Below are 60,948 nucleotides of genomic sequence, written 5' to 3'. Positions count from 1 at the left end.
GGAATGGTTGGACTCGATGATCCGGTGGGTCTCTTCCAACCTGGTTATTCTATGATTCTATGATCTGGCAAAACTTGTTGCCTTGTCTTCTGTAAACTCCTTGGACTCCTTGTCTTCTGCAAACCCCATAAAGGAGTATGAAAATGAGCAGTCCAGCTACTCGAGGAGTGACTGCACAAAGCTGCCAGCCTTTGCGTGTTCTTTCCAGGCAGTCTCCTTGCACACTTCTTTCACCCAGCTGGAAAAGATCTGAAAAAATTAGCTCCAACCACAGCAAAAATTAGAATTCAGTCAATAACACAGCTCTGCAGATCTGAGTGACCGCCCACAGGATACTGGGAATGGACACTAGACAGAGCCAGTTCTGCCACGACCACACACACATCTTCTGCACATCCTGCTCTACATCAACCTGCTCCACTGACCATATAGCTGTCCACTAACTTGGGAAAGCATACTGGGATGAAGTTGTGTTGCAGGGACCGCCCCCCTTTTCCTTGTGTCACTGCAGCTAAGACTTATTGCTATCCCAAACAATGGAATCATCATAGGATGGTTTGGGTCGGAAAGGACCTTAAAGATCATCCAGTTCCACCCCCCTGCCATGGGCAGGGACACCTCCCACCAGCTCAGGCTGCCCAAGGCCCCATCCTACCTGGCCTTGAACACTTCCAGGGATGGGGCAGCCACAGCTTCTCTGGGCAACTTGTGCCAGTGCCTCACCATCCTCATACTGAAGAATTTCTTCCTAATGTCTAATCTAAATCTTCCCTCTTCCAATTTAAAGCCATTCACCCTTGTCCTATCTGTCACTCCGTGCCCTTGTAAGGAGTCCCTCCCCAGCTCTCTTGTAGGTCCTCTTCAGGTACTGGAAGGCCACTAAAAGGTCTCCCTGGAACCTGCTCTTCTCCAGGCTGAACAACCCCAACTCTCAATAGGGCAGATACTGACTAGCATGTTCTTTTGGATATTTATATGAGCAGCCTGCAGTTAACAATTAGAAATAACACTGGGACTAGCACTGGAGAAGCTATTTTTTCTGTTTCTTTCACTACTGGAGTTGGACTCTGCTATGGATGAATTCTCCCAAGAGGCACGAAGTGCTGTATCAGCACCACCAAAACTGGTTGGGGTGGGCTTGTTCCCTGCAAGATACAATTCCAAAAGGCTTTCCCCTCAGCAGAGCCAGCTCTGACACAGTGCGGCTCATTAGGATCATAGAATCACCAGGTTGGAAAAGACCCACCGGATCATCGAGTCCAACCATTCCTATCAAATACTAAATCATGTCCCTCAGCACCTCATCCACCTGTACTTTAAACACCTCCAGGGAAGGTGACTCAACCACTTCCCTAGGCAGCCTGTGCCAGTGCCCAATGACCCTTTCTGTGAAATTTTTTTCCTTTTAGGTAGTTGTAGAGAGCAACAAGGTCTCTCCTCAGCCTCCTCTTCTCCAGGCTAAACAACCCCAGCTCTCTCAGCCGTTCCTCATCAGGCCTGTTCTCCAGCCTCCTCACCAGCTTCGTCACTCTTCTCTGGACTCGCTCCAGAGCCTCAACATCCTTCTTGTGGATGAAGGTGAACACCACTGTGGTCTTGAGGGTTTGTGTCCCTTTGCTTCTCCTCCCCCATTTAATAACTTCACTGCTTTTAATATAGGGGGCAAAGCTCACACAATGACAATCCCTGTAAGAAACCTTCTTGTATTCTGAGGGGGTTGGCTTGCTTAGACTGGGCATCAACCATGCAAACACGTGCAGCATAGGATGCATGCACAGGTACTAACAACCCCCAGTGAACCAGCCCTAACAAGTAAGGATCAGTCACAACAGCCCAATTGCCAGCATTAGTGGAGGAGCAGCAGGTCAGCAGCAAACGCCACCTTCGTCACACAAACAGGGAGGACACAGGCAGAAGCCCATCAGAGCAACATAAGGCACTTGGCCTGAGAGGGTCAGCTTCATTTTGATGCCCCAGTTCATTTTATTGCACACATGCATGTGTGGGTACATACTCTAAACACACAAAACTATGCTGAATAGTTCATTAAGCACATGGAGAACCACGACAGAAGGAACATTAAGTCTGCTTAGGCAAGCATTCAAAAATATAATACCTTAATTTTGAATTAACCTTAACCTTTGAATACCATACCTTAACCTTTGAATTAGCCTTTAGTCCCATGATTTTGTTTTCCACAGGACCGGCAGTATCTTTTAGTTCAGTGAGAACTGCAGTTTTCCCCTTCACACTCTACAAGTAGTCTCAAACCTTATTTAAGGCAAACAACCCAATTCCTGTATGGACTACAGTCTTAGGAATACATAGACATATGCCCTGATGCTAGTCCTGACAAAATCAGTGGATCTGCAGAGGAATATTCCAAGCCCCTAAAACAGGAACACACTGTTGTTCTTCAGTAACCCTGTGGTGAATCCAGACATAAGACAGTGAGCATTCCCCTGTGTGTTTGAGCTGTGAGCAACACCTGTATCAGCCAAGTCCTTCTCAGGTAACACTGACAAACTATGAAGAGGAGCATAGCCTTTCAAACAGAGTTCATCTTTGCAAGCCTGCTTTAACGTAGGGATAAAAACATATATTACAGGTTCAAGAACAGGGTGCCAAGATGAAAACGGGAACTCCAGCAACTTCAGGTGCTTAGCACATGCACTTGCCCCCTGGGGTCGCAGAGCCCAGATTGTGTATCAAATAAACAAAGCTCCTAATTGCTTAAGCTGCATCCTGAAGAAATCACCATTTCTGCACATCCCAAATAGGCAACTCATGCTGGGCACTGAATGACAGAAATGCACAAGTGACCTCCTGCAAAAAAGCTGACATGGCCAGCTGCTTCAAGCTAGGAGAGCATCACACTCCACCACGCCTTCGCTGTGGTTTCCACATAAGGCCATCCTTTCTCTTCAGCTATCCGAAGCAGAGCCCTGCAGAGAGGAGTTGTACTGCACTGTGCTGATTCAGAGAATAAATCTGCGCAGGCCATCAGGCAAGGATCGGGTGGAGACAGGATGATATGTAAGTAACAACTGTCACATTACAGATGCATGACAGGACTGAAGCTGCAGTTCCAAATCACAGCAGCAGAGCTTAGCTTTTGAGGATGTGATTTTATACCTACAGTCTTCATTCATGGTGTACCTCCATATTTAAAAATAATTTTGTAAAAGGTCTTTCAACATCTGGACTTGTAGCAATGCTAAAACAGGCACCAGCAGCTGCATTTAAACTCCTTAGGCATGCAGTCCAGTTCTCCACCAAAAACAATTGATAGCAATAGCGGGATGCTGCAATGCACACGACTTAGATTCACTGATGGGTTTGACACATTTTCTCTGCGGTACAATAGCAGAGACACTTGGGTCCCTGAGGCTCTGTTCCAGATTTTGGAGAAAAGCAGCCAGTGGGCACAGCGTGTGCACCTGTAATCCATCCCAGGCTTTCTCTCTTCTCCAAATGCCCCTGCTCCTTATTCTTTATGTTCGTATCTCACTTTCTCCACCACTTGCTCTTCCTATAGCTATCCCAGCTGCCTATACTGAGTCCTACTTCACCTCCTTATTTCCCCTGCTCAGAGCTTCTCACAGAGTCATTTGGAAAAGACCTTTAAGATCATCAAGACCAACCGTAAACGTAACAGTGCCAGGTTCAGCTTTAAGATACATCCCTAAGCACCACATCTACACTTCCTATAACACCTCCAGGGATGGCAACTCAACCACTTCCCTGGGCAAGGGTTGCCAGTGCTTGGCAACCCTTTCTGTGAAGTAATATTTCCTAATATCTAGTCTAAACTTCCCCTTCTCCTGAGCTCTTGCTTTACATTTTCTTCCAGCACCTTCTCACCTCTTTTTCTAGCCCTCTGAATCTGCATGTTTCTCCTCACCTCCTTTCACATTCCAGGTTCAGTTACGGGAGCAGACCAGGCTCCTTGCTGCCTTTAGAGGCTGTGCTCTTCAGCACAGAGGCCAGATTGGGTAAAAATCTCTGCTCTGTAGCAGACACTCCTAGCAGGTACTATTCAATTATTAGATGCTATATGCTTTTATAAATTACATTCAAGTGTATTTCGCAACTATCCTGTATTTTCAGGCTGCTCTGAAATGTAAAGAGATAATTATGCAGAGGTGCAGAACTGGCACTAAAGCATATTGTACCTTGATGGAAGCGGTTGAGCCAAAGCTGATCCACCTCACACGCACTGAGCTAAGTCTGCCTCTCCCTCAAATACACACTCAGCCCCAGTGCAGCCGTCCTGCAGTCCAACACCAAAGCTTTCCATGTGCCAACCTCAGTACCAGGTAAAATACTGTATAACCATCCAATGTGATGAAGGGTTAACTACAGCACACACTAATTGTGTTTGAGGGCATCTACGTACATTATTCGTAAGTTTTATTTCTGGCATCTCAAAATGAGTCTGTGAAGCTAGTGATATTCTGAGAAGGTCTTAACATTTCAAGTGCTGTGGGAAGTGCAGCACTGCTAACACCTGCAGCAGGTGGTAATGCTCCTGACAAGTCAGTGCTGAACCGCTGCGCGTCAGAGTGCAGCCTTTTGGATAACACAAGCTGAGTCCAGCTCTTCTCAGCAGTCATTCAGGGGCCTGCAGCTCGCTTCACAGTGGGAGTTCTGGACTTTGCTTCGTGGCCGTGTTCCAACTCAGGCAATTGCATCTGAACCAAGTGTTCTCTGCTGCTTGTTGGATGAGCACATAAGCACCGCACTATTAAATGACACTACTTCTTGAGTGAATGTGTTGCTGTGCATTGTCATCAGACATGTCAATGCGTAACACGTATGTGTAGAAAGTATCAATTACCATCCTGCCCATAAATCTGCTGGCAAGATTACACTAGATATGGCACAGCCTGTCAATGGGAACAGCATGGAAAGACAATCCTGGATCTGCTAGGCAAAATTTTCTGCCTAAGAACAGAGCTGCCTGTACAATGCAGGAGGAGAGGTAGAAGAACCTGTCTGTCCATCTCACAATCAACAAGGAGGGGGCTTAACCTAGCAGACTAGCTATGCTAGTAATGCTACATTTTAATGCAAGCAGCATGTCCTTCTAAAAGCTGAATTTAGATGGAAGATTTATGTCTTTCAGCACTGTGAAGAGTTTGTGGGACGCAGTTTTTTGATTATTTTGGGCAGAAAGAATATAAAAGCCCCATAAGCACACTCTAGGTAGTACTGCGTTTCACAAAGTTTTGGATTGATACATCAGTCACAATAGAAATCTCCTTTTCACACTGCCATTTCTTCCCCCTCCCCCATCTACAACAGGCCACCAGTACGGCACTTGGAGACTGGAAGACAAACGGGCAGCTGCCTCTAGAGGCAATTGTGAGGAGACTAAAGATCAACTTGCAGCTGGCACTTCCACCCCCACCTCTCCTTAATACTTCAGTCCACTCGCAGCCAGACAAGGATCATGAGTCAGCTCCTAAACATATTCTCCTTGAAACAATAGCTATAGCTCTCTGCTGCAGCTATACCATGACTCTGGCTCCAAGGGACACGCCACGGCTATGTGAACAAAAGGACCAATTCTAACCTATAGCAGCCTAACACCAGGACTGAATGATACAATAAGCATGCACTAAAGCACACTATGCCCAACCTGTGAGATTAGTAAAGCTAATTTTGACATGAGACAGGCATGAAGTCAGTGCTGTAATGAAAAGCTGCAGAAGCAGCAAATAGAAGTGGGTTTGGGGATACATGGTAAACCAGAAGCTTTTGCACAAACCTTTTCAGCTACAATTGGGTGCAGTTTTGTACTATAGCATTGTATGCTGCTCTCCAATTAGCACTGCAAAGAGGCCAGTTCAGCCTTTACAAATTAGCTTTACCCCAACCACCGGAGCAGCTCCCTCAATTCTGAGTGGCCAGCACTCACTGAAACTCCTGCAATTACAAAGGTGGAGCCCCAGCATTCATCTCGTGAGGATATTTCAAGAGGACTCCACTGATGGAAAAAAGCTTCCTTTTCCAGGACATTTCAGCTTACCAGCTACTGATACCAAATGAAAACTCTAACTTTTCTGACTCAGGTGCTGTCAGATGATATGATAAAGAATTCAAAGATGAGGTAAGAGAATGTATTGGAGATTTCTCAGAACTAGATATTAAATGAACAACTGGTGGTGATTACCAACCATTTAAAGAGCTGTGCACAGAGTATAGGTTGAGACATGGAGTGCCTGAGCATCCTCAAGAAATATCAGCACCCAAAGCATGCCTTACGTGCAGTCCACTGGTATCCTCTGAAGAGATGTTGCTAAAAGAGCTACAGTGCAAGCTAACATGTTAGGAAACTTAAGCGAATGCTATGTTTACATTTTTATTTCTAGTTAAGAAACATGAAAAGCAGTTGTCCTTTATCACCTCACCAGAATTCATGTTTCTTACAGCTGAGTATTGTCAATTACTAAAGTGAGTCTCTAACCCAAAATACCAACACATCTCAAGCCACATGGCCCTATAAGCCAGAAAGCAAGATGGAAACAGAAATAAAAGACTATACTGCAACCCATTCAAAGAGACAGGACAATGAAAGAGAAGCCTGCTCTCCTCCTGCAGGACCCAAGAGGTGCATTTTGTGGGACTGCACAACACAAAGCTGAAAGTTCTACTGTTAATGCAGTGCATCCATTTTACAATCAACAGAAATGTGAATCATGTATACATTACATTCTGTATAAAAAGACAGCAGACTCTATACATAAGTATCTTTTAAATTATTTTATTTTGTGTAAGCTAAAAGAAAATTTACACACTTAAATCTCAAAAGACCTTAGGCATGCACATTGACCTTTTTAGAGGTTCTTCTACATAGCTCTCTTTTTTCCATAGGAATTTCCCCAGACATTTACAACCCATAGTTTTTTACTGTATATACAGCCTAAAACCATAGCAATCTATGATTATGTCATTTTACACTGTGCAAAATCAAACAGGAATAGTGGTACAACAGAACATAAAAATTCAACAGGTAAATTTCATTGTAAGACATTCATATAGTTTTGGTCCTTCTTTTCCAAATCAAACTGATTAAAAGCAGACAACCTTCTAATGATCAAAAAAAAATCAAGTGTTTAGATAGTGATCCATAACTGGAACATGAAGTTACTGACAGCATACCTTTCAAAAGGCTATATAGAGACACAGCCATACTACTGAAGTTTAAGAACATAAAAATTGATCAGCCAACCAATCAAACAGAGGGATGGGATGGAGGAGAAGAAAAGGAAAAAACACATCTTAAGCTTGTTAAAACACAAAAGAAATTACTGGGTTTTAAAGAAACAACAGTAACTGAAAACCCACGAGGGGACAACGTAACCTTTTGCTTTTTCCCCCCAGTAATGTGTACTTTAATATATGCAGGAAAGAAAAAGATGCTCGATGCAATCTGAAAAACCTTTAAGGGGGACTTCACAGATTGTGAAGACTGACGTTTTCATTATGTGTTTCTAGGAATTTATTTTTTTTAAACTTTTTGAAGTTTTTTAAGAAGGACACCACCAGTGTATTTCACAAAGACATAAATGTATACACCCCAGCACAACAAAAAGAATAGATCTTCAAAAAGATTTACCCCCAATTATTTACATTTTTCTCTAATATAAATTTAGGACTCCAGTATGTAAATAAATATACATTACTATGTATACCTTTCTAGTGCTGCTTACCAACAAATCATCTGAACTTGATTTTTTTTTTAATTAAAGCAAGATTGCTTTTTATGACCCACAGAGGGAAATAAAAAAAAAAATCAATAGAAAACGTCCAATTCACATCACTTTAGTCTACCTTTTCTTGGCAGCTTGTTGAAGGTGTTAATGTGGCTGGGAACATCAACACCTTGGCATGCATGAAAGTTAAGTCAGGAAGGCTAGAAATCACCTTGGCAGCCTCTTCACTAAGATGTTCTTCCTTTTTAGGCTTCCTGTTGAGAAAAGAACAAAGTTCATTAATGCAGTACCCAATATCCCTCAGATCACTGAAAGAACAACTGATTGAAGTAATATTCTGGCAGTTTGTCTCCCATTGACAGGCACTTCTGTAAGTTACTCGAAGGTATGTTATAATACCTACCTGCCTACGAACACAATATTAACATAGAAAGTCAGCAGAATGTTCTTGAATATTGTTGCAGTAAAGAAAAAAAATCCTATTCAGATGCTAATTTTTACATATTTTTTCAGTTTTTGACAGGTTTCAGCATGCCACTCTGTGACTACTGACTTGAAGAAACAACCATAACCACATTCTAGGGACAGAACAATAGGAGCATTAGTTCTAAACTACTTAAACCCAGTATAATCTTTCTAAATAAAATGGAAAATCAAGAAAGGACATTAAGAAGTTCCTAACTTACTACTTTTAAAATAAAAAGAAGGTACTTATGTCACGTTTCCACCATGACTGTACTCAGATTATATACCATACTGCTCTATGTTGTGATCCACAAACTCTTTTTGTTCCACAGGCAGCAGCAGCAGCAAAAGTTGGCTCACAACTTGTAGCTACTTGCTTTGAAGAGCAGTAGTATGTGTAGCCATAACGATACATACAGCAGTTTGGGAATCACTAGTGTTTGCTTTGCCTTTTGCATTATTTACAAGAATTACTGAGCACAAATGAATAAAGAGGTCTGAATCCCAGGTCGCTTAATTCTTACTATTATGCAAGAAACTCCCATTTCCTAAGCAAAATGAAGACTAGCTCCAACTGCAACAGAAGACACCTCACAGCCCACCCTAACACACAAACAAACACACTTTACTGACGCCTGGCTTATCTTGAAGAACACTGCCTATTCCTAGAAAGGCCTGAGTATTCCATTAAACAATATTCCAGTTCCAAAATGTCACCTGCTGCACCCTGTAACAACATTAGAAATTCCAGCTAATAAGCTACCCCATTTTGGGGGCAAATAGCAGAGTCAAAAGTCTTGAACCAAATAAACTGCCTTTCCCTAGAATACCCCAGAAATTCCCTTTCAATACTTTGGTCTTAGCCCTAAACTTTAAATTGAGCCCAACTGAGAGGGCAATCACCACTTCGATCACAAAACAGCATGTGCTTATATCTTCTTTTGTCAGCACCCATCAGGTTTGTTTCCTGAACTGATCAGGTGTCAGAGAAAAGCAAGGGGCTATATGTTTGCTTCAACAGCAGTCACAGAATTTAGCTAGGAGGAGAAGAAAAAAGAGCTGAATTCAAACTCATCCTCGATCATTGTGTTGACACTGAACTATCACATTTGTTTGCTACTTGAAATCTCCACTTGATGAAAGATCACTAGATGAGGCACGCTAGATACTAAATCTGACTTTCCTTCACTAGAATAGCAATATTTTCTTTTCTCTACTGCAGTGGAATTTCATGAGCCACTGACTAGGCAGATTACCAAATTCTGGAGGATAAACAAAGCTGTGTGCTGGATTTATTGAAGGAAGAAGCAGAGAGCCAATACGTGCCTCCTTCTCTAACAACTCCACAGTCAGCTCTGTTTGCGCTGGAAGGACTATCTCTGAGCTGCTGAAATGTGGCTGTCACCCACCACTATGTTATCAGTATCTGGTGCCACTATTAGTAATCACTTACCACAAGCCTCTTAAAGGTACAACTCCTGGTGATCAAGGACTTACAGCTAACAAAGGAGAGTTTGACAGAGGAAGCAAAAGGAAGAGGGCTGAGTCAGAGATCTGCATTAAAAGGAGTTCCTGTAATTGTTAATCAGGCACTGAGATGGAGCTAACACACTCCTAGCTATTTATATGCCTCTTCCTCCTCCGCTCAGCTGTGGTGCGCTAAGAAACAGCACTGCTGTGTCCCAGAGGCAGGGCTGCATTTTACTTGGTGGTCACACGCAGGACCTTAATCATAGGACAATGTTACTGCTCTGGCTGTACTAGCTGGTCTCTGCAACACCACCTGAGAACATGCACACCAGTGAGCACAGTCAGATGTGAATCACGCCCAACTACTGAATGCTGCCCTCCTGGCTGGAGGCCCTTTGCAATAATTTATCTACTTAACGTGCTCTGTAAAAGGAATCTATAAAGAAGGACAAGCTAATACTCTAACATAGCAAACATTACTTAAATATGGCCACCTTACAGCTAGAGATATAACCACTTGATAATGAGGCTCTGAACCTCTTTTTCCATCATCTCAGTGCAGAAAGCGATGAAATGCCCCAAAGTCTCCATTCTTCAATGGAGAGCGGCAGGTTCCTGTGGAAGACAGCAAAACTGGACAGTGCAAGTACCTTTTCTGGGTAACCGTCAACACCTTTGGTAGGAAAACATCACCAGGGCAACCCTAAAGAATTACTCAGTAGCTCTTAAATTTAAAAGACAAAGTAGCATCATCACTGCAGGCAGTTTGTATTCTTAAAACTTATCAAACTGCCCACCAACTGCTATGTCTTTTGATAAAGGCAAGAGAAATAACCACGTCAGGTACATTAATTTCAGTCACCACTTCTGCTTAAGACATTCCTGTTGTCAAGAGCTCCTTTTCCTAAGCTCTGGTCTGCAGAGGGGGGCATCACGCAGCTTCTCCTGCTCATGCACTCTTAACTTCTAGCTACCAAGGCTTACAGAAAGGACACCCAAGTGAGCGGATTGTCTCAGCAGTAGCTGTATTACTTCTGCCTGCTTTGGAACCAGGACTTTGGGTTACTAAACCATGGAATAACCCAATCTTGGCTCAAAACAAGGTCTCTGCCTCATTCCAGTTTTAAAACTACCCTCTACAGAACACTTTGCCCTCATCCATCTCTTCTTTTACGCTAGGCTAGATTTCCTCCCAAGACAGAGGGCAGTCTTACTCAAGCAATTATGTCAGCCCCTCTATCTGTTGGCATGAAGTTTCCTTTTCAAAGGCACATTAACACTAAGCTGCAAGAAATTAGCCAGACTGACAGGCAGGAAAGTTGTTGGAATAAAATTTAGCAAGAAATAGGGAATGCTTTGTTGATGTGTCACTCACACCTCACTGTTCTGTTTTGCATTCCAATCCCTTCCTGTAGTGTTCAAGTCTTTGAGGACTTCAGTCATCTCTCATGTCTGCAAAGCGTTTCGTGGATAGCACCAGCAAGGCCAGACTCTAACAGCAACAACAAATTGTTTAGAGAAATGCTCTTAAAAAAATAATTAATAAATTGCTCTGTAATTAAAACATAGCCTGCTCCATCCAACACTGCCCTCAAGGAGTATTTCCAGTTTAAATGAGGGCTTCAGCCATTTGTTGGAAAGGTATCAGTGCTCTGCTTCTCTTCAAGAAGACAGCAGATAAACTCTTGATCTCTACTAATGTTATGGAACCATGCAAGGCTGCAGAGTCTCTGTGGGATGCTGTACTGGATCCCTGACTTCAACACTTACTGCTGCTGCCATGGTTTCATGCCCAAGCTGAGGGGGAAGTTTTCCCTCCTCTTCCAACACTTTCCTTCTGAGAAACTGACTTTCCAGCTTCAAGAAATGGGTTTGCAAGAAAGAGATGGAGCTATTTCAGACAAAAATGACTTGTTGGCTTCCTACAGCCAATGGTAGGAAAAATAGTATTTTCACTCTAAACTTTACCCTAAAGATCCTGACTTCGGACAAAGATCCTGAGTATGGACACAGGATAGCCTTAGCACAACTGAAGTTGCCATCAAAGTGATGTTAAGTCACTGGCCACATCTCCCTCATATCAGTTATGAATGGCTAACAGCCCATATTTCCAGGCTGGCGCATGAATGACATCCTTGTTGAGCTGGCTGTACCCATCCATTTCTGTTTTAAAGTCTCCAGTTCATTAAAAGAGAATAAGACTAAAAAATTTTCAGAAGAAAGACAATTTTATTACAAAAAGCTAAGATACTGCAAGATACTTGGCATACTGCTGAAATAAGACTCTCTGAAAGTTACTAGCTTGAAAAACAGACTGCTTTTCTTTTGCAGAGCATGAAATAAAAAAAGTACACACTTGAAATATTTAAAATTTAGAGCTGATAAAACCATACAAAATTTATTGAAGTCTGATGTCCCCAGCCTTTCTCTACAGCCTGATACATTGCTACAGTACAGATCTAGAACCTCTTCCTATCAGTAAACAACAGAGGAAGAAATCTGGTGTCTGGATAAAGCTTTAACAGCACAAGTAAGAGCTTTGAAGCATGCTGTGGAAAACCCCAAACCCCTCATATAAAAAAACCCCCAAAATACAGAACAAAGGTCAATGTTCATTTAAGCAAAGCAGACTTCCCTGTTCTTTTGTAAAGAAAAAGTAAGCTAAGACAAGCAGGCAGGTGAAAATCTGAGTGTAGCTAAAAAGTAATAAAGATATATTTAGAGTCTATATGTGCTGCTGTGAATTTGTGTACTTTTAAATTAGACTTAGAATACACTAGAAAAATATTTTGTTTTCTAATTAGTGAAAGTCGAACTTCCCCACTAGTGTATCTTTAGAGAGAGCATATGCACTCCTTGAACAGAAAAATAGGCAATCCAAAAGCCAAGACACAAATCAGCATTGAAGTGTGGAGTTCCCCCTGCTGGCTCTCCCTTGAAATGTCATGGCTTGATCTTTTTTTATTCATGTTCACTTGGAGCATTTTCACTGCAGGAAAAGGAGCAAGACCGTTTTCTCAATGAAAGAACATGTTTTTGAGGAGCTATTGAAAATGACAGTTTGCCATTTTAAGAAAGCCAGCTATCCTCTACCGTTAAAAATCACTACATTCACCACAACTCTTCAACAGTGCCTCCTCTGTGAGCGCTATGCTGCATGGAAACACATCTAGTTTTAGTGTACTGAATGAACCCTAAAGCTCACTTAAAAGTAAGGCTATGTTGCTATCGATAAGTTGCAAAGCAAGTACTATTTGTTGCATATTGAGGCATGCATTTCCTCAACAATAGAAACATTTTACTTGGTGAGAATCACTCAGCGATTCTTTTAATGGGCACAGACATTAATTAAGTGTTAAGGCAGTCCAGGGTCCTACTGCTAAGACATACACTCAGGAAACAAACCCGAAGAATACAAGCTTATAAACTGAGAGACTGTTCTGCACCCACTCAAGAGGCCAGACTTCAAGGAAAACACCAAAAGCCTTTATATACATAAAACCCACAAAGTAGGTACAAAGTACAGACAAATTTCATGTAAGATCCACAAAGCAGAGAGGAACCAACTACACGCTCATTCCTTAACTTGCAACACCAAAATGAATCTGATGTTTGGTCACTGAAGTTTTGTCAGATGCTAGAAATATACAGGAAGGGACAAATACTGTCATAATTACTAGTCACTTTAATAATTTTACTTATGGAACATTCTACTGCTATAAATTACAAATAGGACCAAGGAGAGTCTTCTGTCAAAGCCATGTATCACTGAACTGCATGGCTTGGCTAACCCTTCTGTTCTTAGGAATCAGCTCTGTTCTTCAGAAAGTTGCTTCCTCCAGTTCAGTCTTTCGCTCTACCTTTTCAACTTATGTCCTGGTGATCTTTTCTGTTCAGCTCATGACCTCTTTCCTGTCTTATTTCAGAGTTCTATGATAATTTGAAATATTAACTACACTATGAATTTAATATTGAAATGTAATTATTAAGTTAAGCCTTTTGACTGTTTGAGAACTTCCGATCTAAAATAGCATGTACATTCACTCCTCACATCACACACCACCTTTAGAAATGGAAGAAAGAAGTGCAATGGAGTATCTACCTTGTGGACGTACTTGTCTTCTCCACTGTGGACATGAGTCTTGCAAACGCATCAGTCACTTTGTTGCTTGCATTCGAAGTTTCCAGTTTTGAGGTTGTCAATTCATACAACTCAGGATCCACACCTTATAGTATGAAATGATAATCAGTGATTGTTGGAGGGAAGTACAGCCATAACAACCCACAGACAAACTTGAGAGAGACTGTTTTCTGTAAACATCTGAATCATTTATAAGATACATGAAAAGAACATGACAGAACACGTCTGCATTTCTGAAACACCACAGTCTTTCCTCACTCTTTTTTAATAGCTTTTATAGTTGTACCTCAGAATAAACATGCATTGGAGGAAGTCAGGCATACAAGATCTCAGCCTAAGAGTAGATAAAACTGATTTGATTTACCATTTACAGTGAAACATCTGTAAAAGTGTCAACTGTGTTAAAATGGATTGTTTCAATTACTTCAACTCAATCACTTGTACTAAAAGAACACTTGCATATAAACAGGGACCAACTCTTTAATGAGAGATTACACGTAACATTGGCATGCATTAGAACACATTTAGTATCCTGCTTTTCACAAGAGGTTGTGTTAAACATTTTTTAAGTGAGGAAACTTTTATGATACATACAAGTGGAATGGCATTAAAAAAATGACCTACTAATATGTACAACACTATCAAAACTTTTAGTCTACACTCCCTTTTAATCTTTCGAGTATTTATAAAGCATTATATATATGGATATTTCAGGCTTGATTTCCTTGTTTCAGATATCTTAAATCAGATGCTGCATCCTGACATCACATATGTTGTGAATAGATTTCAAATTTTATCAGCAGAAGTCATCGTGAAAACAATGCAAACAATGGAAACCTGCATCCAAAAAATATATGTGTTTGTGTGAAATTCTACCTGTTTAACATCAAGCATCATATCTCAGTAGGAAGTAGCTCCAGAATTTCGAAATATTACATATATTTTCTTTAAAAAAAATCTCTAGGAATCAGAATTATCAAAATAAATTGAGGAAAGACTGCTACAACAGATTTTGTTGCTCAGAAGCATTTTAAATTGGTAATATTCCTCTAGTTATAGTTTCAGCTCTTTAATGTTTCATGGGTTTAAATGAAGTGTGCAAATGCACCATCCACACCTATAAGTATTATTCAAAAATAGTGCAGAATTTTTGTATAGAAGCATCATGTTTTATACACACCTGCATTCTAAACAAGTGTAACACTAGTGCCAGATGGTTTGGACAACACAGAAGCATTTCATACTACTGCAGAATAATCACTGCAAGTACTTGGACATGATAGTCCCATGTACCTACCTAATATAAAACCAGCATTTATAAACTGGTGTACTGATTATTTTGCCCAGTTAACTTGCCTGGATTAAGACACTTTTAGAAGTAGTCCTGAAATATCAAAAGATTACCAAATAATAAAAAAAAGAAGCATGTGCCTATAGTCCTGCCTTTTTCACCCAGTAACTGCAGCGCTACATGCACAGAGGAAGTTAATAATCCATGTCTGCTTTGCATGAATCTTGACCATTTGTCATTTGTGCAGAAGTTCATTTCTCTTTCATTATAAGGAAACTAAGCTGATGAAAAAAGTAAAATTAAGAAAATAATCTGGTTAAGCTGCAGGAGGTTGAGGGGTGGGGAGAAGATTTGCTCCATTTAATATGAGCTGATTAGAAATTAATCATCTGTCCTTTCAATGTATATTTTCTTTTAAATTCTGGATTTTCAAAGTTAATTTTGTCCATTTGCATGCAAAACATCAAAATAAGTACTGCCTGAGACCAGTATACCTAGACTTTAAGTACTGTCAGATGTTTACAGAACTTGGAAATACGAAAAAGCCCAACTACTCCATAAAATATCCACTTTCAGTCAGGGAGAGGAAGACTTTAAGAAATACACCTTGACTTGCAGAAGTCTGCGAAATCCCATTAAGGTACGAACTGTAAAACTAATTGAAACAAGGGGTCCTTTGACATGCAACTCTGCAACAGAGGTTAAATGCAACCTTTTAAGTTACATCATTTAGATATTCACATTTACATTCCTGAATTAATTTTCATCGTAGTGTGAAGTCACTGCTCAATTTACTGCTCTTTAGGCACCTTTTACTCAGCTACATTTATGTTAAACTATTAATATGAAAAATAAAACGATACATTTAATATGTGGGGAACACACTAGAAATGAGTATGTCCTTGTTCATGACGTTGAATGCATATTTTTATAGTTATTTTGGCTACTGATGAAATCAGACTGGGAAATACAGCGTAGATATATAGTGAGGAAACTAAGGTTTAAAGGAAGAACAAGTTTCTACAACTGATAAAAGTTTCTTCTTTAAGCCAAAAGATCTAATAATTTGCCTTTCAATTATTTTATTTGTTTTTAAGAGTTGCATATTCTCCATTTTATTCAAATGATTAGAGAATATTTAAAGAAAACACTACAAAACCTTAATGAGATATTGAAGGAAAGTTAGCAAACCAAACCCCACACAAAGCTCCTAAACACACACACAAACACACGAGCTGCAAGCCAAGAATAAATGACTTTCCCAGAAACAAGTCGGGAGGAAAGAAAAGCCAAAATCAAAAGAACAAAAATAGGCATACCAGGGAAGGTGATAATACCTGTAACTTGATGGAAAAACAATTAAAAAAAAAAAAAAAAGCAATAAAAGGCTAACAGAGTACCTCTCCAGTAATCACTTCAAGTGTGCACACCATCAGGGCACAAGAACATGCCCAATGGCACAAGCAGTACATGCACCAGGTACTGACAACTTCTGTCAATAGCCTTGCACACACTTACAAAAGAATCTGTAAGACTCGAGCATCTTGAATTTGCTACCTATCACTTCCATGATAAACCCGCCATCTTTCATTTGATGACGACATTTCTCAAGGGTGGAATAAAAAGACGTTTGGAATGTGATGCCACAAAATTGCCTTCAATGATCAGATTTCAAAACTACAAAAAGAGCAGGTTTTTAAAAACAAAAGTTACAATAATAACTTTTTTGAAATGTGGGGAAACCCCCAAACCTCATAAATTTTTTTTTAAATTAAAATCACTCAGAGGAAAAAATCCTTCCAATGAATTAAGTGATTATCGTGGCTTCAGGCAGTGTATTGAAAGTATCTGCCTTATCTACTTAACCTATGCTCTGGGATAAATCCCCAAAATGTAGCCTTAAATTTCTGTCAAAATTTGTTCAAAGAGTAGGTTTTCACAAGCTTGCACAAAATACTCAGAGCATATCAAGATCATGCAGTAAATGAATTAAATTATTTTAATGTATTATTCAATGGAGAAAGTGATGTTTTCATCTCCTTTTAAGAGAGTAAGTTGCAGATGAATTGCTTTGATTTTATCATTAACTTCTAACGTCCCACAAACATGCAACTATCTTTGTTTTCTATCATGAATGTTGTTAAAACACTTTTTTCACTTTATCACTAATAGTAGTTCACAAGGAAAAGATTTACAACCTCCCAGTAGCAGCAGACCCCAATGGGGTTGTGACAGGTTAAACCCCATAACTTTACATTCACAAATCACTTCCAAATAACATCATAATGCTACAATTTGGAATTACTCATCCAAAAGAGAGAACAACCCTCTTTTTTGAGGAATCGTCATATCTACAGCACTTTTCAATTTTTCTTAAGCAGAAAAGTTAACTTTCAAAATGTCTTATTTGAAACAAGTGTTTTAACATCTTATTTGTGAAAGTATAAGAGCCATTCATTCCTTCAGCATGTGACAAATACAGAACTGACAGTACCTTTTAAATACTTTGCACTCGATACAAAACATCAGATAACAGAACACAGATTAAAGGAAAAATGCAGTAGAAAGACATTTTAGAGAAATGCAATGTAAAATTTCTCCTTGTTTATAGGAAAGTCAAGTGATGTGCTCATGCTTAGTAAGTTGTTATAATATATTTGTGGTTTTAACACTCTGCTGACCTGGGATTGTGGTGGTGCTGCTAGAGCTATTGTCATCCACGGGCCCAAAGAAATCAAGGTTCAGAAGAGTGGAACCTCCACTAGCTTGAAATTCAGTGACCGTGTTGGTAGGCAGCCATATAGAAGGTAAGCCAAGGGAGGGGTTTATGTGTAAAAAGGGGTAAGACACACACTTGAACATGCAAGTTATAATTAGTATTCAGTACGCAATTTAAAAATTGACATGAAAATAATGCTTACAGTATTAGTTTGTACCTTCTAAAATGTTAACAACTTAATTCAGTGCACATTTCCTCATGTACAATACAGCAAGGAAATCAACACTAGTAACTTTAAAATAGAAAGATTTATTTCAATCTAAAAATGAAAGAGAATCAGCACAACCCAGAGAGAAAGATGTGATTACTTAAAGGGAAACAATATACAGATCAACTGATAGTGAGAATATAGCAAGCTTTTTCTCCCCTACTGAAATTGAAAGCCATTCTTTCTTCAGGAAGACTTAGCAGATCCCCAAATAGCAAAGAACCGAAAAAAAACCTTTAAAGTTTTATTTAGCAGCTTTAATCTATTAATTATGATTATCTTAAAGTAGTGTGAACACAGGGTAACAAATGCCACTCTTATATGCAGTTCCTTACTGGTAAATTATACTGTTCCCCTTTAGTACTAAACCAGAAATCAAACCAATATACATTTTAAAGAAGTTTTTTGTTAAAAAGAAAGCATGATGATCGACTTAAGTAATAAGACACCAGACAACAGCAAAGGGGTCCATCCAGGCTTTCCTTCAGCACCATGATATTGCTATCCAAACTCTTAACATCCCACATGTTCTGAAACAACACTGTGTGGCAACACCAATGCAATAAGAGATGTAGTTTACGCTAGCCTGCTTTTGAACTTATATGCCTTGAATTAATTGCTGTTAGCAGGCTCCTCAAAGGTTTCAGTTTCTTTACAGCTTTCTAGTCTGCCAATTAAAACAAGTTTTGGAAACTTGTTTATTTCCTTACATTTCTGAGACTGGAGGTGGTGGCACAATTCACTTTGTTATTAAGACATAGTTGAAGGGTCTTATAACTATATACATTTATAGATACAAATAACTTTGTAGCTACTGCTTTAATTTAATATATTAGCTATAATTAGCGCATAAGTGTAAGCAAAAGTCGTAACAGATGAAGTAACTTTTTTTGAAATACAAAATTATCTGTAAATCTGAAAATTTTCAGCTCAAGAAGTTATCTTTTGCAAACAGTTTGTGGTTAAAATATTGTGCTTTGAAGTAGCCACTATACACAAGTTTGTCATTCAAAGGATGTCTAAAGAGACAGTTATTGGTGAAAAATACCTCTAAGAAGTAAAATCTAAAATGCTCGTTTGTTCAGAGTTTATTATTTGCAGTTGTATAATGAAGGGTTAATATTGCCACTGTCATTAGCATATATCAGGAATCTAAAAGAATACTTATCTTAGTATTTTTCAGACTACATAATACTTCACATAGGGGCACAGTTAATCAGAAAGAAAGCCTGAATTTCCAAAGTTAGGAGTAAGAAATAAATATTATATATTTTTTTATATATATATGTGTGTGTGTGTGTGTATATATATTTTAAAAAAATAATCAGCAGATAGATGTTTGTCTGAACTTTGTAGCTTTCTTATCTCTAGCTCTGGTGCTAGAGGCTCTACGGAGAGACGTACCATCTAAAGGGTTAGTAAGGCCACTGCTACTCCAGTCAAACTGGACAGGTGGTAGAGATTCCTAGAGTTGAAAAGTCAGAAATCAGATTTTATAGTCAGTTCAGGTTACAACAATGCAAAGCAGTTCAAACAACAGATTCTTTAGCATCTAAATACTAAAAAGACAAGTAAATGAGCAAGCTCCAACTTTTGGGAGGCATGTATATTCATAATATGCACTAAAGATTTAAAGTAGATTTGTTTACTACAGGAAGTTTCATGAAATTTTGAACAGTACAGATCAGGCAATTTCTGACTTAAACAGAATCTGCAAATTAACTAAACCTTATGAGTTGGATAAAAAACCTACTATTACTTTCATAGAAGAAGGGGTGATTTGCATAAAAACCTAAGGTATACAGTTACAGAGCAAATTTAGAACAGGGTTATTGTGAAAGCCATCCGTGAATCCATGCTTTGTCCTGATTATATATAACATCAGTCATTTACCAAACAGCCCATGATTCTTTTAGTTTGTTTTGCTTCTAAGAGACATACTCCTTACAAGTGAGGACAAACTATCAAAAAAACCATATATAAGAAAACTCTTCCATTAAAAAAAAAAATCCTGTGACTTACTATCCCTTAATGATCAATTAATTCCAAAATATAAATAATCCATTGGTAATATGAACAACAGGAGCACAAAAACATCGTTTCTTTTGCACACGCACAGGTAAATCAAGCACGCAGCAGGGACCATCCTTTACAGGGAAAGTGTGTTCAGGTGCAGTGTAACTTGCAAGTGATGTCCTCCTGTATTTTTGGGGTACAAACTGATGGGACGGTATCAGGAATGTCTGAAATAAATTGATCTTTCTAATTCCACGCATTTAATTTCTACTCTCTCCCCACAAGTTGTCAATTGTCAAAAAGCACAAGGAAAGGATATGCCTTTAACTTCTAACAGAACAATCACACTTAGGGAAGAAAAACAATGGAAGTTCTCCCATCACTACTCAAAATGCATCACTAGTTGTCAGACTTCCAGTGGCTGAGACACACCTTCCCTTTACTTTTGTAGAAAGGCAGGCTTTATTTATTTATTTAACTTTTAAAACTGTCAACTATCCAAAACTGAAAAAAAAAGTGCAGATTCATGAGTCAAGCCTGCAGCAACCTGAGCTAGCTTTGTACAATTAAGCTATCTGTCAGAGACTTTCCTAGGTGATAGAAGTCTACAGAAAAAAAAAAATTAAGGGAGCTGGAGATTTTCCTATGTTCTTATAGTAAAAGAAAAATCTTTCTTGCACAGAAAAGCCCTACCTAATGACTTAGCAATATTTGCAGTACTGAGCACAACTAGGACAGTATTGACTCCATGGGGCTAAGGAGCTGATGCTACTTTTTTTGTTTTGCTCTGGAAATGAAATTACTGGCATTGCAATGATTTGCATGGAAACATAATGTTAGCAGCGTGGAAACTACACCTGATGAAGTAATGATAGCTGTCAGGGTAGCTTGCTCAAAGCTTATCGCCTAAAATATAGTAGCATTAAAAGGGAATTCGTACAAAAAGGCAAAAAAGGAGGCAAGTATGACAATTTAGTAGCTTTCTGCCCTGAGGAAAATGAACTCATTGAAACAAAGTAGCTTCCTACCAACTCTTTTTTACTGAGGTAAACACCCACTACATTTTGTGTCAAAAACTTGAGTCAGGGCTGATGACTGTGACAGAATTGCATGGAATAGGTGGTACCAAGGGCTAGCTAAGCTTTTTCCTTTATGATGATTCAATTCTCACATTTGCCAAGGAAAGGACAAAAGATGTGACGAAGTTTCTTAAAAGGGGGCGGTGGGGAAGTGCCTCCAAATCAGTAAGAGCGTACTAAGTATATTAGTCTGCTCTGTGGGATGAGGCCATTCTGCTGACTCCAATCACCCGCAGAAGAGGTGGGGGAGGCTAGTAAAGCAGACCCTGTCCATATAGAATGCTGGCAAGCCCTGGTCTATACAGCAGCAGCAAAGTGAAAGGAGAGGGCAGAGACAAAAGCCAATTACACAGAAAGGAAAAGTTTTCTGTTTCTAGTGACCTCAGCCTTAACAAAGCCAACTGTACTGGGACACCTGAACACAGCATTGAAATCTCAGACAACGGGAACAAGCCCTTCAAGTGTGAATATAATGTTTTGGGTTTTGGAGATCGCAAGGTTGCTAGACTAGTGTGTTTACAACCATTATTTCAATAACATGCTTTAAGGAAAACTGCTAAATCTAGAGGAAGACTGTGTATCAGGGCAAACTGCTCTCACTCCTCCCTCCATCTTAGATTACAGGACAGGGTACAGAAATGAAGAAGTATATTCAGCTGTCAGAGTACTACTCTGAATGTTAAGGAAGTACAGAAGAGGAAACTAAAGTGCCTGCTGGTTTTACAGCATCATATTTCACTTTGCTAAAAGTGAGAGATGTTTTCACACAGTAATTTTAGAGTGGTATTATGTAAGAGCTTTTATAATTCAAAGAAGTAAAATGTAAATGTGTGTCTCTGTGCCAATAATTACCAAGGAAAATTAAACTAAGAAAAAAATTGGAAGTATTTTGCTGTCTTAAAGCTGGGGGAAAAATAGAAGGGCTTGTAATACAAATATCAATATTTAGATAGAATCCCACAAGTGAGCATCATAGACATTTCAGAAAAAGGTTTACAAAGAAGCAATTAACACACTGCATTGTGTGTATTCATTGGCAAAATTACAACAGTTCTGAAAACTATTCTTCTCAGACACCACCTTTAAGCGACTGTCATCTGATAGCATAGCAAGTTCTGTAATCTCTTACCTGACAATCTTTCCCTCTTACTCTGTCAACAAAGCTATGTATATTCTTGGATCTTTCTCATATGTATAACTGGAGAGCAGCCCCATGATGTAGACTTGGCTGGTGGCCAATAGTATGGTAGTTTGCATCTGTCATTGTTAGAAGTCCTGATGGTCCCTTACGTAATTAAAAGTGTTTTTAAAGACTGTCACCCCATGGGGTTTAATTAAGGCTCAGTTCCTAACAGCCAGAAGGTGTAAAATACATATTTCTGTTATAACACGACCCCTAATTCAGTGGCTTACACGCATGCAGATGTGCTGGGTCACCATCAACTTCTATTCCAATATAAGACTTCCTAAGCAAAACTAGGCAGGTAAGAAACCCCAAAGTTATCCTGTGTGCTGGAACCACTAGACTCTGCCAAAGACACAGAGTCTCAAATAGAGAAGAAGATGCTTTGAAGCAATAGTGAAAGAGCAGAAATATCTAGATAACTTTTGGCAAGAAAGCCAAAGAGAAGTGGATGAATAAACTTTAAAGCAACTTTAAGTAGAGAAAAATATCAAATCAAGAGAAAGCAGTTAACATTAAGGACAGACAGCAACCTTTTTAACAAGCACTGGAATATATTTTCATTGTACTCCCTGAAGACCTGACTGTGGTGCAGAAGCCCAATATAACAGGCACTGTAAGTAAAAAGGAAAAAAAAAAAAAAGGTACCTGTCTAGGGTTTCACAATCAAAGGTTGCCTATTTGAGCAGTCATTCTCTTGCACCTGATGTGCCTTGGTAGAGTCTTTTACTTCAGACCCGTAAAGCCTTTGCGACACCATGCTTAAAGGCAACAGTAATCAGGGGATTATTTCATATTCTGTTTACTGCCTTACAGTTATGAGCACAGAGGAACAGAGAAATAACACCTCCAACTGTCAAGATAAAGAACAGATCTAAGAAGAACTCAGACACTACCTTCAAATATAAAACAGAAAGGGTCTACAAAAGTCATCGTTATACAACAAACTCATGTGGTAGATCAGTCAGTAACTTCCCTTGCTTGAGAGAATAAATAAACATTTTGAAAGTCCTGTCCTTACAGTTTAAATGGCTCAGATGGAAATTTGTCTACTGTATTTCCACAGCCTGTTCAATGCAGTGAGATCCTCTGCAGGGAAGCAGGCCAAAACATACAAAGTTTATATAATAACTAGGAAAAATTATTGCAGCTCATTTGCTGCTTTTTTTCCTTCATTCTTTTGATTTCTAATGCTCTCTTTTTTAAAACTCTGCATGTTTTCCTCCATTTGCCTAAGAACAAAAAACTAATGAGGCATTTCTGCATTTTTTACAAATGTTCTTCCTACTCCCACTTTTGCATCATCACAGTCTTTCTTCCAAGATCTTATACACTCAGTAGGAAGTCACACATGTACAAAGACAATTATCTGTACACAAGTCCCATAAATGCCAGGCTTTCAACAAAGCTTTCCTTAAGCAAAGCATAGGAATCTATTAACCAGAGCCTCTCTTTTCAACAAGAAAGCCAAGCCAATATGCTGAAGCTTCTGAATATAGGAATGACCAATCATTGCCATTTGAAAATGGAAGAATTTAGAAGTTTTATCCAGTTAATGTGTAGTTACTTAGTTCAGCTTAAAGACAGTCAAGTTGTTGCAGCTAAATTACCTGTGTTTAGAATAAGAAGTTTCAAGATCCACTAAAATTGCCTATAATATTTCCACTGTATATTTATCAATGTTCATAGAACAGTTCCTAATGAAGTATTTACTGAAGTTTGGGCACATCATCTTAAATACCAGTACAATCTGGAATATGCTAAAAGGCAGTCTGCACAATGTGTGAAGGTAGAGCCTCCCAAAGCAGAAGCCATCAAACATTAACAGAAGAAGAGGCCAAGAAACAAACACGGTCTCCATGGTGGAGAACCAATCGTTCATGGCCTGAAACTTTCTGAATGTCTCTTAACTGTGGCCTCTTAGCATTCTTAGTGATTAGAGCTCTAATTCATCGCTTCCCCAAAAGCTTATTTTACTATTTCTCTTTTTGGAAAAGATAACCTAAGGCCAGCAGTGCAGATAGAGAGCAGAGAAGCTTCTTCTATGCACTCATCACCCACAACTATTGAAGTGAGATGGCCTTGTCCGAACAAGGTATGGGACATGATTATCAAACTATGATAAGCAATGGGATATTCTGCTGCAGGAGTACCCAGAAATACAAATTCCTAATTAGATGGGGAATAAAAATAAGAGACTTTGATAAGTAGAGGTTCTTATTTCAGCACTCAGCACTATAACTACTAAGCAACTGAGAAAATGGCAGACGTCAGAGAGGCTGCTACTTCAGGCTCTTGCAGCTCTCTACACTGTCTAGCATATAGTTTAATCTACACATTGCCCTCTGTAAAAAAAGAAAGCTTTGAACACTGCAGAAAACCAGTGAACTTTTCCTACTTTGTTCAAATATAGAAATCACACAAGTGTTCTTTTTTATCTCAGACTGGTTGCAATAATCAGTATTGTTACCTTTTCTAACACCCAGTTCAGCAGCTGATTTCCACAATAGTATTTGTGAGAAGCAGCATGGGAAGCATCACCAAACACATGTATTGCTATATAGAACAACCTCAGTTCTGAGCCCACTGACATCTTGCTATTCCACAATGAAAAAAGCCTCTCCTCTGGTACAAGCAGGTCACAGAGCTCTACACTACGGCAGGGCAAAAAATGCTGTGCTCAGAAGTACCTAATGAGGTTAAGGTTAGGTGTAGCACAAGGATAATTCATTTTGGAATGCCTTCAATCAAAAGTCACAAGCAAAGCATGCAAACTAAAGATGCCGGGCAGATCAAACAAGACCTGCACTAAGGAACAACACAGCTGACTCTCTGAATATGTAGCAAGTGCCACTGTAGTGACACTGAAAAATGAAATCTCTCTGCATGTCCCATTAGCCTGTTGCCAACCACACACATTGTAATATGCATGGCATTTAAGTGGCTTTCTAATAGCACAATATCAAAACAATGCCAGCAAAACTGAATTGATGGAATTCTAAAGCTCACTCCTAAACTCCTTGGAACTCATTTTGTATTGGACTCTTACAACAAGCTTCAGAAAAAGCAAAGGTGAAAAATGTTAGCTGAGGAAGGACTGCTGTAAAGCTATATCTACTGTAACTGTCCAAGCTGCTCCAAAAGGCAGTGTTGTATAGCAATAAATATCCATCAGGACTTCTAAACGCTGGCCACCAGCTGCTACAGTCTTATTGCAGGGACTCCCTTCCAGTCACACATGAAAAGCAGATCCAAGAGAAGGACTTCAATCTGACCCAAGGAGCACCTGCCCTTTACGTATAGGTCTCTCTAACACACCATCTAGATATTTTAAATATGAAGGAAGAGGCAAGGCATCCCACTGTTTCCCTGTTTCTTTCTTTCCCTCTCCTCCCTCTTCTCTCCCTATTTTTTACCTGGAACTGATCAGATGTACATGTGTTCATCTCTGGTGATACAGGAGGTGTTTGTCCTATTGAAGCTATTTTTTCTGCTGCAGATATTGGTTTCAAAGGTTCCTTGGTAGGCTCTAACATACCCTAAGTAAAGAAATAAATAAATTTTAAAAAAACCACAAAGAAACAAAACCCACACACACTTACATATATTCCAAGAACTAGTCATGCAAAACAATAGAAAACACACTACTAGGTACTACTGCCCTCAACTAGGGGCCTGGGGGTAGCCATTCATCTCTAGGACACTTTTAGTGAGGTGGAGACAGAAGGAGATGGAGAAGGGGAAAGAATTACCCCACTTTCTTAAGCCTAAGAAACGTTTGAGAGCCAATAACAGAAACTCAAGTGCTTAGCTGGAGCTTTCTTTCAACTTTCAATAATGTAATTTAAGCTGGAGGAAACAGTTACTTGATAAGGTGATATCTTTTCCTTCCAATTGTGTGTTGACTGTTCCAGAAATATCAAACGGCCCACCAGAAAGGCACAAGTGTATTTAATTCAATTTCAACAATTAAGTAATTCAGAAAAAAACAAGTCAAATTATCCATTTGCAGAGTGATACTAATAACAATAATTATTCATATGAAATAAACATATTAAAAGGCATTAAGAAAATAAATTAAACTACATTTTTTATTTCAAATAAACTGTTGAAAGCTAAACAGTGCTATAAAAAATTACTGGTGTTCCTGAATAATACTGGGGCTGAGAAAGAGATCTACAAAAGACCAGAGTTTGCACTGAGACATGCAGGTCATCTCAGATCAATGAGGTACGAGAAAAGAAACCTCCAAATAAAAACACTGGATTTGCAACCAGCATATTTTAAAATAAAAAAAAAAATTAAAGTCAGTCACCAACATCAGCTGTACCAGAAACATTTCTGTATCATGTTAGGGGAGCTTAGAACTAGACCACTAGTAAAATTAATTCTTTTGGAGAGCAGAAAGACGCATGAAGCAGTGTGGCAACAGAAAGCAGAAAGCCACTTCGCTTCTACCATCATCCCTATCCAGCTTATCATGTGCACAAGTATATAAAAAATTCAGGAGGTAATTAATCAGCAGCAACAATCTGTTGCAAAAAATAACTGCACATGTCACATAAAAACAGTCTTGCTGACAAATATGTTACAGAAAGAAAACGGAAAATTCTATGAAACATTTTATCTCTCTGTATCAGAATATCATGCTTACAACCAAAGAATTGCGTGAGTTGACATTGATGTATCAGAAAACAACAGCTCTAGAAACTGATTGTAGAAGTCACTCTACAAAATTAACTTTTTAATTAAATTGGCTAAATACATACTGTAACCCTCTCGTATTTAATTTGTGAATGACAAAAAGCCTATGTGTGTGTGCATATATACATATAGAGAGAGGTTTCCAGAAAAAGAAGATATTCTATAGAACCATAGATTGCTATGGGGCAGACCTTTACAGGACATCTAGTCCAGGCCCCCTGCAAGAGCAGGGGGGTTGTTCTGTTCAGATTCGCAAAATGGCAAATCTAATATTCTGAATATTTTTACCACTACAGACATTGCACAGAGTCTGAAATGCCAAATAAGAATTACAGAATATTGGCTTAAGTGAAAGCAGTTGATCTTACTGGACTAGGTTACTTGAGTTTCCTCCAGTCTACAGAAATCTAAATTATGCTTGCTATTTTTAGCTAGCACTTGGGGCAAAACAACAATACTGGCTATACAATAGTTCTTGTATGCATAAATAGCTTTATATATACACACACACACACATATATACGAGTCCTTTATTAATATGCCAATAACACTGAAAAGCACTACCATCTCTTAATCTAGGATCCTGAGACGCAATCAAATAATCCATAAACAGTCTGTCAGAGAAACAGTTGCACAGAGTAATGCTCAAGAACACTGAGTAAACCTCCTATCAACATTTCATGGAATACCGTAACATTCTTAACCTTCCTTTGAAGACCCTGGTTTTAGTGCCAGGGCTTCAAACAACTGCTGATGTAAATAGATGTTTTGATTAATTTCGATGTTCCTTTCTCATTTCACAACTATTTTAGCATCTAGTTTCTTGTGGTGTCAATTTCCGGGGATATTTTTAACATCTATACCTTATATTAGTCAACATATATACCTTATAGATAAAATCCAACAAGAACAACTTTTTATTGCTGTGTACACATTAATATAATACTTCAAACATTCTTTTCTTTTTTGGAAGATGTCTCAAACTAAGCATGGACTAGCTAGCCTACCTCATTAGGTAAATAGCTTGCTCTGTAAATAAACTGGTACTTTTTAAAATTTAAAGTGCCTGCTTGCACACACAATGAAAACTGTGTATTTGATGATTATTTTGTGGCATTTCAAGTGATGCCATAACCGTACTAACAAGAATATATTTCTTAATATAATTTAGCATATTTCATTACATAACATTGTTGGAGCTATAACAAAAATTAACACTAAAAAGCTTACCAGTCCTGCTGCATACATGGGTACTATAACAGGCTGTTTCTTGTTGCCTGTAAAGAGCTGATAAAACAACAAGAAAAATTTACTTAAGAGTTTCTGTTTCAGTGATGATGTATTTTTTTTTCAATGTTATTTAACTTGTATAAGAATAATATCAGAGAACAAATATCATGTTAAATACAACACAAGGGTTAGAAACTAATGCAACTCTTAAATTAATGAGGCTCATAAAAAGTTAAGTTGTCAGATGGTCTGTCATAAAAAGCCACGTCCAATGCATTTATGCAATTAAAGGACAAGCTTTCATACAGAAAATCTTCCATCGGAACACTTAAAGCAACTACATTATTTAGAAAGCAAAATTTATTGACAGACTCACAATATTTCTTGTGTCGATTCCCAAGGAGCACAAAAGCTTTTTGTTGCTATGGGAGCCACCCCACTGGTATCTCAGTCCATATGCATCGTGGATATCCTGCAGCTCTGTCCACACGTCCATCAGTTCCCTACACAACCCATCATAAATCAAGTTATCAACAGGAATAACAGCTAAGCAGCCTTGAATATTTATTCTGTTTTTAATGCAAGTGACTTATTATATACGTTCCAGTTAAAACTTATGCCCAAGCACAACACCCATGGGAACTAAAACTGCAGTGTGCTCAGTCAATTGTAGTACATACTTGCTATTAAAAAACGATGCTCACAGCAGACAGGACAAAGCCTACTTAGACTCCATCATCACATGAATAAATATAGCAATTTACATCAAGTGTAACTAATAAGACATATTCTGATTAATTCAGAGACATCACTTAAAAGAAGATGATGTGCTGCTGACTAAGTTGATAGGCTAAGTGGTATATGGTATATATGCCTGGTATAAATAGTTCTGCTGGATAGCTAATTCTTACTCAGTATTTCTTCAGAACGTTTCAAGCAAACAATTAATTTTGAATTAATGCTATGTGTTTTTAATTCCCATTTTAATTTTAGGTTTGTTGCACTGTGGCTTCTTACCCAGTTTGTGCTAAGTTCTCCTCAGTTGTCATCTGCTTTACACCAGCTTCCAACAAACAATTCAAGGAACTTATTTCTTCTTCAATTTCAAGAACAGGCATGGAAGGAAAACAGATTTCAAATATTCGTTCCAGACGACTTAGTAATGTTGTCTATATCAAAGAGAAAAATATCTATGTCAAGTTCAATTAACTGCTTTAAAATGATAAAAATAAGTTAAGATGGAAAACAATACATAGTTGATACAAAATTTCACTTACCACGAAAATCTATAACTGCCAGAAGATCACATTATTTTTTTATAAGCCCCAAATATAGGCTACTAGCTACTGAGAAACAGCACCAGTCCTGCCCTCTGCAAAGTAAGTTCTTACAGAAGAGTACAGAATTGTTCTTACTGCAGTCACTCTGCACATCTTTTCTGCTACTTTATAACAATGGGCACAAAGCTACCTTTACTTGAAATGTACTAGTCTCCAACCCTACACACCCAAGGGTTTTACCAAACACTTTTTTTTGGCTAGCTTGGTATTCAACGTTATCAGAAATATGAACCGAAAAAAAATAATTTCACATATTGACAATGCACTTCAATCCAAAATTGAGATAAAACACTGATTCAGGAGACAGCTTCATTTCTTACAAGATGCATGCAGTTAAACGTCTCACAAAACTTATCTTGATGAGCTTCCTTCTCATGGTGTGATCGTAACTTTGAAAATGCTAAGGAAAAACTATTTATAGTCCAAAAACTGCACACTTCCTAAAAAATGGTTAGTATCAATGATGTAGGAAAACGATAAACTTCAGCTTTATCTGCTACAGTTCAAGTGTCAGGCATAACTGCAGAAGAGCCAATACTAAAGCATTTAAATATATGGTTTTACAATAAGTATGAGTGAGATTTGTTCTGTGCTTCTCCAGACAAAAAAAAAAAACCAAAACACAGAAAAAGAATGACTTAATGCCTTTATTACTTGCCCTAAACCCTATTAGTGTGTTTTTACACGTTAGAGTCTGTTTAATTTAAAAAGAATTACTTTCCTCCAAGCACTTTCCCTTTCCTCCCACTCATGATTCAGACAGTTGACGCTGAATGCTGTGATCTTGCAGGGGTTAAAAGCCAACATTGAGAATGTTTCTATCCTAGCTAAATACCTTAAACAACAAAAAATCCCCACTATGTTTTATTTTAGCTGCAGAAGAAGCCAGCTGGATAGCAGCATGGTTTGCATAACCACAACTTTATCAATGTTACTCTTTTCGAACCATCTTTCTGCTGCCTTACATTATAAACTCACAGCAAAAGTACATAAATACAAATACTCAGAAGTTTTGTGGGAGGGCTACAGATCTATAATCCGCAGTTTTGAGAAACTAGGCAGGATTTCCTGCTTCTCACAGTAGCTGCAACCACGTCTTGAAGTCACCACCACTTCAGTGTCCCCTGGGAGAAAGGAAATTTCAGCATCTGAGGAAGGCAGACAAGGTTTTTAAGTTTCATAACGCAGCAAACGTCTCCTGCTTTTCTCTCCACCGGTGTCACAATCACTGCTGCTGGGTAGGATAAGGTCTCAGCAATATAAAGAACCCATATTGGTACTATCGGTTTCCAGGCATTTTAATTTCACAGCATGCACTGCAGAACACTATTTGGTCCTCAGCAGCTGGACTTTAATATTAAAAGTAATAAAACCCCCCAAACTCTCCAACAATCTCGTGCCCCCGTCAAACAACACCAAAAAAATCTCTTTTTTGGGACAGGCCCAGTTCTTCTCTTATATTTCTATCTCTTCTCTGTTATATTTCTACACAGAGACAGAAATCCAATTTTTAATTCCAATTTTACAGCTCTACAAACTGTCTCAGACCAACATCAGATGTACCATACATTCCCCCCTCCAGTTCAACCCATTATCACCAGGTAACTGGCAATCTCTTAACATCTACTGAAAAGTACCAAGTGCAAGGTACGCTCATAAAAATGAAATTAAAACCTTTTTCTTCAATGTACTTGTTTTTAACAGCAGCACCTGAATCCCTCTCCTTGCTAGGAGGAGACAGAAGCCTGCACAAAAGGAGCATTTCTTGGGATTTCCTCAACAGCCACCTTTCCCAAGCTCTGCTGCACCCAGCAGTTCTAACACCAGCCTTCCTACTTGGGAAATGGAAAAGAAGCTGTGTAGGTGAAAATCCCACGAGCATCCCACAGTGTGTGCTAGTATAGCTATGCCAGCAGAGCCCTCCCATGGAGATGCAGCGTATTCCAGCAGCAATGCTGAATTTACAAACATAAACCTCAGACAGAGGCTTTTTTGTTACAAATGAAATTATTTAAGAGAAGCAAGGCTGGTAGGTGGAAGTTACATATTTGAATTAGGTTTGCCTATATCATTGGGACAAACTTTAATGCACCAGAATCTCTGCTTCACAATTATAGTTACCTACACTTCTCTTAAATTTTTATCTGAAAATTTGCTTTGTCTCTCATCTCAAGCAACCTACTAACCAGGTACATCAGCAAATATAATATAGGAAACATAACACAGGAGCAAACGCCACTTTATCAGCATATCTTGATTCCATATTATAGTCAGGGTGATGAGTAGAGAATTGTGAACCAAATCTGTTCGGTCTATTCCCCCTATTCAGCCGCTAAGCACAAAAAGCAGGAAAATTAACTTGCTAAGAACATCAGCTCTGCCACCTGTGAAAGAAATCCCCAACACCAGGATCAGTTATTTGCAAAGCTTAATGCCAAAATGCCATCGTTGTTATACTACCTAACAAAGGCTCTGAATTACACAGCATGCCTGACTCACTTTTTTACGTTTTCCTCTTCATTACCTCGACAGTGTATTCTGACCATAATGAGTCATGTTCTACAGTATATTTTTTCTTTTAATCTTCTCGTAATACCCAATCATTTTGGCCAGACTGTAAGTTACAGTATCTGTCACGTTACTTGTAGGCTGTTTTTTGTTTGTTGACCAGAACTAAGACACTAATTCACATTTTTAAGAAGTAAAACTAAACAGTATCTCAGATTCTAGCCTAGTGTTTCGACATACAAAAGCATGCTTTGCTTAAGGTCTAAAACTTAACTTTGCCTACAATGTATTAATTGCCCTCATCTTACATGAACAGATGATGTTTGCTTCATTTCTGTCATAAACGCAGGAACACATAACCCCAGTGAAAAGAGGCAGACAAAAGGCACTGTATCATGAAAACAGCAAGGCATCACGTTTCTTGAAAAGGATCAACACTTGAGAACATGCTAGTGACTAAGAATATGCTTGCTTAGGTAACGAAAGAATTAACAAAAAGTCTCCAAGAACCAAGTAGCATCTCAGTCAGCACCCAATTTCAAATCGGAGCTTAAGAATTGTGCCAAAATTTCAGGAATAGTTTATTTATAGCATTCTTTACACTTCCCTCCATCTTTTCTAAATTTCCAGAAATGTTTAGCCTTTATTTATATATGACAGAGAAAAATGGTTTCCATAGCAAGCCAGACTAATTAATTCTATGTGTGCAAATGGACACAGGGATGAGCATACAAATACACATCTCCCAGGCAGTGGCACTGTCCCTAAAGCAGCTGAACTTGTTCTTCTAATTGGTAACAAAATCCTGTGGTCACAGTCCCCAGGTATAAAGGGCATCACCAGGACTTGGCAATTAGTGGAAATGTCAATCTTCTACAAACCTTAATCTATTGTAAGAACAAAATGGACTGTTAGAAAGGATTACTTCTGTCATATACACCAGTGTCTTGCCTTTAAGGATAAAATATTCTGGTGAGGGGAAGACACAAAAGAAAAACTTTTTCCATTTTTCCTGTTACTAAATATACTTGATAGCCAAGTGTTCTGCACTGCCATTTGGGAAGAGTAATTCTTAAAGGCATGTACAGAAGATGTGAAAGGCTACGGCTGGCATTCTAAAAACTAACCATGAATCTCCAAACAGCAACAAACTCAAAGCTCCACAGTTTCTGGGGAAGTATAAAAGTTTTTGACAAACACCATAGTAATCATCATCTGAAACAACAAAAGCATCACAGATGTAACAGACTTCCAACTGAGAATGATAACCACAGGATTAGAGTTTATCTCCCTGGCTTAAACAGGGGGCAAGATCCAACCTTCAGAGCTGAAAGGCCAAAGTACTTACTTTACAGAATTTGTTTTTCTCTTCTTCTCTACCACGAGATGATAGAATCGAACTCCTTCAAAACAGCAAATCTACGCTGTCCTCCAGCACACTAAATCCTCCCCAGACCCCTCCATGTTGAACTCAGTGAGAGATCACTGCCTCTCTTGAGAGCTATGAAAAGGTGATATTAAAGCTTGCCATGGAGACCACATACTTGGGCTACACACACTACAGGAACAGTTGATACAAATCAAAGCTTTCACCTTATCACTGCTGTAAAGGTTTTCTGGGTGAAGTTTCAGGCAACTCTGTGTGCAAGGATGGAAAAATACGTTCTTGCTTCTGTCCACAGTCCCAGTCCCACATGAGCTGCAGAGCAGACACAAAAGCTCACCCTGTGAACCCCTCCTCATGCTAGAAACTCAAGAGTGGAGTGGTACTTTGTCGCTTCCTCACTCCCTTCCATAAGGGAGACAGCCCCACTCCTCAATACAATCCCTTATTTCCCCCATCCCACTCCTGCTTACAGCCTGCAGCATCTCTGCTTTGGCAGCCTTCAGAGATGCTTTAAGAAGCAAGAGATTGAAAAAGCAAAGGTCACCTCCAACCCTCCTCCTCCTGCTGCCAGGAAAACAGGCTATGAAGGGAGCCGCACTCAAGCACAGGATTGCTTGCATCTACTGAACTCCAAACTACGAGACCCAGGAATAATAAAAACCAGCGTAACAGTTAAATTACTGTGACTATTTAGATATTCAAGTCTTATCTAATAGAAAAACATAAGAAAGGAGACAGAAATGAGCATATGAAGTATCCAAGATACTAGAAGTATAATTTAGGAAAGGAATAAAGTCCATATGGACATGATCAGCTTCTAGTTAGAATTCAGAAGCTGAGCGAAGGCTCTCAAAAGACACCAGACCAAAACTCACTGGCCAGAAGCCAAGAAGAGAAGCTGATAAACCTGACAGATTTTATTTATTTATTTTAAATCATGAACTGACAGCTCTGGAGAGTGCCTAGCACAGCGATTTATGACCATTTTAACAAAATAAAGCAGAGGTTAAATGAGAAACTCCCTTTCCTGGGTTTTCTAACAACCAAAACATTTTCCAGCAACACCTTTGTCTGTGTGGAGCTAAGTCAGCATACGCTCCAGTACCTTCACCACATGCAGGGTTTGGAGGTTTACTTTTGTTTAGCTGGAGATTTTGAGGTTGTTGGGGTTTTTTAGCTCTTAAATTAAAAAACAAACAAAACTACACAACTGCGCAGTTAACACAGGAAAACTGAGAAGCTACTTCAGCGGGTGCAACTCACCATGTGGAACACACTAATCAGCTTCAGTGGGTCTCAAAATCTTTTAGGCTCAAGCATGAAGAAGCAAATCTGATCGATTAACTAAATGTGCACAATTACCAAGCACCTAGTTAAATGTGTGCATGTTTTTATTTGGAAAAGTTTAGAGATTGCTTAAACAAAGAATTAGTTTGCCTTCCACACAGCAGCAATTTATTTCTTTCTCTGATGTGCAAACAGAACACCTTCCCAGATGTAATAGGGGAAGAGCCACAGGCAGAAAGACCGAGTAAAGAGGAAAAGCAAAACTTACAAAGAACACTAACTTCTCATGATCAAAATATGATGTCTTTTCTCCCTTTCTTCCCTCCCCCCCAAAAAAGCAGTTACATTTATGATGATGACATAAGTTTCTCAAAGGTAAAAACCCAAATAGTTTCATTTTTATTCCTGCAGGCAATTTATAACAGACACACCGGTCCTAAACCAAGATTTACAAGCCAGTAAGAGGATGCCGTATAGATACAATCAAGTATGATGCCACAACAGCTAAAAATCCTCACCAATGAGAAATGAAAAGTAAAATTTTTTACAATAAAGAGTTGTGAGAAGGCAGTTCCCCAAAAAAACATTTTTAAACAGTAACTATATAGATCTTGAGCTCAGCTGCAAAGCAAACTTGAAACTTTAGTAGCTTGAGAAAGAAGAACAAGACTTCTGTGGTCTTTTCACTGCTTGATACTAGTTACAAACCACAGGGACTTCCAGTGTAGAAATACGAAATCGTCTTCTCTCTCTTTGCTGGAAGGCTCAGGCATTTGTTGTTCCTCAATTGAAGAGCATTAAATCTTGCATGTTCCATGCAAACTGAAAGTTAACTGTCGTTTACCTAAACTGCATAAAACTTACTTCCAATTTCACTCATGTTGTTATGATATGTTGTTGTCGTATCAACTTTTCAATCGGGCTCCAAGAGGAAGTACAGTAAATGAAACTTAAGAGTACGAAACAGAAAATAATTTTGTTTTGTGATATACAAACAAAAGATACTAAACCAACCCCTCCTAAACTATTTTCTTCTGTAATAACCCCTTAGCCAGCCTGTTCTGAAATAAAGCAATTATGGAGTACATTTAGTGGTCTGTTTTCCACTGTTATTCAGCTACATATACGTAAAAATTGTGCTATGGACTTTAAAAAACAAACCAACCTCTTTCCAGACATGGCTGCATACACTTCAAGTTGTTACCCAACTGTCTGAACTTCATTTAGCCAATACTATCTTAATTTATCTTAGTGAACTAGGAGGCTGAAGTCTTTCTGGTCAATTACTTTTCCAAGAGGATGACTCCATTCATTGCCAAAACCAAAGCACTCTCTCACTGACAGCGATCCAGGGTTTTCTTTGTCTCAATGCATATGTGTGGCTTAGTAACTGTATATCACCCACACTGATTAATCTGAAGAGGTAGAATCCGTGAGCACAGGCTCTATAATAAGCAAAAGATCTTTAAGTACTGTTCAAGTTTCCCCTCCTCTCTTCCCAGAATTTGTTACTTTCAGCTAAATCGTGTAAGATTCCTGGACTTCCAACCAAGCCATTATTTACCTCCTCCTCCTCCTTCGGAGATGCCTATACTCCTTGAACACAGACCTATTACCTACCCACAATTACCATCAGTAATAACTGCTCTTGTGCTTTGCTGCCTAAGTCCTACACATAGTCTTAAGGCACAATACAGCAGAGTAACCCCCTCAATTGACTAATGCTCATGGAAAAAGCTGTGCTTATGAGCCTTATTTACCTTCTAAACATAACTTAGCAGTGAGTTATGAGATCACAGTAAGGGGATTAATACATATGGCACAATGCAGGTTTGCTCAAAACTTGTTAGATCAACCAATTCACCCACTGCTACATCCTAAATCAGTTTTAATGAACACAAAAGAACATTTCAAATACCAACCTGCAGCTGTACTGAAACCAAATATAACATTTTTCATCTGAAGACATTAAATGATACATATGGTGGCACTAGTATGGGTTAAAATAACAGTTTGTGTGTCTGTGTCCGTAAGTCTTTGTAACTGCAACTTTTCCTAAGGGATTACAAAGTCTTCCAGTAACTGTAACTCAATACCACACACCGTGTGCTTGTTGTTCTATGCAATCCTATTGAATAGAAGGGGTAGCATGCTACAAATCCTACATTTTAGACCATGGGCAGGATTCTGAAAGTCTCAGATGAAAGGTGAAGGAGAAACGACCATGTTCTTTTTGCCACCGCATGTAACTTTTTTTGCCATCGTTTCTCTTGTTGCCATTTTTTTTAATTTTCCTGTCATCATTTTCTTGTCAACACATTTTTGCCAATTTTTTCTGCCATCATCTTTTTGCAGTCATCAATATTTTTCCCCTTTTTTCTGTTGTTGTGGGCCCCCCCTTCTTTTTCTTTTTGTGATCATTTCCATTTACATTCTTCCTTTATATTTTGTAAGACAATCCTGATTTAGTTGAATTCAAGCAAAGTCTAAGTTTTAATTACACATTATACAAAATCCACAATCTTTAAACCAGTTGGCCTGATGTATACCTCGCTAACAAGACTACATGCAGAAAGCACAAAATTTTGCTCTGCCTCCACATCCAGAATACACAAACTAAGGTAACAGAAAGGAAAACATGCAGACACCATTAGCAAGGGAACCTGAGCTACTGGTAACTAACTTCCCTTTTATGCTGCATTCTGGATGTATGAAAATGGCTGTATATATCCTTACTACTTTTAAACAATAATGCTGCTGCCTAAGTCTACAAAAGTGGAAAAAGAAGAGATGAATTTTTATCTTTCTGTTTAGGCACCACTCAAAATCGTTTCAGTACCACACTACAGTGACTCTCCTAGCCTCAATATTACATATCAAGTATACTGTACCTTGTAAATGATCCCGGCCTACATTTAGCCTTAGCCAAGGTCTCAATTTTCACATTTATCTCAAGTGTCTAACTCATGCCATATTTCTCAGGCCTTGCACAGCCCATTCCCTTTAAGTTGCTGTATCAAGTGCTTTTAAGATCTGACAGCAATATATTCATGCAAGTGATTGACTCCTCCCTATCCTTCTTTGGTCAGGGTATTTTGTTTGCGTACCTCTACCTAGCTTTATTTTGCCTGCATGTCTTTCCGCTTTTGCCTCAAACAGCACCAGAACTCAATTTTAATACACATGCAAGAGAAGATCAGTAAATACTTTAAAAAGCTGTGTTGTGGTTTGACCTCAGTGACATCCTCTGAAGCGAAAGTAAGGAAGCCAATCAAAATCAGAGTTTAATTTTATTAAGATTCCGCACTGGAAGTACTAGGACTGTCTGATGGCTCATGTTGACTCAGATAATCTCAATTATTCTAACTGCAGCTTACTCAATGGATTAAGAATATGATTACTGCTGAAAAGTAAAAGAACGCATTTTTTATTAAATATAAAAATGATTCAATAGATCCTTCCAAAACTTGAAGCGCTTACAGAATACCAAGTGAGTTTAATAAACTTGTAACTATTGTTTCAAGAGTTAACTGCAAAAAAAACAACCCAAAAAGTAGCAACTAGCAGTCATTGCAAGGCTAAAGAATCTATTGCAACAGAGAAAACACATCCAGCTCAACTTCCTCTGCAGCTTATTTGTGTAAAACATTCTTCCAGTTGTACTTCCGCACTGCCAGGGCAGGCAGAACATCACATTATATCCAGTCACAAAGTACAAAGAGAAGGAATGAAAAAAAAAAAAGTGTCTTAAAACTTGCTTTGCCATCTAAAGCTTCCATATGACTTCATGACAGATCACTGAAGAACCTGGAGCATAACTTGGCTTTTATCATTAGTTAAAGTAGCCTAGGGGTGGGGGGGAATCACAGAACCCTGAAGGTTCTATTTTATAAACATCTGCATTCGGAAGTGCTTTCTATTGAAACTCCATCATAGAATTATGGAGATGTAAAAATAAGTATTTGAAAGCTTCAGTCTACCCCTTAATAGCATGATTAACTAGAAAATGCATACTTTACTAGAACCATCTCCCTACCCCAATTCTTTGTCAGATTCTAGACAGTCTTTCAAATGGCAACAGGAGCAATTTAGATTAATTGCACTAATGACCTTAGCACTCTACAGTTGTACGCGTGAATGACCAACAGAAGAGGTAACAACAGATTTGTGCTTTCAGCTTGAGAAATGGATCCACACATGCAGGTGATGATGAACAAGGTTTTGCACAGGCACAAATATCCACCTGCAGGTTCAATTCAGGTTTTTTTGGCTCATGAAACCACGGGGAAATTTGCCATGGCAGCCATTGCACAAAACAGGAAGAAGGAAGTGTCAGGAGCCGAGGCTCACGCCTTTTAATATGACAAGAAATCAGCACCAAGCCCCAAAAGCTTCATTCCTTTTGCCGACGCTTGCAAAGCTCCAGCTGGTACAACCTTCTTCTGAAAAGCCATTTAATCCAGCACTGGTAGGAAACGGAAAGAGGCAGGGCTGTCATCAAGCCTACACAAGGTCCTAGAAGAAGGGACTTGCCTCATTTCCTTTTATTGCCAGAGAAGATCCAAACCTTTTAGACACACATTACCACTAACACCCTTTATTGCCAGTGTTGCTGTATGCTTCAGAAAGACAGAGCATACTCTAAACCACTCACATGGGATGACATGATTAAAAAGAAGCATCAAAACCAATTTGAAACTCAAATTGTTCTGAATTTTGTAAAAGTAATATTAAAAAATTATATACGTATAAACAGGCACAGATCTCCGCTGACTTGTAAAAGACCTAGTGATGAAAAGTTTTAGGAATCAGTAATCTCATCTTCCAGTCGCACCACTGTTTCATGAAAAGATAACATTGAGTGCCCCCCAAAAAGGCAGTAATCTTATGAGCTAAAGGAAGAATTATCATAGTCTCCAAAATGTATATGATCACTTATTGCTTTACCAGTTTATGTGAAGGACCACTACAATCATCAAAACAAACGCATACAATTCCAGCATACCCTGCCTGTTTTTCTGTGGGAAGTAACATTGAAAAAGACAAGAGGCAAACACAGCATACTATTTCATACCAGTCTGTCTCACCCACCAAATTAAATCTCTCCCACAAGACAAACAAGGACTATCCAAACATTTGTTGTATGCAGAAGCAGGAACCAGGAACTGCAGTATGCACAAGAGCAGAACACTGAACACGCACACAACCAAAATCATCCTTACCTGGACTGAAGGTGCTGGCTCTTGAGATTGCTTACTGGTAGTTCCTTGAGAAGACGCTAAAGCAAAACTGTCAGTCTTGTGTAATGCTGGACTATCAATCCTGGCAGATACATCTGTCCTATGTGACTGCCACGTCTCTTTTCTGTGATGAGATTCACCAGCTTGCTCATCTCCAAAGGCAGCCCAAGAATAGCCATCTTTTTGTTCATCTTCAAAAGCATTCCAGTCTGTAGCCTGGTTACAACCTGCTGAACTGAAGTCTGCAAAATCGTCAGAGTCCTGAAAAGTAACACTCTCATCCTGAGGTTTTGGCACTGAATCAAAGTCTCCAAATTCACTATCATCACCTCTTTCTACCTCAGTAGTATGCCGGAAGTCTATACCTGACATTTTACTGGTAGTATCACATTCTAAAGTGTCAGCAGTCTGATTTAGTTCAGCTTGATTCAATCTTGCTGGCTGCAGAGAAACAGTACTTGTCTCCCTGAATTGACCAAAATCATCATTAGGTTCACTAATATGTGCAGGCTGTTCGGAAGTTCCTTCTGAATCTAGAGCGTTTACTGATTTTTGAACATTAATGAAGGTGGAAGATGTACTGCTGACTGAACCAAAATCACCAAAATCATCATCATGTGTGTCACTGCAAGCTACAACTTCAGTACTACTTGCACCGTTCTTGTGATCTTCAGAATCACCCAATTTTTCTCCTCTACGATCACTGCTTAGGCTTTGGATCTTATCAGCTTTGATGTCCTCTGCTCCTGAAGAGTCATCAGGCCTAGCAAAATCTTTGCCATTCTCTGTGCCATGTTGTCTTTTTCTCTCACTGTGTTCTCCATTTTCAGTAGTGCATATTGAACTTCCAGTTGTTAGAGATATACTAGAAATGGCAAATTCATTATCTTCCAGTGCTGAGGGACCCTGTTCACAATTAATTTCTGAAATGCAAACCTTTTCTTCAATACAAGTTACTCTGTTTATTCTGTTATTCTCCTGAATGCTCAGAGAGTCCCTTTCATTAAGAACACTGAATATTGTAGGTCCTGTTCCCTCCAAATGGATTGTTTTATTGTTTGAGAATGTGGCAAAATCTGCAAAGTCTTCACCCGAGCTAGGCATTGAGTTCAAATTTTGCTCAGTACTATGGATGATAACAGTTTTCAATCCCTTTGAGTCACCAATACCGTCTAGATCTTCTGTTCCCTGAGGATTTACAGGGTCTGATGCCGCAAATCCGTTTGTTAGAATCTCTAGACATGGAAGTTTCTCACCATTACAAGCATCTATTTGCTCACCCTGGCTCTCAACTGCTATACCAGTTCTAACGACATGAGACTCTGAATTTCCAGTGTCATCTCTTTGTTCCCCTCTTTTGTTTGCATCATCTAAAGCAGCACCTGAAGTTCTAAACTTACTTTCTTTGCTGGTACTAGTAGCTGACATATCAGAAAGTTCCTTAGTAAGAGTGGGAAGCTCTGCAATGCAGTCTTTAACATTTTTAACAGATGTGAAAGTTGCGATGCTAGCTACATTGTCAGAGTAATCATGAAGTGGGATGAAATGATTTGTGGATATAAACTCTTCCTTTGGATGACTGTACTCAGGTGTATCAAAATCAGCAAAAGCCACACCAGCCGTGCTTACACCAGAAAATCCTCCAAATTCTCCAAATTCATCTTCATCATCATCATCAGCTCCATTGTCTAGTGGTGGAGGGGATGAGGAGTACATTCGAATAATATCCGGTTCCATTGTTTACTTCCACTTCAAAGTTAATGTATTTCTATAACAAAAAAAGAAAGCGTATTAAGCTTGGCTAAATTTTGTCTTTTTTTTTTAATGTTTATAATCTCACATTTCATTTTAAAATGTGCATGTATGGGTCAATGTCAACATTACTTCCCAATGCTTTCTAAACCCATTTTCTACCCAACTCTTCTGTTTTAGAAGTCACAGAGAATCTCCAGGGAACAGTTCAAGTCTCTTGTGAAGTACTGTATGACCATATTCTCAGCAGACAGTGCTAAAACGCCAGAACACAAAACACATTTGTCTTGAGCTGTTGTGCAACAAATAGACATAACTAAAGTCGATTTTAACCCATCAGTTCTCTACCTCCTGTCACCAGCAATTCACAGAACAGCCAGCAACCCTGGTCCATCTTTTCCCATGTTCATTTGTGTGCCCAGTTGGCTTTGTGACAGAAATTAAAGCACCTGATAAACTATGCTACAACAGTCATGTACACAGGACACCTTACGCAGCATCAAAGACTTTGAAAAATATTCCCAGAAGCTTAGAAACGGTGAAGGAGAAGAGGAAGGAACAGCTGGTTTAATTGCTAGCTATGATACACCACCCTACTGTTTAGGTTTCTCTCTACTGATTCATAGGTTTCCACTAGGTTTCCTCATTCTCTGGATTTCATAACTGCGAGCCCATGTGCAGTGTCTTCACAGCTGCTGCTGCCAGCCTGCTTTTGTCTTACAAACCCTGCCAGTTGGGAGATGCCACTATGAACACCAGCAAAGCTCAGAGCAAAAGAAACTTTTCCAAAACTTATTCTTAAAAGCAGAACAGAGCAAGATTATCCATAAAATATTTAAACGCTAATCACTAAATCAGAGGGGGAAAAAAGAAAGAAGAAAGTATTCTCATGGCCTAGATAGAAACAGATGAAGGACTCCATCTTAACATTGCAAACCATTACAGTAATAAATGAGGTATGGATGGAAAATCCTCTTTCCTAAAGAGTGATCTTGATTTTTTCAACATTGTATGTAGTTAGCGAAGCAGTAAATACTACTATTTATGGATTCACAATTGTACCCACCGCTTCAATAGTTCAAAGATCAGAGCCCTTAAAGGCAGAGCTACAACCAACTTCTTCAAACGACACTCGTCATTAATAAACTGTAACAACATACTAAACTTTACCTACAGAAAAGGAGTGGAAACAATCTACGCATATTAGCAAATATTTGCATTTCTAACCACTAGAATAAGTGCAGGCTTTACAATACCAGTTCTGAAAACACAGATCAAACATGATCCTTAACTCCAAAATCTTTAGCAAACAACTTTGCACATGCACCTAAACAGGGTATTGCAACGACAAAACTCTTCAGTTCTTCTCAAGCACAACATACCACAGCACTTGAGCTAAACAATTCTTGCTATTTGTCAAGAACATCTGGCATCTTTAAGGTGACTAGCATACCTACAGGTTTCTTTAAAAGCGTATTTTGCTGTTATAAAGACGGTTATACTAATCAGATGAAACCATGAAGTAATTTGTAACATCACATGCAAACCGAAGAAGACTGCAAAAGAATTCTGTTCAGAGTAAAGAATAAGTTGTCAACAAGCTCCCACGTACGCTTACTCAGCACCAGCTGCTTAATGAGGTATTTGAGAGAAGAGCTTCATTCTCTTATCTCAGACGCCTCTTCTCTCAAAAGCAAGCTCCCTTTTACATCAAAGTCTAGCAATAGCTGTTTCACGTCATATATTAAAAATCCTTTACAAGATGTCTGGCAAAGCATGACCTGGAGTTCCCATCAAGATTATTCCAACATGTTTGCCTTCCAGTCTCCTGAGTTTTCAATCCACTAAATACAGTATTTTAGCTTTTCTTCTTTGTAACTATCAGAGCAGCCAGTCCTTCTTGATATCCAAATTTCCAGCATATACTGAGGTCAACCATCAGCACTAAGGAAAAAAACAGTGTATCCAGACTACAATTGCTTTCTGAATGCCTTACAGCAGATGAAGATCCGTATGCTGTACATGAAGATATGCCCCAGTAGATGGAAGTGCTGGATGTTCTTTTGGAGAAAGAGAGACCAGCTAGATATTGGCATATACCAGCCGTGCTTGCCTCAGGACACTATCTTGGGCATACCACTGTTTACAGCTATAGAGGAGTCAGTCAAACAGTGAATGGCATTGTGCCTGGAATTCATGACTCCTAGGCCATGAATTAGTAGCTCTCTAGTAACATATAACATTTATGAGAAAGGACAGAGAAAATGGTATCAACAGGGACAGGACTTGCTCTCCCCCTCCGCCCCCCACTAACCCCCAATTCCTGGAAAGGGGAAAAGATTTCTTGTTTTCTTTTTTTCAAATAAAAACAAAGGGTTTGCTTGGTTATAACAAATCATCAATTGTAACTATATTTGTATTCACAAGTCTCCAGATGAATCTCAGTAGACAGTAGGGTAAAATTATTATTAAACCTCCTGAAATTTAACAAGATTTGCTACACCCATTTGGAAAACCCAATTGACACTAATCTTATCATTTTAACCCATGTCACAAAAGCTGAATAGCCATAAAGGCAAGAAACTATTTCTTGAAACAAAAATCCCTCAACAGTATTTTCAGGATAGCATTGATTGGATATAAACTTTCATCATCCCAGAAATAAAAAGAATGCGAACAACTAAATGGCTGGAAAGAAGGAAGGTGAAAACAAGAGTCCTACAAAAAGCACCCCTGATTGGCTTCTAGGGAATAATACTAGATGGTGAGATAAGCAGTTCTGTGACCAAGACCAAATACTGTGATTGAAGCCACTGCAACCTCAACAGTAATTTTATCACATGATTAGATGTTTTATTCTCCATTAGGCAGAGATGTACAAGTCCTGTAAAACACATCCCTAAAGCCCTTTGGAAAAAAAATATTTTAAAACATTTCTACAGAATATTGATTTACATTGAAAAGAAAAACCTACAGAAATTTGAAGCAGAAACCCAAATAAAATCCCTGAATACTTCAATTACCCTCAAACATGCTGTCTATAAAGCACTACATGCTTGAGAAAGTCAAATGCTTGCACGGGAACACGAGTTAAAGCGAGGAAGTTAATACATTTGGTTTTGAAACCAAGACTTCTGAAGTCCACAAGACCCACCCTTGAAGATTTCCGCACAGTATGAGTAATAGAAATCAAGTTTAATACAAAAGCACCATACTATACATGAAGTAATTTGAAATGGATACAGATCAGTTTTAAATTATTTTGTTCTAAACAGTTTTAGAATAATTAAGCCATTTGTATTCAAGTAAAAAGGAGACTAAATCTATGTAGACTGACCTCCCCTCTCCCAGAAATTGTTATTATTGATGAAAAACCATAGGAAGAGGAAAGAAAGCTGAAGATAGAAGCAATCTCAAATGTGTTTCCAGCCAGCAAATACATGAACTTAGTCCTGTACATAGAGAATGACATTAACATAGTTTTGCTGGTTCAGTAATAAAACAAATCCACATTGTGCTCCTACAGCCTGAAGTATTCTAAAACCTTGGAAAGTACTCTGATCAGATGCTACTCTTTTGTTTAACTTAGGAAGCACCGCCAGTTTGATGGCCTCTAGATTATCACAGCTTTGTGAATAGGAAACAGATATAAGAGGATGCTGATGACGTTCCTAATTTACAGATTATATAGGTCAATAGTACTTAAACTAAATAAAAAAACTGCAGTCATCACGACTCAGACTAAGCAACAAAACCTAACTAAAAAGGTGGGGTTTACTTTACTGTATCTCAAAGACATAGCCTTTTGAGATTTTGGTGTCTCAAAGACACCATGATGAATCAGAGGCCTTAAAAAAAATTCTGAACTTTCCATTAAACAGAAATGTTATCCATATGTTTCAGCATAAACATACATTTTTTGTTTTATTTTTAGGCTTTCTCAGATTTATAACCTTGTACAAGTTAGTTTTCCCTTGAGATATCTGAAATATATTCATCTCTGAATTAGTAAGTAATCCATCACTCTGCATCAGAGGATCTCATGTAAGAACATGTAACAAAAAAATTTTTAACCTGCACTGGATATACTTCCATATATTATCCATGATAACAACCCTATTCATATTTTTGAGGACCATTTACTGTATTATCATCTTAACCTCAGCTAAAAATAAATCACAAAAGAGTTAAAAAAATCCCTAAGGGCAAAGATGATCTAAAAAAACTCCAAGACGCAGCATTCAGAAAACAAAATTAATAACTTGAGAGCAGCAAGCATCACAGTCAAAAGGAATTTACCTAAAAGACTCCTTTTCTTCCCAGCTGACGTGAAAAATGGGAGGCAAGGAACATGAATAGCACACGACAAACAGGACAAAGATAACATGAAGCAGAATGCTAAAGCCCATGCAAATATGTAGGAAGAATGTCTGACCATCTAAAAACTCTCTCTCCTGTAATTTCTGCCACAGAGAAAAAAATTCCTTCAATTTTTCATTTCAAAGCACTTTTAAAATGTCACAGGGATCATTTACACAGCAGCAAGCCAGTAGCACAATAGTCTGCTCCAGATTTGTTTCAATAACTGTTGCCAAAACAGGATCTGCAAGGAACATCAATTGTGCATTTAAAAATCTGATCATAGGTTTGGTTGTCTACCACGTTTAATCGTTTAACCCGTAAGAACCAGCTGCATAAACAATTGCATGGACCTGTGTATTTTTTTTCTTTAACGTCAGCTATTTCTGATGATGTTACAGCTGCATTTAAAAGCCAAAGTTAAGGAGCTTCATAATGTATGGAACTGTATCATGTGAGTGTAACGTTGTTATGTTAACACAATTTATTTGTTGTTCACAGAACTCTAGAGAGCAACATGCTTAAAGTGAAACAAAAGGAGAAAAGTCATACCAGTATTTTTCAGAACACTGTATTGTGAGGATTCTGCTTTGAGGGAAATTAAAACAGTTGTTACTTGCACATTAAGTAGAGCAGCTATTACCACAATTTGTAGCATGCAACAGCCCAGATTTCTGGCAGCAGACCCTACACCTCGGAGTGGAGTATCTGAAGGAGTTCAAGTGCTCACGCTTAGACTGGATTATTTTAGCCATGATCACAGATCTACATTGACAAGTGTCAGCAAATTTTTTCTGAATCACAGTCGTTTATAATAGTTGACTGATGATGGATTTCCATCAATTCCCCATGACATGCCGTGGCCCAGTGTTTTCCAGAAAAAAAAAAAAAGTATTAAAAATGTGTTCTTTTTCAGATGCCATTTTCTGCAAATGAACTGTTTTCAAAACAAAACCAAACCAAAACCACCCAGCTGAAAACACTAGTTAACATTCCTGTTTCTGTGTGGTTTTTTATATTCATACTTTGGTACTCATTACAAAGGAATTTCACAAACTAATTTCAGTATCATAAAAGTAAGACCACTGTTAAAGTCATGCTATAAATGTAATTCCCCAATATACTTGAGGTACATACTGACATTTTACTTTAAAGAAAGAAAAGCATTGCTTATTCATTTGGACAGACTCAATACTGTTACTGCAGCTCTTTCTCTAAATATTTTTCTAAGGTCACAAGCATTTACAGATGTACCTCAAGTTCATTTGAAACACTAAAGAGAAGAGAACTCATTAATACTGGAAAAGATAAGAGCAGTAGTTGACACAAGTTTTGAGAGAGCAAGAACTCATAGAAATAAAATGCATATCCTTCTTTTATCTCAAGCTACTAACTGGGTTTCTAAAACATTTACTATCAAACAAGGGTATCTTATTATTTGATTGCAGTAAACAGGGGACAATACATGCTTTCCTCATACACGGATCACATCCTTCTTCATTACCTTTTGTAGAATAATAGAAACAGGTCTAACAAAGACATGGCCGCAAAGAGAACAGGGGAACTACAACAGGCAAAAGTAAGTATAAATATATCCTTCCCTACATATCTTCCAAGGCAAAACTCAAAAGAGCATGTTCAACAAGACATAAAAATTGGGAAGCCATAAACAAAGAGTATCTCTAAAGAAATATGAGACATACGCAAGTTCAAAAGAAAAAACTGCTTGTAAAGCAGACTATTGCCTTTAACTTACGATGAACATTAGCAAAGCAACAGATAACCCCCCAACCGTGGGTTATTCTGAAAGTAAAGCTGAGTTAATCAACCCATCACTGAAAGCATAGCAAAAACAAAATAATCAGAAATGGCATGATCAAGATCTCCATAACAGAAATGACTTTACTGAAATGCCCCACAGTAAAAGTCTTGAAATGGTAAGGAGATGGACTCAAGTCATTAGCTGCTAGTATGTGATCTTTCCAAGAACATTTAACTCTTCTACTGCAAGGTAACTCCTCAAGCAGATATGAAAAATACTGTGGTAAGGTTCAGATTCACACTTCTCACTACAGCAAAATGTTGGCTTCCAGTAGGAAAAGCTGTCCTCTTCGGTTATAACTTTACCTATTCGCTGTCTCTCATGAACAACGCAAAAATGGATTTGTAGTCTTTCTGCATCTAAGAACTTATTTCTAGAAGGGCCATTGTAAATGAGGAGAGCCCATCTGTTAAAATTGCATTTCTACAACCCAAATCTACTCCAGAGAGTCAGCATCCAGGGCCAAGTCAGTATGTTCCTAAATTGCTTTAATAAGCTTACTTTTATTTTTGGAATAAGCTACCAGCAAACAAAACACAGCAAGAAAATGTTTACTTCATAAAGCCTCTAAGAAATCAATGTTTTCGATTTTGAATCTAATGCCATTACAGCCAGAAGGTCCATTACCCAAAGCAGGAGTTTCAGAGCACTTTTTTCGCTTGGACATATGAGCTGAGGAAAACAATGTTCTCCAGTTCCAATGAGGCCAATGTATCTAAGCCTTATTACTCATTAGCTGACATTTGGAATTAATCAATCAATAACACTGTATATTACTGTGACTTCAAATAAACACCAAATACACCAGACACCTACTGGAAAGTGTTGTATGTAGAACAAACATTAAAGTAACAAAACTCAGACTTTCATGAGGATTCAGACCCTAAACTCAAGCAGGGCATCCTTCCTGTCCTCACCAGGGCAGCAGTTAACACCAGGCAATCCACCTATATAAGATCCAAAACACTTTGACAGTGCTCCTCCTTTTCTCATCAGTGACAATACAGGAAGACCAAATTAGGTGGCAGAACCCTGAAATCTTCCTTGAAGTCCTACTTGTTAGACTATATAAAGTAAGCAACCAAACTTACTTTCACTAGCTGTTTCTCCCTATTTCATCGAGGCTTAGCCATGGAATCACACGAACATTTGAAAAATATGAATCTAAATGTTGTGTTAGTTCATAAAACTCTTTTTTAACAAAGAATAGCATCACTTCTGCCAAACCAAGAGACCAGGTTGTATTTATAACTTTACCATAAGCAAAAAAACCCCCAACATTTTAACCCTACATCTACTGACTTGCTTTCAAAACTGCAGATAAATCTGTACCTAAATCTGTAAACAGACAGTAGGGAAGATGTTTTAGAACAAGCATGGTTTTAACTCATATAGGCAAAACATAGCTGGCTGGAAAAGTCAATCGGGCTTAAAACCTGGCTCTGTGGGAATACAATATTTGTGCCCAATGCATAGCACACAACCATACAATGTGGAATAACAGGTATCACAAGAACACAATCGGGATGTTTTTCTTCTCAAAATTTCTTAAATTCCTTTTAAAACTACTCTACTCAATAAGAAAATTTATTTCTGGATGTTACCCTCAAACATGTTTGCTGTAAACCTGTTCTAAATTAAGACAGAAAGATGTTGGATTAAAAAGTATTAGAACTAGCTTACCTAAAGTCAACTGTTCTCAGAGATTCATTTACAGCGCTGTATGTTCTCCATCACACAAACCCTTCCGACATCACAAAGACTACAGTAAAGAGCAAATTACAACTGCCCAGAGGTGCACCCTTATATGAACGGCTGTCCTGCCACTTGGTGGAGGAAATACAGTTGCACAGGGCGAATAACCATAGGTCTTCCACCCATTAATGCAAATTTTTGCTTGTTTTTAAGTGAACAAATGTTTTTTTTCAATATGCAGAGAACAACTACCTAAGAAGGCACACCCCTCTGCAACTGAAGCAGGTTAAAACACATAGACCAGAAACAGACTTACATTATTCATCATTTATCCTACCTACAGACATTATCTCGCATTAAAAACACAATACAGGAGGGACACTTAATACTCTGAAGAAAAAAATAATATAAAAAATTAAAAAAATATATTTCCCATCACTTTTAATCAGACACATGAACTTGAGGTTCCACATTTCCTTCCCCCGGTACCTACATTCAAATGAAAAAGGATTTGTCCTTCCTTCTGGTTCTCCAACACAGGACTTTTGGATTTGAAAATCCCAAATTATTTGTCCTACAAAAGCAGACTCTTTATATCACCTTGCAAGTGGTACCATTACAGAAACATTCCTTGCAGCATCAATCCAAAACTTTAACTGCTAAAGACATTAGGATGGAAGAAAGTCTACTGGAAATGAGACTGTATTCAAACAAGGCACGTTTCGAGGCCTTTTTGTGTGTGCACAGGAGCAGCTTACACTGTGTTTCCTGCACAAAAGAAAAATAAAATTAACAGACAAGATTTCTGAAACCTAGCAATGAATAGGATCCAAGATGCTTCTCTTAAAGAGTACTACGCAAATTTATGAGTATTTTGAATCCCCATGAAAGGGTTAGTATGTCAATGCACTGAAACGTTCACAAAGACATGGTTTAAGTTGTCAAGCAGTACAATAGCACAAAGGAATGAGCATTTTGTCAAAGATAATGAGTAACTGAAAGAAGATTATGCCACCAAGTAAAGGGAAAACAACCAGATTCAGCATCAATTTCTTTACCACTGGGTTTCCAATTGACACCGCTACACATCTGCAAGGAGAGCTCTATGAATATTTCAAGAGGAAGAGGTCGAGTGTTGACACAAGTCCATCTAAGCTGCTCTATTATTTTCACTGTGAAAGATAAGCCTTTCTGAAGTCTTGAAAGTTTCAGATTATTATTCCATATAATTAGAGTGTTGAAATGTTTGCATGAACTTCAAGTTAGTAAAGAAATTTTTAAGATCACACTCTGCCTTCATCAACAGAAATATGCAACACAAATACAATTCACCGTCTGTAACTGAATCTTATAGACTATTAAATCCTCTGCTAAATGAAACCATGATCTAAGCAAAAAGAAAATAAATTAAAATATTAATCAGCAGGAACTGATCGATTGAGGCAGAGATCCTTCAACTGCTTACTTATAAACAAATTAAGGAAGTAAAAAGAAGTGCTCACCCTTCCACATGACCTTAGAAGGTCATACAACTTGTACTTTACACAAACATCATGTGGAATGGAAACACCATAAGCATATTAGCTTTTCTGAAGTCCCTTTACTGTATAAACTTAAAAATACAAATTAACTAAAGTCTCACTTCCTCCAATGTAGGCTATTTGTTTTCCTGATATAAAAGGAATGTTTCAAAAAAAAAACCCCCAAAAACAATAAACAAAGAAATCCAACCAACTGACCCCTCCGTAGCCACAGGTACTTCAACTCTTCCCCTGGCTCTCCCAGTTAACGCCACATTCCCCCAGGTAGGGCTCCAGCTTTGGGAAGAGGAACTGCTACCTACAGATAAGCTGCACAAGCATGCACACAACCCTCCATGTGCACCAACAACACAACCTAACATTTTTATTCCTAAAGTAAGCCGATTCCAAGTCTAGTTCATACGTCCAGAGAAGAAAAAAAAGAAGGAAATGCTTTTAATTTTGTTGAGCCTCCAAGGACCAGTCCAGTTAAAAAGCAGCATCCATCAAAGTCACTTTATCATGGATTCAAAAGTTGAAGAAATCAACACTAACGAAACACATCACACCATAAACCACACATGAAAACAAAACTTATACGACCAAAGCAGCCCAGTGCTCATCAGCAACGCTTCTTCTACACACTCCCTTCATTTCCAAACAGGGATTTGCTTTAAATGGAGTGTCAAACTTGTGCAGGTGTCGGTCTCTGTGCTGCAGCTGGAAGGAAGGGGCTGTCACCACCAAGAAGCCCAGTGAGGTTTGCACTGAGGTTTAACCCTCGGTATAAGAAATCATCTTGTCTAAAGGAAGAGAACGTTTTGGTTCACCACGCAGCCACTTATAACAGCAAACTGAAGCGTCAGGGACGCAAAGTGTTTCAGCAACATTGTAAACAAAATAAAATAAACTCATAACTCGGGTTCCAGCGAGTCACCTGCAGATTCGCACCCTGTGAAGAGAACACTCGAGGGGAGCCCAAACGCGCAGGGCAGGGCAAAGCCGGCCCAGGTTCCCGCCGACACGGCTGCAGGGCTGCACCCCCCGGCTCAGCCCCCCCACCAGGTAGGGCAGCACGCCCTGGGGCTCAGCTTGTTCCCCCCAAAACCAGGCTGCACCCCCGGCTCTGCCCCCGCTCCCACTGCAGTGCTGCACCCCCAGCCCAGCTCCCCATCCCCAGGGCTGCATCTCTCAGATCCCCCCCACTCTACCTGGCAGCACCCCCACCCTCTGCCCCCCCGCCTCTTCTCAGGGCTGCATCCCCAACTACACCTCCCCCTTCTCAGGGCTGCACCCCCAGCTCTGCCCCCCCCTCCCCCTTCCCAGAGCTGCACCCCCAGCTCTGCCCCCCGCCCCGGCTCTAGGGCTACCCCCCCACCTCTGTCCCCCCTTTTCTCAAGGCTGCACCCACAGCTCTGCCCCCCACCCTGTCCTTCTCAGGGCTGCCCCCCCACCTCTGCCCCCTTCCCCTTTCTCAGAGTTGCCCCCCAGCTCTGCCCCCCCCCCGGCTCCTTTACCTGCGGGGGGCGCGGGGGGCGGCGGGGCGCGCGCGGTCATGGCGGCGGGGGCGAGGGGGTGTTGGAGAGGATTGCGAAGGGGCGCGGGGCCGCGGGCGGTTATCTGGGGCCTCCCGCGGCATCCGCCATCGAGGGGGAACCCATGTCACGGCGACAGGAACCGCGTCGACGCGGCCCGGCCCCCTCCCGGCGGCCACCGCCCACTCGGCCTCCCGGCGGCCACCGCGCCGCCACCTCCCCCACCGCTCCCGCCCCAGGGCCCCCCTCCTCGCTCCCCGCGGCGCCCGGCGGGGCGGGGTGTTCCTCGATCGATAAATAAATACAGGCGGGACCGCGGCCGCCGCGCCCGTACCCACCCCACGCCGGGAGAGGCAGGAGGCCGCCGCCATCTTAAGTGCTGGCAGGCCGCCCCCGCTGCGGCGCGGCGGCCATCTTGGGCAAGGGGTGAGGCGGGGGACGCCGCGGACGCCATGTTGAGTTCGGGCGGAAGAGGGCGGTGCCGGGTTGCGGTGCTCTCCGTGCCCTGGCACGGGCGGTGGGAGGGGGATTAATTGTTTTGGGTTTATTTTTTGTTATTGATGTCTTTTCTTTTCCTCTAGAGGTGCCGCGTGGGCTGCGGCAGCTGCCTGCGCTCAGTGCCAGGGATCCCCGTCCCTGGAAGTGTTCAAGGCCAGGTTAGATGGAGCTTGAGCAGCGTGATCCAGTGGGAGGTGTCCTTGCCCGTGGCAGGGGGGTTGGAACTGGATGGGCTTTAAGGTCCTTTCCAACCTAAACCATTCTCTGATGAATCTATGATGATTCTTGATACTGTATGGGAGCAGCGAGAGGGGCGCGTTTGCCCACAGGGAGGCACCACAACCAGAACGTGACATAAAAAGCGCCTGTCCCAAAGAGAAACGGGGATTTGGCCCTTTATCCTGAGCTGCATCAAAAGAAGCGTGGCCAGCGGGGCGAGGGAGGTGATTCTGCCCCTCTGCTCTGCTCTGCTCTTTCGAGACCCCACTGGGAGTCCTGCTTCCAGATCTGGAACCCTCAGCCCAGGAAAGACATGGACTTCAGAGGAGGACACCAAAATGATCAGAGGCCTGGAACACCTCTGTGAAGACAGGCTGAGGCAGTTGGGGTTGTTCAGCTCAGAGAAGACTCAAAGGAGACCTTATTGTGGCCTTTCAATGCTTAAAGGGGGCTTATCAGAAAGATGGAGACAAACTTAGCAGCATCTGTAGCAACAGGACATGGGTTAATGTTTTTAAATCAAATAACCAGAAGTTTAGACTACGTACTATGAAGAAATTTTTCACACTGAGGGCGGTGAAACGCTGGCACTGATAAACAGGCATATGATATAGGAGAGAAGTTAGAAAGAACTTAGAGAAGGGCTTAGCTCACTAGAATTCGCACTGTTTGCTAGTAAAGGCCTTGAAGACCCTGGGTGTTGATAAGGAAGGAGCTCATCAGCAGACGTTCACTGATAAAAGCTGGAATGTGAGCAACAGCAGAAAGCCGACTGCATCCTGCTCTGTGGTTCTGGAGCTCGATAAGGATGAGGCTTTGCCTGTGCACAGATTGAGTTCAGGGACACTGAGACCCTCTGAGACCCTTGACCATGATCACCAGGAGACGTTGCACCTGTGCCAGTATGAGAGAAGCTTCTCGAATCTAATTATAATAGGAAGCGGGAAAGGCCATGAATATGTAATAGGCATTTATGAATAGGCATGTCTTTACGCTGTAACTATCTGCTTGTTAGACCATACGGCGTGCGAGTTAGGAGTATTACCTCCTTGCACCCGCCGGCGAATAAACACATACCTACTTTATAACCCTTAATTGAGTTACAGAGTTTGATTCTGCAAAACAGCACAGGTTGCCGGGAGAGGTGGTAGGCATCCCATCCCCAGAAACATTCAAGGTCAGGTTGGATGGGACTCTGAGCAACCTGATTGAGTTGAAGATGTCCCTGCTGACTTCACAAGAGTTGGGTGCCCCGAGGACCACTCTGTGCATCATGCTAGAGCCTCGGCACCCAAGCAGCAGGTTCTGCTGGAGTTACTGCCTTTAAAGAGTAGCTTGGTGCAGATTTGTTTCTGCAAAAAGAGATTCATGTGTGCCAGTGCTTCATAGGGAAGGTGTGTACATAGGTTGGGTGTCACTGTAACGCCAGGCAAATCATGCTTTAGTTGAACTGGCTTTTTGCGGGTTGGTTTGCTTGTTTGTTGTGCAAATTTTGTGAAAAGGAGTAGGAAAAAAAAGCACGCAGGGAAATGCTCTATTTAAAAAATAATTTTATAAGGTTTTTTTAATATCTTATTCGCTTTTTTTTCCCCATGGATCACAAGCAGATAACAATTTGATCTCGTAGACAAAAGAACATTTGCAGCAAAATCACTAAGTAAAATAATGAGAAATAACAACATATGTGTGCTTCTGTTTTTTTCAAATATTTGTATTTTTCAGTCTTATAATACGTGTTTACACTGTATTGGTGAATATTGTCAGAACTACCAGCCTATTAAGTCTGGGCTTAATGCATAGCATGGTTTTAAATAATGTGCAAAGCCTGCCATACGTCCTTCACCAGTAGTGAACTGAACATTCTACAGCAGTTACAATGTGCTGGCTAATTACAATAATAAAATAGTGATCAAAGTTTAGTACTAACGCTTTGTTCCCACGGAGGCTTAAGCATATATTTAAACACACAGGAGTTTAACCGTGGAAGGCTTAAAACAACGCTATTCATACAACTTTTCGTGTCTGAGATAGGTTTGGGGACTAAAAATGCCTCAAATGGATTTAGAAGTTATTATAATTTATCTGCTAATATAATAAGCAACATAAGGCCTTAGTGAAGCACGGGAAAATTATATTGTTAGTGCAATGTTTCTGTTACGTTAGGAATCCTGTTACAGTAGCTGAAGATAATTATTAATGAGGCTGCATGATTGTTACTGAGGCTGTATGAGTATTGTAATACACTTCGCCGCCTGGTGGCTGTTTTCTCTCTTTTCAGCTGAGTGTCAGAAACGCAGCATAAAGGTTGTGCTGACCTGGCAGGACAGGAGAAGCGGTGAGGGAGCTGGAAGGCAGGCAATTTAGCAGTCAAAGATCTTTGACCTCCACCCAGCGTACATCAAAGTGTTTTACAAACCGAAAGGATGCAGAGAAGAATCTATAAAAGCAATGAAATACCTTTGTTGTAAAGCAACAGACTGACTAGATTGTTTCTTCCCATCTCTGTCAGTAGCCATTAAGTTCTAGGGGCCCAAAACGTACCTCAGTGTCTGCTGTTAGTCCATGAAGAATTGTTCCTCATTCCAGCTGTGTTGGTGGTCGTTGGCCATGAGTGTCCATCATCCGTATGGCAACATTGTAAATAATAGAATTAGAGGAGGTAATTTAATAATTATCTTCTCTTATACAGCTGGTATATCAATTATTTGAGTGAGCATTTGGAATAAAAATGCTGCCTGTAGCCCCCTAGACAACAACCTGAGCACCAACACCCTTAAAAAGAATGTAAAGTCCTTCAGTGGAAAAGACTGAAGCCACAAGCAAAACCACGTACCACAGGGAGAGAGACAGAAAGACTGACAGTGTCGGTGTTTGGGTACTAGAATAGAAGAAAATTTAAGTAAACCTCCCAGGTGATTTGAGGAAGTGGCTCATATTCTCAGCTATGAAGAAAGGCAGAAAATCCCTCCAAATAGTCCCTGCTTTTTTGACCATACAAAAATTTCCTTCTCTTTCTTGGTTGTATTCAGTAGTTCCTAGGACCAGAAGCATTAATCACTATGCAGTTGTGAGTCTTTAAAATTAATCAGACAAGAGGTAAGCATTTCAGATTAAAAAAATGAAGGTGATCTTCACTTGGAGATAGTGTGAATGATTGACAAGATGCGTGGGATTTCTTTAGTCATTCCTGCGTAAGCTTTGCCGGTTGAAGGAGATTACATTTGCTTACGAAGGCAGACTGACTCTTTATAATAGCATTAGCCATATTATGTATTAGTTCTGTGGAATGGAATCCATGGGTTACAACAGTAATTCCAAGGTTATATTTTCAACATATGAAAGTTTCCTTTATAGAATTGCATGGATTGTAAACATTGTATGTTATTTGGACATTACTCTAGAGTGGTGTTCTGTCCATTTTCAAACTTTTAGTGTTTGGGGATTTTTAAAGTGTATGCTTCCAAGCAATTTCTTTTCTTACACCATGGTGAAAAACCTTTGTAGTTTCAAGATATCCATCTCAATGTGAAGCCCCTCTCCACGGTGCAGTAGAGGTTTTAAGTCAAGCAGGACTGGTCTTGGTAACTCTGGACTGCAGCATTGACTTTTTAGCAAAGCAGCTTTATCAGTCACCGCTGTCGAGTCCTAAACTGTCAGGAGAGGGCGCAGCCTTCCTAGAAGTGTCAAATGGAAAAAATATCATGATGTGTCAAGATGATTCACAAAGGCCGTCTCCCAAAAACCCGCAGGGTCTGGCTGCTCAGATGCTCCTCCTGGGAGGGGAATTGACGATGGCAGGGAGAACTGGTTATGGTCTACATTTACGTCCTTCATAAAGCTTAGTCATTCATAATTCTCAAGAAAAACGAGCATTTATAGGGAAACAATTTAGGTTTTTATTTCTCATTTTGGAGTTTACAGTCTGGCTCCTGAATGTAGCATTTAGTTATTCTCTAGGCTGTACCATATATTGTGGAGTGTAATGCAGAATATCTTCTCAAAGATGATGGGTCTCTAGCTGGGGATAGTACAGGGGATAGTACATGGGGGGTTCTGTGGTTTTGGTTTGGTTTTTGCGGCTGGTTTGTTTTGTTTGGGTTTGGTTTTGTTGTTGTTGTCTTTTTTTGTTTGTTTGTTTTCTGATTGCCAAAATATCTACAGTGCAACATGGCTCCTCGCAGCGCAGTGTCTGGGGAAGAGACTTGCTGAATTCAAAGACTAGATAAATCTTCAAACTTAAGGCGCTATTGCTTCCCTACTTCCCTCTGCTGAGTCTGGCAGTGCTGCTGATCAGAAACTGGATAGTTTCCTTCCTGCGAAATGCTTGATTTTATTTTCTGTTTTCTTGGGGTTTTTTTAATTCACAGTCAAATCAGACATTTGAAGATTTGAAATTATTGGTAGAATGAATTTAAAACGGTCTTTGGACCTACCAGATCATTTCATAGCACTAATGCCAAAGGCTTTCATTTGTGCTATTGTCACTGCAATGCTAACTAATTTGTATTTTTCTGTGGAAATTAAATATGTAAAAGATAAAATAAAATAAAGCAAATTGAAAACAGGAAATCAAACCATTGAAATTTATCTTCATGGAATGTTTTGACTTTTTCCCATCCTGACATGACATTGAATAGGAACATTTCTCTGAAATGTTCTTAATTCTGTAAAACTGCATTTATCTTAGACCATTATAGCTGAAATAACCCCTTCTACTGCATTATCATGCAGAAAGAGCTCGTCTGACTGAATTTACCCATCAGTCTCAAAAGCTTTACATGAAAACTGTTTGTGGCTGTGGTTTCATAAGGTGGGCATTACCAAAGCTAGCTGAATGAATAATCCATGCTTTCCATTGGCCTCTAAATAGGCAACAGTCAGTGAAAGAAAAATTATGCAATTACTGTTATTTAAATTAAAGCTGCAGCTGAGCAAAGAATGAACTAAGCAACCTGTTACTAAACTCCACTGCTGATTTGTCCTTTGGCATCACAAGGTGGTAAAATGGATCTATTAGCGGTTGATGCTTGTTTCTTTGAGCAGTGGCTGCTGCCCCAAGCTCCATCCAGAGTCAGTGCAGCCTGCCTGGCCCTTCCAGAGGGCACTGCAGAGCTCTTGCCTGTGGCACAGTTGAGGGAGCCAGGAGAGCCTCTTGGCCCCAGGGCATTCCTGAGCTGCGTTGGGAACCCCAAGTGAAGAGCCCATCTCTGGGCCTGTGAGCTGGCTGTGCAGCAAATATCCTGAGGATCCCCATTCCCTGCAATTCAAACAGTGTCTGAATTAATTCCTGCTCCATGTAGTCTTTGCATGTCTCTCTGCTGGCAGGAAAAGGCACTTGCTGAACGTGGCCTCCCCAAGCTGCGTGTTAGCTGTTATGAGAACCCCTATGTAGTGGTCTCTGTTTCCTCACAAATCTGGTTAAAGGCACTGGGATGTTCTTCTGATCATCTGAAACGCTCCCAAGTGACAGGGGACAGGATGAGAGGGAATGGCCTCAAGGTCCGCCAGGGGAGGTTTAGACTGAACAATAGGAAAAAAAATTTCACGGAAAGGGTCTTTGGGCACTGGAACAGGCTGCCCAGGGAGGTGGTTGAGTCACCTTCCCTGGAGGTGTTTAAGGCACGGGTGGACGAGGTGCTGAGGGGCATGGTTTAGTGTTTGATAGGAATGGTTGGACTTGATGATCCAATGGGTCTTTTCCAACCTGGTGATTCTATGATTCTATGATTCACATCTTCTTTGTCACTGCTGTTTCCTTTGCCATTGACCTCTGAGCATGCAGAAAGGCCAGGCACTGGTGGTTTTTTTCCGTTTTGGGCACCAACAAATGTGTCTTAGCTTTTTCCAGCTCTTCAAGCAACAAATTGTCTCCATGCGTTGTAGTTGCAATGTCATAAAATATAAAACTTGTAATGTATGTTTTAGATGCAACATATAAATCTCCTATTTGGAATGCAATTCTGTTACTATTTAAGGAACATCCCTAGCTATCTTTGCTGGAATCATAGTTCCAAACACTAGAAGGTGTTACTGCATCAGCAGCCCATTCTTTTGCAATTCACAAGCCATTAAAAATTCCAGAATTGTCCATAAAGAATCCTTAGAGTGTTAACTAAAAAGAACCCTAAGTAGTTACAGAAAACAAATGAAATGGCAGTTAATTTTTGGTGGATCTTAGAAATCTCCTGCATCTGAAGGGCATGTAGGTTCTTTGATTTTTGGCTTAGGCTTATTTGGGCAAGGATAGGGTTGCTGATACGCAACAGTTTGTTGGGAGGGGTTTGGGGTTTTTTTTTTGTTTGTTTGTTCATTTTGTTTTTCCTTTCTGCTAAGGAACAGCTTTCTGAGTCCTCAACAAGGTTTACAGCTGATTTGGAGCCTCTAATGAATGTGCTTACTCACATTCTTGCCATATGAGGGCTACCTAGTGGATTAACCAGCTCGTAAGTGTCAAAAAGCCCCATTTTTCCTTCTGTGGTCTAGACCACATCCTCAAAGTGGCAGAAGTTAATGACTTGAGTGTGCCAATACTATGTGTGCACCTGGCCTCAACATATTTTTGTCTATAACTCATCAGCAGCATGCACAAAGTGTATTTTAGGGTATGTTCATTTTAATGACAGCAAAGCTTGCTAGAAAAGGCAATGGACAAACCAATGTAGCTGGCAAAAACTGGCAAGCTGCTGTCAGTGCTGGTGTGTTCAGGTGTGATGGAGATATAACAAACTTTAAGAGGAGGGCAGACTGAAAATAACCTGACTTCAGCCCTAATTTACCTGTTACCCAGGCAACATGAGAAGTAAGAAACAGCTGGCGAGTGTAGCAGCCCATCAAGGTGTGGACAACCAAAATGATGCACAGGCAATATGTACTATTTCCACCCAGGTCTGACAATACTTCCTACTCCTAGAAGGTGGTATTATGAGAGTGCCTAAACTGTCAGCAAGAAAACAAAATTTCTAGCTCACAGTAGCAGAGCAAAGCTTTCCAGTGTGACTAATAGTTTTTTTTCAATACAGGCTCTAAATGCAGAAAGCCAGTAAGAAAAGAAATAAAAATGATTCATTTAAAGACATTCCCTTGTCATTAAGAGGCATGACTTGTGAATTTTGTATATTTAGGATGAAAAGCACTAAAAATGGTTAAAGACCATTATTCTGTTTAATGATCCAATTTATTTGTTGGACAAAGGTGAGTTGATTTCCATAGCCATCATTCTTCCTTGTGCATCCGCTCGTCTCTGTGATGACTGGAGTCAAGAGCCTCTCTTATAGATGAGCTGACAGAAAATTCTAACGTACAGACTACTAACTCTGTGCATGTGATGGGCACTGTTACAGCAATCTCTTGCATGATGAGCAGCTCAGAGTGGTGAGATACATGCCTAAGATCTCTATTAACATCTCTTTTAAGGTTTTTTCATTTCTAAGGCATTTCAGAGGGTTGGGGTTTTTTTGTTTTGTTTTATTTTTTTAATTTATTTTGAGATCTAGGAATAC

The 60,948-nt window shown here is 39.6% G+C and overlaps 1 protein-coding gene across 1 annotated transcript; it reads right to left on the bottom strand.

Annotated features, from left to right (window-relative positions):
* Positions 1-6,753: 6,753 nt before the first annotated feature.
* AFTPH (aftiphilin) lies at positions 6,754-52,878 on the bottom strand. The gene is given in 11 exon segments (XM_069850084.1): positions 6,754-7,975; positions 13,759-13,882; positions 17,770-17,909; positions 17,911-17,941; positions 19,480-19,540; positions 25,770-25,892; positions 28,288-28,344; positions 28,664-28,790; positions 29,305-29,456; positions 40,032-41,817; positions 52,715-52,878. Coding segments are annotated over 10 exon segments (2,715 nt in total). The 5' UTR covers positions 41,787-41,817; positions 52,715-52,878; the 3' UTR covers positions 6,754-7,830.
* Positions 52,879-60,948: the final 8,070 nt, after the last annotated feature.

This window comes from Phaenicophaeus curvirostris, chromosome 2, assembly GCF_032191515.1.
Source record: "Phaenicophaeus curvirostris isolate KB17595 chromosome 2, BPBGC_Pcur_1.0, whole genome shotgun sequence".
Classification (NCBI taxonomy): Eukaryota; Metazoa; Chordata; class Aves; order Cuculiformes; family Cuculidae; genus Phaenicophaeus; species Phaenicophaeus curvirostris.
This window is presented reverse-complemented; position numbering and strand designations above follow the sequence as displayed.